This window comes from Peromyscus leucopus, chromosome 2, assembly GCF_004664715.2.
Source record: "Peromyscus leucopus breed LL Stock chromosome 2, UCI_PerLeu_2.1, whole genome shotgun sequence".
Classification (NCBI taxonomy): Eukaryota; Metazoa; Chordata; class Mammalia; order Rodentia; family Cricetidae; genus Peromyscus; species Peromyscus leucopus.
This window is the reverse complement of record NC_051064.1, coordinates 144,768,636-144,840,724: the sequence shown is the minus strand read 5'-3', so window position 1 is coordinate 144,840,724 and position 72,089 is coordinate 144,768,636. Positions and strand designations below refer to the sequence as shown.

The 72,089-nt window shown below is 41.7% G+C and overlaps 1 protein-coding gene across 1 annotated transcript; it reads left to right on the top strand.

Annotated features, from left to right (window-relative positions):
* Positions 1 to 34,619: 34,619 nt before the first annotated feature.
* Positions 34,620 to 46,692, top strand: LOC114686385 (arylacetamide deacetylase-like 4). Its single transcript, XM_028861064.2, has 4 exons — positions 34,620 to 34,822; positions 39,700 to 39,916; positions 41,904 to 41,967; positions 45,904 to 46,692. Exons 1-4 carry the CDS (start codon positions 34,658 to 34,660, stop codon positions 46,676 to 46,678), a joined length of 1,221 nt encoding a protein of 406 aa, XP_028716897.1. The 5' UTR covers positions 34,620 to 34,657; the 3' UTR covers positions 46,679 to 46,692.
* The last annotated feature ends 25,397 nt before the right edge of the window (positions 46,693 to 72,089 follow it).

Sequence of the window (72,089 nt, the reverse complement as noted above, 5' to 3'; positions counted from 1 at the left end):
AGACCAGGCTGAAGTCCATCAGCATGGGTGACAAAAACGGAAACCCTAGAACTCACTGCATGACCTGTAGGCAGCTGAATAGGTTTGAGCAGTTTTTCCAAGCAGATCAATTGGTCTGAGCCTCTTTTGTTAGCTCAGCTTGTCTCTACTAATTTCAGACAGTTCCGCTAGTTTGAGAGTATCTCTCAGCAGCAGGGAGGGGCCTAGTGTATCTGGTCAGTTTTAAGGACTTTCCTGAGCATTTGAAACCTATCAAATGTCTATGCCACCCTGACCACCTGCTGTGTGGGTGAGGAAAAGTCCTGTGGTCCTGGGCTGATGATGTTCACATTCATGACTCAGCTACAACTTGGTTCAATTCCACCGCCATGCTCTGCACAGAGCCCTGCTGGTCATATTGTGCAATTGGTATAGGGAGTAGGGAGGGGGAAAGGACCCACTGAAACTGATTACCTGACTTTAGAAGACATGAAAAAGACCATTATGAAACTCACTAACCATAAGTTACAAGAAATAACAGAGGAAGCTTCCAAAATCCCTGCTCGCTTTCAGTCTAGGCCAGCTTAAACAATGCACAAGCACACTAACATGGATCCAGAGAATCTGGAAGACTAAGCCATCCCAAGTGAATATTTTGTAAGCCAGATATTAGATGAAACCTTGGACCAGAGAATCCTTACTATTTTATTAGACATAACTTTTATGTCTTCAAAAAGGAGACCCCATGAAGCATGGGTGCCAAACTGGAGGAAGAAGGAGACAAGAGACAAGCCTAATTAATAATCCTCTAGCCACCACTTCTTCCTTGTCCATCTCAGGACATCTTAGATCTCAATGTAGTGGCCACTCAATTCAGCCTAAGAGGACAAACTCAGACTCTGGTCAAAGGCCTCTTTTCTGCTCTCTTGTACCGAGAACATTTCAGCTGGAAGTGTCCAAAGCTATTGGGCTGTCAGCCTACCCCGGGGCTATGTACAAACTGCAAAGTGAGGGGTCACAGTAAATGAGAATATCTCTCTCACATCTGTGAGAGAAAGGCAGCCTCCATGCAAGGGCCTCAGACTCAAGTCAAACCTGGAAAAGAACCAATTTTCCTGTTGTTGTTCTTGGACTATGAAGAGTCAAACACTGAAAGGGTCTACACCACTTTTTGGACTGAAGCTGTACGTGCTCCCATGTTCTCCATCTCAAGGATGAGCCTCGGCTAACTGTAGATATATATTCCTTTTGGGTCTGGGAGTGATCACCTCCTTTGGTTAGATTTTCCATTCTCCATCCCTTTTCACAAATATTGAGCACAAACCCCAACCAGTCAGTTCTACCCCCTTTAAGTTCTATGATAGACGAATATCTTCATTCCTTTTTGGTCCTAACTAGTTGTTTAATTCTCTTCCTTTGTAGAAACATCACATCTAAACCTAAGACTCACTTGAGATTCTTCAAGAGTTTAGAGGCTCTGTGACATCCCTAATACCTAGTCCTTTGCCCTATAATGGCTCAGAGATGTCTGAAACTCATGGGCTTGCCCCACAGTCTCTATTATAGACCCTTGCATCACTCAAGCAGTTCCTTTAGAAGTCTGGTATACATGCAGTCTTGAGCATTCATTCCAATCTTTCCTGTCACAATTGCTCTTAAATATCCAACAATTTTCCACGAAATATCAATATCCTTTAAAGCAGGGTTCTTTTTTTAAAAAAAAAAAAAAACTTTTGACAACTTTTATTTAGGTCACAGTGAAAGTGTACTTTCCCCTTTTAATCAGAAAAAAAAAATGGCTCTATAAACAAAGCCTCAAATTTTACAGAACCTTGAAACTATGGGATAATAAACCTAATGCACCAACGATCAGTTATCAAATGTGTGTTATCCTGTGGTGTTTTCAGTCAATCCTACCGTTCTAGTTTCTGCTCTATTGCTGTTGCATTCCTTTTTTTTTAATTAAGAGATTTTCTATTCATTTACATACCAACCACAGATTCCCCTCTCCTCCCTCCTCCTGTCCTCAAGCCTTCCTCCCCAACATAGCCCCCATTCCCACCTCCTCCAAGGCAAGGTCTCCCATAGAGAGTCAGCAGAGCCTGGTACATTCAGTTGGGGCAGGTCCAAGCCCATCCTCCCTGCACCAAGACTGTACCAAGTGTCCCACCATAGGAACTAGGCTCCAAAAAGCCTGCTTATGCACTAGGGATGGGTCCTGATCCCACTGCCTGGGGGCCTCCTAAACAGTTCAAGCTAAACAACTGTCTCTTCTATCCAGAGGGCCTAGTTCAGTACCATGGGGGGTCCTCAGCTATTGGTCACAGTTCATGTGTTTCCACTAGGTTGGCTGGCAGTCTCTTTACATTTTCCCATCATGATCTTGATGTCCCTTGCTCATAAAATCCCTCCTCTCTCTCATTGATTGGACTCCTGGAGTTTGGCCTGGCACCCGACTATGGATCTGTGCATCTGCTTCCATTAGTCACTGGATGAGGGCTCTATGATGACAGTTAGGATGTTCAGCCATCTGATCACCAGAGTAGGCCAGTTCAGGCACCCTCTCTACTATTGCCAGTAGTCTAAGGTGGGGTCATCCTTTCTTAACCTGTGGGTCATAACCCCTTTGGGGTTGCAAATCAGATGTCCTGCATATCAGATATTAACATTACAATTCACTATGGTAACAAAACTACAGTTATGAAGTAGCAACTAAATAATTTTGTGATGAGGGGGTCACCACAACATGAGGAACGATATTAAAGGGTTACAGCATTAGGAAGGTTGAGAACCACTGCTGTAAAGCCTGAGGCATAAAAGGCTCTATAGATTCTGGTTGATAAGTGACTGACTCCTCTATGGAACCCTCTATGCAATATCACTGTTGTAGCAGTAACATGTCAGATGGATCCTATGGGACGATACAGCACCTGTGAGTCATGTGACGCTGTGGTCCCTAACCATCCCATAAATTCTAATCCTTAAATCTTCTTAGAATAGATCCTCTCCAACACTTCTTGGTTTACGATGTTGGATTTCAAAGGTGCTTTCTTTTATATTTTCATATATCCAGACTCTCAGTTCCTAGTCACCTTTAAGAGATGAACTCCTTCACCTAGGTTACCCAGAAGCTAATTGATTGTCTTACATCAGGGCTTTCTGGATGGTCCCCATTCTGAAACCTACCTGTTGCAGGAATCTTAAAAGTTCTTATTAATAAAATCAAACCCGAGGCCAGTTATTGGGGTGAATACTGGAAGGTCAGAGAGACAGAACAAGCCACAGCTATCTCACCTCGCAGGATCCTCAGCTGGTCTTGTTTCCCCCGACTGGAGGCTTCTGTGTCCTCATCCCAATGGCTCTCAGCTGAACTGCTGCTAGAAGCCTAAATGCTTAATCAGCCAAATACTTAACCAGCCAAATGCTTAACCAGGCCAAAATGCTTCTAGCCAAATGCCTCTAGTTTCTCGTCCTCACGCCTTATATATCCTTCTACTTTCTACCACCACTCCCTGGGATTAAAGGCTGGCTTTCTGGGATTAAAGGCGTGTCACCATGCTTGGCTATTTCAATGTGCTTGAACTCACAGAGATCAGAGGATTTCTATCTCTGGATGCTAGGATTAAAGGTGTGAGTGCACCATTTTCTAGCCTTTGTATCTAGTGGCTGTCTGTTCTCTGACCCCAGATATTTTTATTAGAGTACATAATATTTTGGTGAACACAATACCACCACACCTACCCTCCCTTCAGTTTTACTCTTGGAGAAGTATCCTTCAATACATAAATGATGTATTAGTTTACAGCCTAAACAAACTCACTTTGGAGTGAAATACTACTTTAACTTTTCAAAATCTAGCTTCATATATCCCTCAAATACTCAAAACTCCCCGCAAAAGATCTAGTTCCTGGGATTTATATTACCCCAAGGTTCAAGGAGTCTTTCCAGTGACTGCAAGGGTGCCATTTTAACTGTGGTGCCCCACATCTCGAAACAATGATGGTCCTTCCTGAGCATGGAAAAGTTATGCAGAATTTAGACCACCCTTTATTGGTGGATCTCTCTATGAGGCCTTAAGAGGACCAGAGAAAGCTCTTAGACTGGATCCATGAGACAGAATGGTCTCTAAAGCAGACACTGATCTTGCTAGACCCTTCTCTCTATGTACATGGGCAAAAGAAGCAGCCCTGGTAGTTACAACCAGACTTTGGGGGTCCTTCCAGCACCCAATTGCTTATGTTTCCAACTCATTAGACCTGGTGTCACAAGGCTGCCCTGCTTCCATCTGGGTGCTGGCAGCTGTGACTGTCTTGATTGAGGAGGCATCTAAATGAACCCTGAGATAGATCCCTACCTTAAAACTCTCCACTCAAGAGCCTTTGGACCAGTCTCAACAGGGATCAGATGCTTCTCTTACAAATTCAGAGCACCCCGTAAAACCCTGTCACGCTTTACATGCTGCTGCCTTACTGAAGATCCTAACCCCAAGGCCTCTCTATGGCTTTACCTGCAGTGCTAGACCAGACCTACAGGATGCCCTACTTTCCCAACCCATTTCACAGATGGAAGTATGGACATGGTGGTAGGACACAGCATTTCTGAGTATGCAGCAGTGAGCCTCACAGAGTTATTAGGATCTGGTCCCCTCCTCAATAATTCCTCAGCAGCAGCCCTCAAAGTAGAACTGTTCACCCTCTCTAGGAGTGAGTCTTAACCTTCACACAAATGTATGCATTCCATGTGACTCACATGCATGAAGCCACCTGGGGAGAGAAGCACCTCCTCACTGCCCATTACCCTGTTTTAAACATGTCCCTGAGCAGAAAGGTTGTATGAGCAGAGGACCAGGATTATTACTGATAGATAACATCTTCTACACATGATAGAGAAGCTGTGTCCACGAAAAACAATATGGTTGTCTAAACAATACCTACGTAATGGCAACACCAATTGGCATGATGATATGGATGTGAAAATTTCAAAGGTCCCACCCCTCGGTGAAGAGAGTTAGGCAATCAATGGCTGTGAGAGAGGGAGAACCAGTTTTGTCTAGGGATGAGCTCTCTGACAGATTATCAAATTCTGAGTGGTCTGCCCCAAACACATGTGCATACCAGTAACACTAAATGGGCTTGGTGGGTTGTATACGTATACACATACATGTATTATGTATATGCATATATGTAATAATAATAATAATCAAAAAATGTCATGAGTTTGACAAGGAGTCAAAGGGATGTGGGAGGAGTTAGAGAAAGGAAAGGAGGAGTGAAGATGATGTAAATACAGTACTCATGTACTTAAAACAAAAATAAAAACAAACAAAATGTTCCCCTGAGATTTTGTACCTATGAGAAACCATCAGGGTTTCAACTCAAGTGGCCATTGTGCATTTCAAGACCCAGCAAAAGGACCACACTGGTAACTCAGGGTAACTTCTGAGAAATCAACAGGTTCAACAGGCAGCTTGGTTTCCACTCTAGGTTGCCTTAATTCTCAACCCCACTCTCTCTTGACCTTAATGTACCCCTCAGGAAACTCAAAAGGTTTTAAGTAAGGGTTTCATAGTTACTTGAAATAGAGGACTTCAGAGTCCAGAAAGTAAGCTGTTACTCTCTGGGTTCTCCCAATAAAAGATTCATAGTAATTTTTCTTACACCACACACATGGGTACCAGAGCCCTCTGAATTCTAACTGAACCTTTTTTTTTAATAGGCACAGAGATCATCTCTCAAAATGTATAGGTAATTTCCAAAATTTATCTTACTTTTTCTCAGACGTCCTCTCTTTCTACAGCCTGTTCAGTATAGGGATCTATGCTGTGGAATTATTGCCAAATAGATTTCACTACCGTGTTCCCATGGAAAGACTTCAATATCTACTAATTCTAGTTAATCTCTGGATTTGTTAGGGTTTCTATTGTTGTGATTAAACACCATGACCAACCTGAGAAAGAAAGGGTTTATTTCAGCTTACTGTTCCACATCACAGTCAATTATTGAGGGAAGTCAGAGAAGAAACTCAAACGGAGCCAGAACCTGAAGCCAGAAGCTGATGCTGAGGAGTGCTGCTTACTGGCTTGCTCTCCCATGACCTGCTCATCCTGCCTTCTTATAGCACCCAGGACCCCAGAGGTGTCACTGCCCACGGTAAGCTGTGCCCTACCACATCAATCATCAATTAAGAAAATTCACCACAAACCTTTTTTCCACAGGCCAGTCTGGAGGGGGGCATTTTTCTCAATTGAGGTTCCCTTTACCCAAATGACTCTGGCTTGTTGACACACGCTAAAGATCTCTAGCATAACACCTTCACTGTGTGAATAGAGGCACTCTCTGTCAAAATAGAAAGGGTCTCAGAGGTAACCATTATCCTCACAGAGCCCGCACAGGGCTCCCTAGGTCCCTACAATCCAATGATGGTCCTCCTTTCATTACTAGTGGAGTGAAGTTCTTACAACGAGGCACCATCCCCAGCCACATTGGCTCCCTCGAACTCCTAGGAAGCTTGAAAGGGATAATCTATGGCTTGGAGAAATGGCTTAGTGGTTAAGAATGCTGGCTACTCTGGCAGAAAACCTAGGTTCTGTCCCCAGGACCCATGTGGAAGTTCACAACCATCTATAACTCCAGTTCCAGGGGATTCAAAGTAGAATTTTTGTAACTACATTATTTACTGGCTCCTTTTCATTTAAATACTACCAAAGTTTAAACTACTCAGTAATAGGAAAGGTCACTGGCATTCTGAGAAATATAACTAGCTGGAGTTCTGTGTGAAACCGGGTGAGACTTTTCCCCTTCAACTTTGATCTTTCAAAATCTGACATGTCCACATTTCTCACAACTGTGTGACTATTGACCAACCTCTGTGTATAGAAGACTACTTCTCTGGTCCTAGAACAAAAGGATAATAGAGACTCTGGGGTCCCTCTATTCTAGTCAAGTACATCAATATATTGGCAGACTCCCAATGTAGGAGTCATAGTCCAAACACTGAAGTAAGCCTTAAGGGGACAAGTTATTGTCTTCTATATGAGACCAACATGTATCTAGTGCTCCTGACTAAGTGACAGGCTAATATATGATGGTGGCTTCTCTCCCTAGTTCTTAGGCTGTCAGTGTGTCAGATTTCCTATCTTGTGATGATCTTTCCTTTCTAGGCTTTTTTTCTTTAAGAATAAATGCCTGGGCTGGGGATGTAGCTGATTTAGCAGAGTATTTACCTGGCATGCATAAGGCCCTGGGTTTGATACCTAGCACTGCATGAATGATTGAGAACAGAAGTAATTATAAATAAACATTCAAATACAAAAAAAAATGAAAATAAACTGCTATCCACTTAATAGAGTAAATGCCTGGCTTCAAACTCTTGCTTCAAATGTAACAAAAACAAAATCCTAGGGATGTCAGGCATTTCCGGTTTTGGAATTGTCCACAAATAATATGTTCTCAGAATGGGCAGCTTTAGACTGGTCCATTCTTTGAGATATCATTTGGGTAGCATGAATCTCAGCTATAGAAATGAGTGTCAGAAATATCTCTCTAAACCTACAATTCACCTGGAAGGAGATGCTAGAGAAGCCTGACCAAGTCTCAGCTTCCTAATAGAAACCCTGGGTAACTGGAGGGTACTGGATGTTGCTCTATAGACCTGGAGGCCAATGTATCTTCCTTAGTGCGACCTGTTGTTTCTGGGTCAATACTTCAGAAGATGTAGAGAAAAATCACTCAAAAGTCAAAGAAAATACTAGATTATTCTTGGGTCTGAATACGAATTTGTGATAGACCTCTTGGCTGGGACAGGCCCCAGGTAGCTTTCTGAATGGGTTTAGACTCTATTATTTCTTATAGACCTATTCTTGTTTTTAATTCTGCTCTGTGTCTTTAGTTCATGCTTGCTTAAGCTTCTGGAATGATTGGCATCTTCTAGAATAAAGACCATTGAACTCCAGGTGGTAGTGTATCAGGAATGTCAATCATTGCTATCAACATCAATAACTATCTTCCAACACTGAGGTCCTCTTGACCTCTGCACAATGCCAGTCTGTCCTTTAGCCCATTACAACACCACTTCCTGACCTCTCCAAATGCAGCTTAAGCCTTTTGTTTCATATGACCCTGGAACTCATGACATGTCAGCATCATCAATCAGAGCTACCCAGCTTCTCTTCTCACCTCTGGCAGAAAAAGAACATCATTCCTTGTCAATGAGCTGACCTTTCTGATCTGTAGAGACCAAAAGGCCAGCATAAAGAAAGAAAGCAAAAATTATCTTCTGTTTAACAGTCAAACCTGACTGCCTGGAACCTGACCCAATGATCTGTGATGCCTTGTGCAAAAATCAGAGCCCAACTTTTATTTACCCCCAGTGTCTTACCTTAAAGGGCTTTTCTTTGTCACCTGCTTTTATGGATGTCCCTAGGAGGTCCTGGGCATTAATTGAAAAGAGTAGTTGAGGAAGTAAGGATTTCCATTATAGAAATCCTGGCTGCCTATTTTAGCAACTCAACAAATGCTCTGTGGACCTGCCTTTTCTGGACCAGGATCTTCTTTGCCTACAGATATATTTATGTTATGTTTTGAATCTGAACTGCCCCTCCCCTCCATGCTCATGATTTGAACGCCTGTTTCCCAGCCAGTGGTACCATTTTGGAAGGCTGGGGCAACTGTAGGAAGTCAGCTCTGTTTCAATAGTAGGGCACAGGTTCGTGGGCTTGTATTATTTCTAAAAGCTGTCTCACTCCTTCTGTTTTCTGGCCTGCCATGATATAAATAGCCTCTAACATACACTCCTGCTCCTCAGCCATGATACTCAGCCAAAATAAACCTTGCCTCTTTTGTGTTGTTTCCATCAGATATTTGGTCACAGCAATGAGGTAACTAACAGGAAATTGACACCAAAAGCAGTGACTAGATCTCACCACATGCTTCTGAGTTCATTGGAACTGTCTTTGGAAAAAAAAATTGCAAGATTTTGGAGTTGTGTGCTAGAGAAGCACTAGAAGGCTGCAAGCATAGCTTAGTGGTCATTGTGTTGGAGTTCAGAAGACCAGAATACAGACTAAAAACACAGACAGACAGTAAACTGTTTTCACGAGGTTTCAGTTGGGAACAAGTATGACTATAAGACTGGAACTTGTGCCCTCACCACAAATGTCAATGAGCAGAGACAAGGATTTAACCTTTAAATCCAATCAGAAAGCGGTTGACTACTCCCATGACATTCATGCTGCTACTGTACAAGTAGGCATGTTTTGCCAGGTCAGTCATGACTGTAGCTTGCATGGGTCACAATTGGGGAAGATTGATGACTATTTTCTCCTCTGGTAGTAAGATAGCACCTTCCAGCACTATGAAAGATAGCCAGTAAGGATGAACTTTCAAGGCCAGTACCAGCTTCATCTCCATATTCTGTAGCTCAAATATGCAGTGTCTTTGATAATAGGATCTTATAATCAAGTTCTGGAAGGTAATCAAGAGTGTTCGCACTATTCTGTAATATTTGATCTATGAGGCCTCCCTGGCCAACAATCCCAAAAGAGGTAATGGTAACCTACTCCTGGCACTGGGCTCTTTATTGGCTAGTCTGTGATGTGTAGTAAGGATGGGCATTATTATCCTGTTATAGTATAACTACATTTAAATTATTTTATGTGTGTGTATATCTATTTTAGGAAGTTTGTACAGTATTTGGTTTCCTTATAACTTTTTGGAAAGGTCTTTAATGTTAAGTTGTGCTCTACAAGATGAAACTCATATCTGTCACTATTATTAGTACCAACAACCTGTGGCTATAGAGGTCATAGGCCAAAAGGGAGAACCCTACCATTATTATTCTGTTAAATTAACATAGTATTTAACAGACTTCTAATGGATTATCATTGTACTCATAGATTAGTACATCCCTCAACTTTCATCAGAGAAACTTCTTCTTCTGGGGGATGCTGATTACCATAGAAACCCACAACTAGTCAAGAAGCAGAGAATGAGGGACTATAGAGTACTCAGTTCTAAATGGGAAATCTGTATCACGTTCCTTTTTTCCAAAGCTTAGGAATTGTCATAAGGAAACAAGAGGTGGTGAATGCCAGTAAGAAAACAATGTTTTCCAGATGCAACACAGTAGATGCACATATAAACTCACAGTGGTTGTGACAGCATGTACAAATCTTGTATAAGCTCAAGCCAGAAAAAAATTGCAGCATGGAGATGGGAGGTGAGCATGAAGTCCTGCCCTAGCTGAAGAGTTACTAGTAATTAACAGCTGTGGGGAAAGGGAGAGTCAGTTTTCTTTATGAGTAGAGGTCCTGTATGTTACTTGTATGTGTCTTTTCAAGACTGGCCATTTGGTGAGACCTCTTGAAACTGAGAAGCTTTTGTAGGGCAAAGGACATGTTCAATAAGACGAAACAACAGCCTACAGAATGGGAAAAGATCTTCACCAACCCTACATCTGACAGAGGGCTGATCTCCAGAATATATAAAGAACTCAAGAGATTAGACATCAAAATACCTAACAATCCAATAAAAAAAATGGGCTACAGAGCTAAACAGAGAATTCTCAACAGAAGAATCTCAAATGGCCAAAAGACATTTAAGGAATTGCTCAACATTCTTAGTCATCATGGAAATGCAAATCAAAATGACTCTGAAATACCATCTTACACCTGCCAGAATGCTAAGATCAAAAACACTGAAGACAGTTTATGTTGGAGAGGATGTGGAGCAAGGGAAACAACCATACACTGTTGGTGGGAATACAAACTTGTATAGCCACTTTAGAAATAAGTATGGCGGTTTCTCAGAAAATTGGGAATCAGTCTTCCTAAAGACCCAGCTATACTACTCTTGGGCATATACCGAAGGAATGCTCAATCATACCTCAAGGACACATGCTCAACTATGTTCATAGTAGCATTATTGGTAGTAGCCAGAACCTTGAAACAACCTAGATGCCCCTCAACTGAAGAATGGATAAAGAAAATGTGGTATATAGACACAATGTAGTACTACTCAGCAGAGAGAAACAATGACATCATGAAATTTTCAGGCAAATGAATGGAACTAGAAAATATCCTGAGTGAGGTAACCCAGACTCAGAGGTAATCCAGGACAAACATAGTACATACTCACTCTTAAGTGGATAATAGATGTAAAGCATAGGATAACCAGACTGCAACCCACAGCTCTAGGGAGGCTAGTTAGTAAGGAGGACCCTAGGCAGGACTCACAGATTGCCCAGTGAAGAAGAAATAGATGAGAACTACATGAGCAAACTGGGGGTGAGAGGGGGTAATGGAGTGCAAAGAATGGGGGATGAGACCATAGGAGAACTGGAAGTTTGAGCTGGAACAGGGACAGAGTGGGAGAGCAAGGAAAGACATACCATGATAAATGAAGACATCATGGGAATAGGGAGAAACAGAGTGCTAGGGAAGTTCCCAGGAATCCACAAGGATGACCCCACCAGATTACTGACAATGGTCGAGAGGGTGCCTGAACTGGCCTACTCTGGTGATCAGATGGCTGGATACCCTAACTGTCATCATAGAGCCCTCACCCAGTGACTGATGGAAGCAGATGCAGAGATCCACGACTGGGGGCCAGGTCGAGTTCCAGAAGTCCAATTGATAAGAGAGAGGAGGGATTCTATGAGGAAGAAACATCAAGATCATGATAGGAAAATGTACAGAGACTGCCAGGCAAACTAGTGGAAACGCATGTACTGTGGACCAATAGCTGAGGATCCCCATGGTAGTGGACTAGGCCCTCTGGATAAGCTAGACAGGCTGTGGGATCGGGACCTGTCCCTAATGCGTGAGATGGCTTTTTGGAGCCTAGTGCCTATGTTGAGACACTTTGCTCAGCCTTGGTTCAGGAAGGAGGGGCTTGGACCTGCCTCAACTGAATGTACCAGGCTCTGCTAACTCCCCACGGAGACCTTGCCTTGGAGGAGGTGGGAATAGGAAGTGAGTTGGGGGGAAGACTGGGGGGCAGGAGGAGGGAGGAGAGGGGAATCTGTGGTTGGTATGTAGAATGAATAGAAAATTTCTTAACAATAATAATAATAAAGAAAAATAAAGTAAAACAAGAAAGTGCTTAAAAAAAAAGATTGGCCCTTTGGTGTTGGATAATCAATTGTTGTGCTCTTCTCTGAGAAAGACTATTTCTCCTGCTCTCAGCATTCCTTAGTTACCCAATACAGACAAGTAACATTATTCAGAGAATGTTAGATTTATATATATATATTTATATCATATATTAGATATAATATATTTGTATACATTATATGCATATAATGAAATGAAATTATATACAATGAAAAAAGAGAATGTGACCATGAAAGAGAGCAAAGAGGGGTATATGGAAAGGTTTGGAGGAAATAAAGGGAAAGGGGAAGTTAGATGATTATATTATAATCTCAAAAACTAAAAGAATTTTTAAAAAGTGTAGGACCTGGTAAGCTGACTGTATTTCAGCAGAAGGCCATACAACCAGGAGAGTATGGATAAAACAAGTTGAAGTTGATGGGTTAGAAGGAAAAAGAGAACACAGAGATGGGTGAGTGGGGAAGGGGAGGTGGAACTCAGGGAGGACCTGGGGGATAGGGGTCAACATGATCAAAATATATTGTGTAAAATTTTCAAAGAAACAATAAAAAATTAAAAAGATAAAAGCTTAAAAATAATTTAAGTGCCCTCCCCCCTTTTGCAGGGCATGTTTGTTTCTATTCTAGGCTTCTGGGCCACTGGGCCTCTGGTTTCTGGTCCTCCGGGTAGTGTCAGGGGTGGAATCTCTCTGTGGCACAGGACTCAAGCTGAACCAATCACTGGTTGGCCACTCCCACAATTTCTGTGCTGCCATTATCCCAGAACATCTTGCTGGCAGGACAGTTTGTGGGTCAAAGGTTATGTGGCTTGGTTGGTGTCTCAGTCCCTCCCCCGGAAGTCTTGCCTGGTTACAAGAGATGGTCAGTTCAGCCTCCGTAGCCCCCATTACTAGGAGTCTTAGCTACAGTCACCCTAATAGATTCCAGGGAGTTTCCACTGTACTAGGTTCCTACTTGGCCTCCGAATTGCTCCCACCCTGGTTCCAGTCATTTTTCCCAGTACTCTTTCTCCTATCCTCCCCCTACCTGATCCCTCTTATCTCCATCCCCACCCACCCTGGTCTACCCACAATATCTATTCTGCTTCTCCTTCCCAGGAAAATGTATGCTTCCCCCTCCCCTTAAGCCCTCCTTGTTACTTAGCCTCTCTGGGTCTGTGGATGGTAGCATGATTATCCTTTACTTTACAGTTAATATCCACTTATAATTGAGTACATACCATGTTTGTCTTTCTGGGTCTGGGTTACCTCACTCAAGATTTTTTTTTTTCTATTTCCATTTATTTGCCTGCAAATTTCATGATGTTATATAATTTCTAATGATATTCTGCTATATTCATAGGTAGGAGCTTGGCATAAACACCATCAGGGAGGCTCTGTCCAGCAACTGATAAATGCAGAGACCCACAACTAGACATTAAATGGAACTCAATGAATCCTGCAGAAGAAGGGGAGGAAGGACTATAGGAGACAGAAGAGTCAAGGACACCACAAGAACACCCACAGAATCAACAAACTTGGACTCATGGGGCTTACGGAGACTGAACTGACAATCAGGGAGCCTACGTGGGTCTAACCTAGACCCTATGCATATATGTTGTAGCTGTGTAACTTGGTGTTTTCGTGGAGCTCCTAACAGATGAAACAGGGCCTGTTTATGATGCTTTTGCCTGCTTTGGGGACCATTTTTCTCCTACTGGGTTGCTTTGTCTGGCCTGGCCTTAATATGAAGAGAAGTGCCTAGTCTTATTGCAACTTGATATGCCATGTTTGGTTGATATCCCTGGGAGGCTCGCCCTCTTCTGAAGGGAAATGGAGAAGGAGTGGATAGAAAGCGGGAGGGAGGGAGAGACTGGGAGGAGAGGGAAGAGGGGAAACTGTGATCAGGATGTAATATATGAGAGAATAAATTAATAAAAAAAAATGTAAGCCATGTGTGTGAGCACAAGTGTGTGTTCACGTGTGTGAGCTAGTGCAGTGCACAAGTGCCCTGATGTGCCTGTGGAGGTCAGAGACAGTTTCAGATGTTCGTCCTCACTGACCATCTTGTTTGTTGCATATGCCAATCTAGCTGGCTCCTGGGCTTCCAGGGAGTCTCATGTCTCCACTCCCATCTCCCCATAGGGTGCTGGAATTTTCGGTGCATGTGCTGCAATCTCTCTCTTGTTTTTGTCCAGCCTTCCCATGTTATTATTCTGTTTGTCCCTTTTGCAATAGGAATATTCATTCTCAGACATTGTATACTGAAAGTATGAAAGTTAATTTTCAATTTTAGAGGAGCTTACAGCGAAGAGCTTGCCACAAGTCTTTGTAGATACTCTGGACTTGGCTTTTGAAGAATGTTGGCACTCTGATGATGTTGAAGACTTAAGGTTGGATTAGATGCATTTCACATTAAGAGATAGTCATGTACATGCCTTTGGGCAAAAGGGATGGCATTTTACTGCTTGAATCTGCAATGGTCCCGTAGCCTCAAATTGTGAATACTTGTTTTCCAGCCAAAAGTGCTATTTTGGAAAGCTGATGAACCTTTGGAGCTAAGATCTAACTAGAAGATGCACATTTTTTTTTTTTTTGGTTTTGTTATTACCAGTGCCTACTGTCTTACTCTCTCTGCTTCCTGGTTCACCATGATGTCAACAGTCTCTATCACACATCTGCCACAAACTGAGCCCCTCTGTTTTACATTCCCTATTTTAATGAACCAAAATCCTTTAAAACTCAGAGGCAACATCACCCTTAGGCTGTTTTACCAGGCATTTGGACACAGTGATGTAAAAGTAACTGATACATTACTGTATGTGCCCAATTGTCAAGCCAGGTAGGCCAGGCAGGTCAAGTGACAGTTTATCCAGAGAGCTCAGCCTCTGATACACTCTGGGTGTGTCCCCAGAATGTGGAAGCAAATTCATCTCCCATTTCCCAGTGTCACCATATTGGGAAATGAACCAAAATGAGAAGTAGTCAGGTCTTGAGAACACCACCTTTATGAATGGGTTGGTTCAATGATGAGAGCACTTGAAGCTGTTAATTGTATTTTACCCTTTCATGTTCTCTTGCCTTTCCCCTTTTCCCCATGGATAATGAATCATTATGGTCCTCACTAGATGTCTGAGCCTTGATGCTGGATTTCTCAGCCACCAAAATGATGGGCAATAAATTTATTTGTATATAGAACTCTGTGTGTTGCATTTTGTGACAGCAGTACATCTCCTAAGACCAGATACATGGCCATCTAGTCATCCCTTGACCAGGCATTTGTCCTCTACCATGGACCAGCAGCAAACTCAAAACTGTTTCTCAAAAGAAAAATACTTATTTATAAAGAAGGGCTTTATCCATTCTGGAATCCTAGAAGCTGCATCATGATTTTCATATGTATCAGCGGAGCTGCTAGATCACAAATCCAAGTGGGACAGAAGCTCTCATTACAGGGTTGGCTATCCCCAGACTCTTCTCTTGCTTGGTCTGCAAAACTTTTCAATTCAGAGTTTTCTACTTGACTCTACAGGTAGCTTCATGATTGCTGAAATTAGCATTTGAGAATTCCTTACCTCCTAAAGCAATCTCAAAATTAGTGCTCATAGGATTTTCACAGCTGAGTCCAGACATGAAGAGCTGAGCAGACAAATCTTGGAGTCACTGAACATACATGTTCCCAGCTGAGGGTGAATGATATGTTGCTCCATTGCCTTCTCCCTTCAGCTCTTGTGTTGTGAAGGGCTGTCTTTCTGTGATCTATTTAGTGCCTCGGCTTTAGAGTTTTTAATGGGTATTTTTTGTTCACTAATTTTGTGTTTAGAATGACCCCTTCAGTGTAGCACTGAATTGTTATCTGCTGTTACTAAGTGAAAGAAGTTTATAATTTACTTTCCAGTGAAAAATCTCTATTTTGGGTGAGTTTCCTGCAGGCACGTGTTAGAATGCTGTGAGTTATTATTCAAAATTATTGTTGTAGATTAGATAAGGGCTCTTTAAATAGAAGCATGCATAGCTTAATGTTTAATTGGTAATTTGATAGACACATTGTGGCAAAGCTTTGTTTACCTGATAAGTCATGGTTCAGTATTTGATAATTCAGTGTCACAGAGATTTTATGTAAGAGAACTACCTCAAACACCACAAGTCAATACATGTGTTAAATTAGAACTATGAACCAAAAGAAAGTATAAAGAGGCCTATCAAATATTATGCTCAGTGGTATAAGGTCCAGAAACTTCTTTTCTAGCTTAAAAAGCATGATACTGGAAACTTCCATAGACTGCTGAGTCCCTGAACATCACCACAGAGATTATCTTGAATGTTCTGTGAAATTTATCTCCTACTTCTTATTATGTCTATATCTACTGAGTTATCTTCATCACTTATATATGTATTGACTCCCACTGCAAATCTTTATTGCACAGTCCATGAAATAGACATGGGCCTTTGAATTACTAACTGAGAATACTAGAGAGACACTAGAGGATAAAGGTCTCTCTTCCTGGTACCATTTCTTCTGGTCAGCTCCTGGAAGTCATGGCTTCTGCTGTGTCTTGTTTCTGAATATAATGATTTCCTCCAGGCTTGTCTTGCCAGTGTCCTTTTGAACAGTTCCTATCCCTGCCATCCACTTCTCTATCTCTCCATGTGTACCCTGGCAGCTAATTTTTGTGGAGGACTCACTTGCACTCCAGAGCATTGTACCAATACAGCACCTCCTTGCTTCTGAAATACAGTGAGCCACAGAAGCATGTCCTTCACTGAAGCCCAGACCACAGACCTGGGAATGACAGCCATTCCTTACATCTTTCCTTCCTGTGTTCCCTGGTATGCTCATTCCTTCTCAGTCAAGGAGCTGCTGCTTTTGTCCTTTGAATTAGTTTAAAAGTTCTTTTTTGTTAAGCTGTGCCTGCTCACATTGCAATGTGATTTATTCCTCCTGTTTGAACATAACCGATACTGTATTAATATCAGCAATAGTGTGATAGGCTCCCAGACCTTAGCACAACTGATGCCATATTAGAGGCACCATTCTGACCTAAGAACCCAGCTCAGAGACCCCCAACACCTGTCAAAATGAGAGTGAAGACCTAATCTATCATAGTCCATTGTTCTAGGAAAGTCCCCGAATGGACCAACCTTGCTTTCTTGGCTTTTGTAGCGCCACTTACTGCTAACAGTTCTTGATAATTGAAGTGTGTCAAAACACAAATTGATGTGTTTTTGTGCATAAAAATCCAAGAATGGCAAAGGTTTGGGCTACATGATTTGGGTGAGATCCTCATCAGCTGCCGGTCAGTGAGAGTAAAGACTTTCTATTTGGCTTTAAGCATATCCATGGGTTCTTTGGAGGAGTTACCCTAGACAATGGTACCTAGGGGATAGACTATATAACTTGGTTTGGAGGATATGGCTGAGCATGTCTTCACAAAAGAAACAATAATCACTCTGGTTGAGTTTCAAAATCTTGAGAGGCCAAATGGCTGTGGTTGGTATTAGGACTCTGGCAGTCCCAAGCATGGCAAACACAGGCCCTAGCATAGTAAACTGGTGCTGACAGCTTTTGCCTTTTCCCTTTCTTCCCCTTGCTAAACTTTTAAATTACATTCTTAAAGCTAGCCACCAAGGCCTATTCCCTTATTTAGTCACTGACTAATGCCTGAGACTGATCACCAAGGTCCAACTATCAAAACATCAAGGTTCAGCAGTCAAAATCCATTATTTTGACTAACCTAATTAGAATACTCCATATCAGAACTTACCAACACATCCTAAGACAGCCCTCTTTATTTTCCCTCTTTTTTTTTAACTTAGAAATGTCAGTTTTATTTCATGAGGTTGTTCAGCATAGGAGATGCAGGCTGCCCCTTATATTTGTAGCCCAGAGGTATGCCTGGGTCATGGATCTAGGCATGCTCACAGATACTGTCTGGGGTGGGGGTGGGGAGGTGAAAAGCTATCTACATGGTCTTTTCTGTCGTAGGGTATGAAGAAGCCCAGACTTTTCAGTTACTTCCAAACTGTGTTGGCTCCTTTGCTCTAAAGAGTCAGGCATGCTGACTTCTGCTAATGGCCTCCACAGCTCTCACTGGCTTCTAACTGCTCCATGCCTGGGTACTGTCCCCTCACTCAGGGGGTGGATATCCTAGACAACATTCTAGTCACAGCATTCCAAGGAATGATTGCAAATATGTTCAAACAACTTGTGGAGGACACAAATATTTTCCAAGAGAGCACAAACAGTTGACTACATAAGGGAGTCAGTTCACGATATGGAAGTAGAAAGTAACGAGATACTGAAGAAAACTCCACTGAAATGAAGATGGACATGAGAAACACAGTAGATGAACTGAAAAGTTGAGTGTAAAGCCTCACCAACAGAATCAATCATGACAGAATAGCCCGATGTGAAGACGAAGCAGAGCAAGTGGGGCAGTCCATCAGGGTCAAGGATGGATTTAAAAAACGGATGGATGGAACATGCAAGAACTTGGGGACACACCACAAAATGGTAAATATTTTCCCTCTTTAAATTAACACTTGCAATGCTATTGCTGCTGTTTCTGCCCAATTCAGATTCAGCCACCTTGTCTCTTTGCCTTGTTTAGTAAAGGATCTCTTTACATTTGGTTTGTGCTTGGAAACTGGTGTTTGGGTGTGGTCTGTGCCTAATCTGGGGTCCAAAGTGGAGCACTCCACAGTACGTAGATCCTTTCAGGTATGAAGATACTAAGATATATATGCTGTGGGCCTGATTTCTAGGTTTACTCAAACACTTGAGAAAAATAAATATGTAGGTATTTGCCTCTCTGCTCAAGTGACAACTGGAAACTTGAAAGTCCTATAACAGTCCTAAAAGAATTCTTCAATTCTTGCAGCCATAAGAAGGACATTGGAAGAACTTAAATGCAGAAGTTAATGATGCATCTTGGTGCAATTATGACAGTAGGACTTAACTATATTTATGTTGATCTTCTGAATTCAACAAGGTTGATGAAGCCCCAGAGTAGCAGATCTAAAAGTGCATGTTTAACCATAAACAGGAGGACTATTCTCTCAATGAGAATATTTCAGCACCCAGAAGGCTGGTCATTACTTATCTACCATTGTGTTATAGGAATAAAATGGATGAGTGGCTTACTATAGAATTGTTTCATCCATATGACAAGGAAAGCATCTTAGCCAGATACTTAATTTGAGTTACTGAGGTCAAAAGCCGTGTTTTCTCAACCAATTCCAAAGCCCAATTTTGTTCACAACTCTGGAGCCTCTAGATTAAAGTAGAAGCTGTATCCACTGGAGGAAGGGCCTTGCATTTTGCTTTAAGTATATAATTATAATATAATATATTATATATGCAACTCTTATTACTTTTTTATTTAATGGGGCATGTGGCTGTCAGAGGACAATCTACAGGAGTTGGTTCTCCCCTACTATATAGGTCCTAGAGATGGAACTCAGGTAATCTGACTTGATAGCAAGAGCCTTTACCCATCAAGCAGTCTTTCCAGACCTCCTTAAAACGGTTGAGAGAAGGGATTGGCAGTCATTTTCCAGATCAGGTATGCCTAGAAGAAAAGGAAATATTCGCACACACCCAAAGTTGTTAGAAGCATATTCTGAATTAACAGTAGCCTCTTGAACTTACAGTTTCACCCACAGTTGATGTCTTTCCTCAAATGGCCCCACTGGAACACAAATAACTGATTCTTCCATCTCTGTGCCAGAATGATATACAGCACAGGTATATTGGAGAACAGGTAGAAACCACCCACTTGCTCTCTGATCACAGAGTGGGGGTCATTGCTGTAGTAGGGGCCATGGGGGAAGTCCTTATACCTTTCTTCCTGTCAACACAGTAAAGAAGAGTGAGTACTGTATCCCACAGGCTGCAAGGAGACATGAGCCTCTGTATAAGACTCAAAAAAGAATTTCACACCTCGCTTTCATTCCCCCATCTAGAATATTCAGAAGTCAGGTGGATCTCAGGAAATGACTGTCAATGATGCTGAAATTACTCATTCAATAACTGCAGCTGCTCTCCAGCTGTGGTGGGTGTCTTTAATGGAACAGGTAAACACAGCCTTAGGCCACTGGCAAGCAGACACTCACCTGTCTTTTTGTCCATCTCAATTAGTAAGGACAGGAACATCTGCCTCTATGTGGGAGGGTCAGTGGCACACTTTTGTGGTATTATCTCAGGACTATGTCTGTTCTTTGTACTCTACAATAGAAGGCTGACACTGTGATCACAACAGTCATCTGAACCTTGCAGTGGTCCTCTCTATTGATGATATTGGGCTGATTGGATCATATGACCAGAAGGCTGTAGATACTATTTCAGGTGCTGCAGTAATCAGGGACCAAAAAGAAGACAGTGAGCAAATAGCATTCATGGATATGAGAAACATCCACACTATTTCTTCATTCAAACTTTATGTCGGTGTGGATGACCAAAGCTAACTTGAAAGCATGCCATTGAACGCTAGATGTACCTTGGGAAATACCTTGTTGCTTGGCTGCAAACCTGGCTGAGTTATACCAAGAGAAGCAATGACACCTGAGAATGATGTCTCTTGGGTACTTTGGAAGCCAAACACTAAAGAAACCATTGATAATGGGACCTTTGTGTGTCCCCTGACCCCAGCTGGCCATTGTGCACCAATGCTTCCTAGATGCAGAGGAGCTGGGGAGTAGGGTCTCAGGCGGCAGTGAGTACGGCAGTGGGTGTGAATGACAAGGGAGACTGTTTTGGAGGACAGCCTGTTTATTGAAATGGAGGGGTTAGCTTCTATAGCTTGAGGGGAGGAAAGAGGTCAAGGGAGAAAGTGCTGCAGCAGGAGCAGGGGCCCTCCAAACATGCCAGTCAGATGATTTCTGAGAAGCTAGTTAGGGGGTGGGCAGAAGCTTGACTGACTTTGTCATGATGTGGCCTTTGTCTCTATGGAGTTGAGTAGGCCCAAGCCTGATTTGGGTAAGGTCTGGCCCCATTCCTGCCATGCTATCTGTGAGATGTTCAGTTTATGGGCAATGCTCTACCATCCCTCATCTGGCTTGAGAACCCACACCTTTGAGTTACAGAAACTGCATGCTGTGAAGCCAGTGCTAGAGAATTATCAACTTAAGGTGTCTGGCAGGAGGAAACCATCAGTCAGGAAGAGAACCCCATCCCCAATATTCTCCTTGTCCCCTCCATCAAGAAACTTTGTGTTCCAGGTGACACAGGAGAACCATGTCAAGGGCTTGTCAATCACCCTGAAATGGTTGAAATTTTTAATCTACTTGCAAGCTAATGAGTTAGACAATCCCGTATTCATAACTACCCTTGGAGTAGAGGTGCCATGAAGGTTGTTTCAAGGATTTTTTTATATAACTCAATAGGCAGAATGAACTTTAGACTGGTACCAGTCTCCTTGACTTTCAGGTCCCAGTGGGAGGACATAGAGATACTAAAGAGGATGAAGCTTGCCGAATGTTTGCATCACAGCTGAGAAAACCAGACCTCAGGGAACTGCAATCATTTGCAAGCAAACACACCTGCATAACCTTTCCCCCTGTTGCGTGTCATACTGGGCAGTAACTATACTCTAAGAAGTACTCCCTGTAGCTCCCGATGGTGTTTACCATCCTTGCAAAGAGCCCTGCTGAAAAGCCATCAGTGCTTCTGTTCCCAAGAAGACACAAACAGGAGAGACCTGGGGAGAGAGTCTCTCTGCATGGTCCACCATCTGGCTGCACCATCTTGGCTTCTGGCAAACTGTCACATGAGTGTGCTTTTCTTCAGCCACTGTGATTTAACTCATGCCAGAGGTGGGGGAAATCTCCAGTTGATCATCTTTAGCATTTACTTACCAATTCTGTCTACAAAGCTGCAAGTGTCCACGTTGAGGTAGCCCATGGCAGACCTGACCAGTTGCCAAATTATGGTAAAATAGACAGGTTTAGAATAAGAATCCAGGCAGATATTTTTCTTTTTATCACCTCTAATTAACATGTATCTTAATTTTACAGTCTGATAGATTTACTATGACACTTTGATATACCCGTATATTGTGCTGTGATGGCATTTACTTTCCCCACTACCCCCTCCCACCATGTTGTCTTTTTCCCCACCCCTTATATTCCTCTTCTCTTCCCCTTATAGTCCCAGCACTCTGGGTTATCTTTTCTTGAGAGAAAATAGTCAATGACTTGTCTTTGTCTAGCTTTTTTAATATGCATGATGATATCATTTTCCATCCAGTTTCCTTTATAGGTGTGTAAGTATCCAGTGTGTACAAACACATCACATTTTCTCTATCTAGTCATCTGTTGACAGGCTTCTAGGCTGATTCCATAGTTTAGCTGCTCTGAACACTGCCTCAATTGACATGAGTATTCAGATATTTCTTGTTATATGCTGAATTATTTTCCCTTGAGTATATGCCTAGGATTGATACAAATGGGTCACAGCAGTTTTGATGGGTTTTTTTGTTTTTGTTTTTGTTTTTGAGGAATCACCATACTGTTTTCCTTAGTGGTTGTACTAACTTACTGTGCCATTTGGTCTCAATGATCTACTTGGCTTAACTGAGAGATGCTGAGGACTAGTGGAAAATGTTTGGCATATTTGTGGAGGCTTTCCCATAGAGGAGCCTCCCTGACCCTGATTTTCCAGCTGTTTAAACATGCATGACCCACAGCTTCTTCAAAGCCCCTACAAATAAGTAGGTATCTTGACGGCAGGGAGGGGGAAACACATAAAATCTAAAATTGAATAGGTATCTGGACAAGGCTTTCTAGATTAAACAAAATGAGAGGTCAGTAACTGGTGGTCTGAGTTTTTGGTTTATGTTCTAAAGGGTCCAGAGTCACTTTACAAGCCTTAAAGATTCACTCATAATTTGGGGGAATAGAAATTCTGAACAGTCCAAATAATGATGTTTCTTAAGCTTCACAAATAGAGGATGTGGTTGTTATCTTTGATAGGCTTGGTCAAGATATTGTGGGAGACAAGAGTCTTGCAAATTACCCTTCCTTTATACAGAACCCAGTTGAAATGTTGCATGTGGGAAGTGGTAGTTCAAATGGTCTATCAACTGTAGCAACATTGAGAGGGTCTGTGCAGGCACCTTCAAACATTAATGAATCTATTAAAACACATGCTCTCCCATGGAGGAGTCAAAAGAAAACAATAGGCAGGAAATACGAAGTTCTTGGTGACTGTCTACCTACCTCAGAGGCTTCTTATCATCTCTGATAGTAAAGTTAGGAACCACCACAAAATCAAATGATCAGTGTGGTCATGGATTCAAATGGCATATTCAGTAGTCTAAGGTTCTCTGCTTCAGCCAGGGTTTAAGAAATTCTGACTATGCCGTCTCTCGACCATTGCCAGCAGTCTTTTGTGGGGGTATCTTTGTGGATCTCCGTGGGCATCCCTAGCTCTCTGCTTCCTCCCCTTCTCATGTGGTCTTCATTTACCATGGTCTCCTATTCCTTGTTCTCCCTCTCTTTTCTTGATCCAGCTAGGATCTCTCGCTCTCTTTCCCTCAACCATCGCCCCTCATTGCTCCCACTCATGACCAGGCTGTTCATGTAGATATTATCCATTTCTCCGTGTCTTTCTTGGGGTCCTGTTTTCCAGGTAGCCTCACTGGTGATGTGAGTAGCAGTCCAGTCATCCTTGTTCCACATCTAGCATCTTCCTATGAGTCAGTACATACCATATTTGTACAAGCTTGCATTCCCACCAGCAGTGGAGGAGAGTTCCCCTAGTTCCACATCCTCTCCAGCATAAAGAGTCTTCAGTGTTTTTGATCTTAGCCATTCTGACAGGCATAAGGTGGTATCTCAGAGTTGTTTTGATTTGCATTTCCCTGATGATTAGGGATGTTGAGCAATTCCTTAAATATCTTTCAGCCATTTGAGTTTCTTCTGTTGAGAATTCTCTGTTTAGTTCTATGGCCCATTTCTTAAATGGACTGTTGGTCATTTTGATGTCTAATTTCTTGAGTTCCTTATATATTCTGGATATCAGTCCTCTGTCAGATGTGGGGTTGGTGAAGATCTTTTTCTCATTCTGTAGTCTGTCTCTTGCCTTGTTGACCATATAAAGAGAAATCCCAAAATAAAAAAAAAAATTAAAAAGGGGGGACTGGAGAGATGGCTCAGTGGTTAAGAGCAGTAGCTGCTCTTCCAGAGGACCCAGGTTCAATTCCCAGCCCCCATGTGACAGCTGTCTGTAATCCAATTCAAAGTGATTAGACACACTTATACAGACATAAATGCAGGCAAACCACCAATGCACAAAATTAAAAGAGAGAAAGAGAGAGATTCTATCACAGCCTGGGAGACTAGTTCCCAGGCTGCAGCAGGGCTCAAACAGAAAGCCACAGCTTAGTGAACCTTAGGACTTTTTATCTGAGGGCTTTTTTATGAATGGAATGAACTCACACACACTCTGATGGTTTCTCTCTTTATTTTCTCATGTTGGTTCCTCCTCCTGCTGTTTTCTCTTGCTGCTATGAATCCTTTTGTTCACAACTATGTATACACAACAGACTCTTTCATAGTGAATATAGGAGTTACATATGAAGGTCATATTCCATTTCTTAAGTAAATTATATGAAGCAGAGTCATCCAGACAACACACATGTAATAAATCTCAGCTCTCCAATTGGTGTGGCTGTAATGTGAAACTGCAGCTGCAAAGAAAGAACCAGTCATTTTGTATTTACCTAAAGAGATGATAATCTTATAAAGGATTTTAAAGGAGTTAGAAAACTAAACTACTGAGGAGTAGAAAAAATAAGGAAATTGTGTATTACATCATGTATTTCTAAGAGTAATAAACATTTTAAACATTTCATGATTAACAATCATAAAAATGTTGGGCTCACTCAGACTAGGATTGTTTACAGAGAGAGCTGTTGTAAAAGGTTTTGTTAGAACTCAGGTTTACCTTAAGTCTCTTAATATGAGCTCACCTTGCCACTCTCAAGGCATAGCGGCACTAAGAGTGCTTTAAATCTTAAAATATATTTTTCTGTCCTGCATGTTACTTTAGCCAAACCTAGCAAGAGAAACTGGCATAGCAATTAGGTTGCTTTGTACCATTAACCTTGGTTCAACAAATAAGACAGCTGACTGGCTACATGTCCTTGTGAACTGGACTACTTTTCCTAGGAACAGTTTATCTTAAAACCCATTGGCTAGGCACCTGGTCTAATCTAAAGTTACTTTGAAGCTTTAAATCAGCCAATGGTATACTGTGGTCTTGATACCTGGGGAGATTCAACTATTTTCCTATGTCAGCCTGAGCTATGATATAAAACAGGCCCTAAGTGTCTCACAATCCTTGTGGAACAACAGGCCTCATTATGAAAAATACCCTAGTATTATTTCTATTCATCAAAATTACACAGCTTAGGGAGAAATCATCTTCCTGACAGTCCACAGATATAATGCCCAGTAGATGGAATGTGTTTATGAGATAAACACACTACAATATAGGCAGTAGGGGATTTCCCACACCAAATACATTATATCAGATACCAAAGGCACAGCAGGAGCAAAAGATATTTTGGAGTCTGTAGTCTTGTGGCCTTGCCTAAAATGAGTTTGATTTATCATAGATTTTCCTCTTGGTGGACTGACACCCGAACTTCAATTGCCAACTGCTGTACTTCTAATATGGCCACTAGCAAAATCATACCAATAAACTTTAAGGAGAATGAAGGAATTGCCTATTATCTTGGAAGATGATCTCCTACCATACAGGTTAAGCAAACAGGCCAGTCAAAACAATAAGACAAAAATCAAACCTTCTTATTGTTTTCTTCTCCTCATGGTAAGTATGGAAGTCCTCTGAATTATGTTACAACTGTACAAGATATGGTTCCCTGATTCTAGTAAGACACAGAGGAACATTGGATAGAAGATTAAATTACAAAAATAAGTACACAGAGAAGAAAAGTGGGACAAAATAACTATTCAATTTTTGCTCCTTTCTTTTCTTTTCTTCTTTCTTTCTTTTTTGGACACAGAGTCTCTCTAGGTAGTCCTGACAGTCCTGGAACTTGCTATGTAGATCAGGCTGTCAAACTTACAGAGATCCACCTGACACTACCTACCTCATGAGTGCTGGGGTTAAAGATGTACACTACCAAAAAAAAAAAGATGTACACTATCATGTCCAGTTCCACCTTTATAATTTGACTTTCCTTACATAACATCCTGTATAGATTGAATGGACTGAGCTGGTCCCAAAGAGATTCAAACTTACAGACTTTTACATATATACAACTCCCTGATCCCAAGGGTGATACCTCATCCCTATGGGAGAAGGAAGCCTTAAACTTGCATACTTGCTGAGACCTAGAATTACCTCCCCCAGAGTGATGGTGTGTTTGATTGTTTAATATCCATGGAAGGATGTAGGTTGTAACTAGTCTCCTCTATAAAGGGCTGAAGTTGAGACTGTCTTTGAGGACAGGGAGTTCTGATAAGCACTAGAGGAAAGTATGAATCAATTTTCAGGAGATACTTAATTTTATCTCATTCCTTTCCTTTCTTTCTGTCTGTTTTTCTTTTCTTTCTTCCTTACTTTTTTTTCTTTTTTGGCATGTAGTCTCTCTAAGTAGCCTTGGCTGTCCTGGAGCTCACTATGTAGACCAAGCTGTCTTAAAATTCACAGAGATCCACCTGATTCTACCTACCTCATGAGTGCTGGAATTAAATGTGTGCACTACCATGTCCAGTTCCACCTTTCTAATTAGTTTGGTATTGCTTTACCCTCTGAATAAATATGGAAGTTTCTCTCTTGACCTCTGCTGAATTCTGCCAAGTTTTCTCCCATTAAATTGTGTGTTTATTCATTTCCTGCATCTCCTAGAGTATATCCCCTACAGAGTTCAAAATTAAATCATCCCTACTTGTGTTAGGCTCTCAGTTAGGAAGGACCCCTCATACTAATCCTTCCTACCACACATCAAAGTGGAGGAGGAGGAGGAGAGAGAGAGGAAGTTGTACAAATCTTCAGATAATTAGAAATTTTGAGTTAGTATTTTAGAACATTGAAGTAATGGAATTATGCACCTAGGTTTTATGAAATATGTATTAATATGAAATATATCCATAAACAGAACAAACACACAAATACAGAGTAAATACACACTACACACAGAGAAAGACACATACACAGACACATAGACAAACACATACATACATGGGCAATTCTCTTTGTGACTTCTTTACCTAAATATAGTTTTGCAGTATGGTTTCATCTTTTATACCCTGGTCTTAACTTGTTATCAGATAGGACAGAACATTCTACTCTAACTGCTCTTTCTCTGACTTACTTTGAAGCTTTTATATTGAAGTATCTCTAATTAACCTTCAACTGTGACCAAGATTCTCTCAATCTCACAGACCTTGGTTGTGAGCCTGCACAAGGGCAACATTGTAATATCCCTGTTTCAGGACCAAGTTGCAATCTTGTGTGTGTCTGACCCTTCTAAGGCTTCCCCAGTCCATCCATTCCTATTGCCACCTGTTAACAAACTGCACTAGCCAACTCGAAGGTCCAGCACCACTCATAGATCTGAGGAAAATTTAAATAACAGATTTGGAGTGAACACCAGATTTACCCAGAACACATAGCAGTTGCTTGAGAACAGTAATTTAGAGCCCTGGGATAGTGTCCCACTACTGGCTTGGAGCTCCTCTCCAGCCATGTAGAAAGGATTACCAGGGACAGGCCCCTTTTGCTCATTGCCTCTTGTTGGAAGTTGGGAATAAACAAAAGTCCATGGATCTTCAAGGAGAAATCTCCACCCATAGAATGGCAATTTATAACCAAATTAATGCATTTGCATTTTAGATTTTTGCTAAATTCAGTAAGAAAGAGAAGTTTTGGTGAACGAATGGAGCTACAGCCTTGGCAGTCTTAGGTCTGGTTCCTGCATGCAACCACATGGGACATGTTTTTCTTCTTATAACAGAGGGCAAGCACACTGATCACTGTGCCTTCCACAGCCCATGATTTCCATGGCTAAACTCCTTAGCAGGTTCCTAACAGACCTCCCTACTTGACAGATGCTTCTCTAGGTTGTCTCTATATAGTGACTGTGTCAAAGTGTCCCAAGGGACCCTTTAATGTTCTTTGAGATCAAGAATAGTTTAGTCATTAATATGCTGTAGAATAATATTTTTGTACACTGTGAATATTTGTCCTTGCTAAGGCACCTTCTGAATGGTTTAATAAAGAGCTGAATGGCTAATAGCTAGGGTAGAAGAGGCTAGGTAGGACTTCCAGGCAGAGAGAGAGAGAGAGAGAGAGAGAGAGAGAGAGAGAGAGAGAGAGAGAAGAGAAGAGAAGAGAAGAGAAGAGAAGAGAAGAGAAGATGAATCTAGGTGTAAGAGAGATGCCAGAGGACACAGAGAGGAAATAGGAGGCACAAGATGGAAGAGAGGTAAAAAGCCATGAGGCAAAATGTAGATTAATATAAAATGGGTTAACTTAAGTTATAAGAGCTAGTGGGACAAGCCTAAGCTATAGGCTGAGCTTTCATAATTAATAATGTCTCTGTGTCATTTTTTTTGTGAGCTGGTGGCCCACAGAAAAGTCCACCTACAAATGATGTCCAACATGGGGACTCTGATATACAAACATAGGACCTGAGAAAGCTAAGAAAAGTTCTGGACAAGGAGCCAGATGTAGCTTCCTAGTCCTGCAGTCTCTCAGGCAGGTTGGTTCTTGGAGTCAAACAGAGGTGCTGCTACCAGTTGTTGCCTGTGGACTGGAGCCAGCTGCCAGTGCCACGTCCTAACACCATGCTCTAAACTAAGCCATGCCATGGCTAACATGGCAGTTTAAGATTTGTCTCACATGATCAGAAAACACTGCAGATGCTTACTTAGTAAGGCCAGGTCCAGACACAAAAAATCCCTAAAAACTATGATATGTTAAAAAATGTACTTAGATGCTGAAGAAAAAAAAAAGAAAATGGGTATAGACAGTCATAGAAGAAAATAGTTTAAAAGTAATAAAGTCTTTAAAGAGAGTAAAGTAACATAAAAAATAAGCCACATAAGGATGGAAATATTATAGCACAAGTGGTTTGGACCTTATGTGGTGCTTTGTTAATTTTGAATTTTTTGAATGCTAGTGAACAGAGAACGACAGTGGCTGAGAGACACTGGATTGTGGAAGGGACTGATGAATTAAACCAGTCTAGGCACTTCAGGGATGCCTTAACTTTAAAATGGAAGTAAAAAAAAAATATTGCTTTGGAGAAGAGCTTATGTTTTTGTTTCCACAGAAAATGAAAGGCTGAAGATCAGGTTTGATTGGGGGAATTCAAGGATCTCTTTCTAAAGGGAAAAAGGGAGGATATAATACAGAAATTATGGTATAAAAGAGTGGATTGCTGAGTCTACTTTTGAGCAACCACTAATCTCAAATATTTTACATTGGTATGGAATTTTGTTTATTGATACAAATTTAAGGTTATTTTTGTTATACTATATATATGTTTCTGTTGTTTAAGGTACTGTACCTATACAGCTCATTTTAAAATGTAGTATAAAGACAGTCCTTAAAAACTATTTAAGATAATAAAGAAATGTGGGTTAGTAGTTAGTCATCTATATAACTACCATTGAATATAACTTAAGTCTGTTGATCACGTATTTAGGTTTCTATTATGGTGGTCTCCAGCTTTGAGCATCTTGTAGATTCTATATCACATGAACCTGGACACAGATGGTGTGGGATGTCTTTCTGCATGCTGTGGGTATGTGCGGCTCCCATTGGATAACAAATAAAGCTGCTTTGGCATGGCAGGGCAGGATGGAGCCAGGCAGGAAAATCCAAAGGAGATAGTGAGAGAGGAAGGGCAGAGTTGAGGAAATGCCAGCCCACCACCAAAGCAGCAACAACATGCCAGCAGACCGGTAATGCTATGGCCACGTGACAACATATAGCTTAATAGGAATGGGTTAATTTAAGATGAAAGAGCTAGTAGCTAGAAAGAATCTGAAGCCATAGGCCATACAGTTTGTAATTAATATAAGCCTCTGAGTGATTATTTTATAAGTGGATGTGGGACCACAGGGCCAAGTGGGACCAAGAAACTTCCAGCTGTACAGAGGCTAGCCAGATACCTCTGGCTCAGGGTCTCACACAGTGATATCAATATGTCAGTTGGGGAAACTGTTTACTCAAGGCTCTACTCAGGGAGGATCAGCTTTCCAGGCCACTCACGTAGCTGTTGGCAGCACCAGGGCTTCTCTATCTGTTTAAAAAAATCAGTGCTGCCAGGTGGTGGTGGTGCATGCTTTTAATCACAGCACTCAGGAGGCAGAGCCAGGCGGATCTCTGTGAGTTTGAGGCCAGCCTGGTCTACAGAGCAAGATCCAGGACATGCACCAAAACTACATGGAGAAACCCTGTCTCCAAAAACCAAAAAAAAAAAAATCAGTACTTATCAGAATGCAATGAAGTGATATATACAAAAGGACCCCAACACTTACAAGCCAACTTACTAGAGAGACATGACAAACCATTATAAACTGGATGGCTGGAGTGACTTTCTTTCACTGGTCTAGGCTAGAAACCTGAAATGAAGATACCCATGAGACTAGGCTGTTTCTGAAGGCTCCAGAGTAGAATTATGTTCTTGTCCTCATCTGGGTTCCCATAGCATGTGGCTGATTTGTCTTGTAGTGATGCTATCTCTCCAACTTGTGCATTGGTTGGTTTTTGTCAACTTGATACAAACTGGAGTCACCGGAAAGGGAGCCCCATTTGAGGAGTTACCCCAATTAAACTAGCCTATGTATGTATGTCTGTGGAGCATTTATTGATTGACAGTTAATGTGGGAGGACTCAGCCTGTTATGGAGGGTGTTATCCCTGGGCTGGTGGTCCTAGGTTGTGTAATAAAGACAGCAAATAGTATTCCCCCATGGTCTCTGCTTCAGTTCCTGCCTCCAGGCTTTAATTAAGTGTGGGGGGCAGGGTAAGCCCAGTAAACCTTTTCCTCCTTGTATTTATATGGTCAGTGTTTTATCATGGCAATAGAAAGCAAACTAAAACAACTCCATCTTCACAGTCTTTCTTCCCTGTGTCTCTATATGTGCTTTTCCTCCTTGGCCTGTGATAATAGCAAACCACATTATTCGACTTTTCCAGGGGAAAATGATCAAACATCTATTCACTCCAGAGAGGCACAATGATAGGTCAAAGAAGCAATTTCACCTACATTTAGTTTAATGGGCCATTTTATTGGGTTCACTAACAGGACCATTGTGGTGGTATTATGTTCCCCAAAATATTGTGTACTCTAATAAATTTATCTGGGGTCAGAGAACAGACAGCCACTAAATACAAAGGCTAGAAAATGGTGGCACTCACACCTTTAATCCTAGCATTCCAGAGATAGAAATCCCTCTGGATCTCTGTGAGTTCAAGGCCACATTGGAAATAGCCAAGCATGGTGACACACACCTTTAATCCCAGAAAGCCAGCCTTTAATCCCAGGGAGTGGTGATAGAAAGCAGAAAGATATATAAGGCGTGAGGACCAGAAACTAGAAGCTTTTGGCTGGTTAAGCATGTGGCTGGTTAAGCTTCAGGCTTTCGAGCAGCATAGTTCAGCTGAGATTCATTCTGGATGAGGACACAGAAGTTTCCAGTCTGAGGAAACAAGACCAGCTGAGGATCTGGCCAGAACTTTGAAGATTCCTGCTACAGACCATGGGTGACTCAAAGGCATCACTGGGAATCTCACCCCTACATGAGTGATGACTCATAAAAGTGATATCCCAAGCAGCTTAGTAGGCTGTGGCATCTGCTCCTCTACCCATTGCTACTGCTAATATGGCCTTGGAGAAGAACCTTGTGAATGTGCTAACTTTCTGAGCCCAGAGTGTTGTATGAGTTCTATCCTTTCTTCTTGAGGGAATGTTTCAATTCAGAGGAAATGACCACACAACACTCCACCCCTTTCTCTGTCTCTTCTTTCTATGATGTTGCTTAAGCCTTGGAGGGAATAAAATGAATATATGATTACATCTTTCAATGTATGGGTGAGCATTGGTCCACATTTCCACAACAATAGTTAAATATTCTCAGGAACCATTTTTAAGTCTCCATAGTAACAAACACTTACTATAAAACAAACAAATAAATAAATGAAGTTTCCCTTCATGACCAAAGCTGACAGCAGTAATATCCTTTTATGAACATGAGCATAAGTTTTTAGGAAGCAATTTAAGAACTACATCACACCCATTTAATAAAACAATAGTTATTACTTCCCCACAGGGGTTTATGACCTCCATAGATGTGTGTGTGTGTGTGTGTGTGTGTGTGTGTGTGTGTGTGTGTGTGTATGATAGAGTACCAATTTCTGTGAAGCAAATCTTATCATAAATCAGTTGGTTGTTCCCATAACTGTTGTGCTACTGTTGTACCAGCAGCCACATCTTGCCTGGGACACTGGTAGCATAGCATGCAATATCTATATTAGAATAGGAATTGGCAATCCATCCTCAGTTCTCTGAACATTGTCTTCTGCTAGTACAAAAGGCAGCCCACAGGTAGAGAATATCTGGATTAGTACCAGCCTGCTGTCTCCGTGGCCTGTAACCAAAGAACAGTGTCTAGCAATAGAGTCTTACTATCTAGGTCTGCTGTGCAAATAGCAGCTCTGGCAACAGTCCTTGTTTGGTGTGTGTGTGTGTGTGTGTGTGTGTGTGTGTGTGTGTGTGTATTTAGTGGTCTACCTGTTAAAAAAATTTTAGGGAGATAACTCATTCCCAGCACTAAAATTTTCACCTGCCAGCCTTATGGGAATGATTTTTCCTAATCATGTACATTAACAATCTTCAACTATCTTCCTATGATGTGTTGATCAGAGAGACCACTAAATTTACACACATGCACACACATACAATTTACTATGTGTGTGTGTTATGTGTATTAGTGCAAGCATGTACATGCTATACAGCACATGTATGTAGACCAGAGGACAACTTTTAGAAGTTGGTTCTGTCCTTCCACTACACGTGTTTCAGGAATCTGAAAAAAATCAAATTCAGATTGTCAGGATTACCCATTGAGCCATCTTGCTAGCCACTCCAGCCACTTTTTAAAAATGGAGGGTAGGCAGTGCTAACCCCAGGATATCTGTCTAACCAACCTCTCTCTTGCTCTCTCCTGAATACTATCCCATCTCATCTGGGAATTGGGTGTGAAACACCACCTCTCTTACACCCAGTTTCTTCAGTAACACCTGTCCTTCCTCTGTTGTCCTCCAGCCCTTGACTCATGCAGGACCCAGCCAGCAATAGCCAAGTGTCTCCAATGGCTCCCATGGGGCCATCTATTAGAGACTCCCTTCATATTGTCTCAGATCATGCAGTCCTTGTCTCAAGAAGGATCGAGTAGTTATGTTATCTAGTGTTTCTGCCTCCATGGCACAGAGACTGATCCCACCAGCTCCCCTTCCACAAGGCAGCCTGTGAAGGGTTCTTCCATTCCATATCTGACTCTTCTCAATTCAATCAGTGTAGATGCAGACTGTTCCCAATTACAGCACTCTCCTGTACTTAGCTCTTATAAAGTCCCTGTCTTCATACCAAATCATTGGTTTTTCCAATAGTGAACTGCAGAGAATGTCCACAAGTCTTTTTCCTGTTGCAATTCTTCCCTTACACAGGCAAATTCTTTCTGGTAGACGGCCCAGTTTCAGTTGCATGTCTTACTGCTCACAGCAAAGGCCAGACAACAGTTACCACATCCTGCTTTTGATTCTGTCTCATACATGCTACTTTTAGAGATTTCAGTACACTCTCCAGTCCCTTAGCTCTTTTGGAGAATCACCATACTTTCTTGACATTGAGAATCCAATAAAGAAGGTGGTGTTTATCTTACATGTCTTGGCTTATGTAGGTAAGTGTGCTCAAGGTGAGGTTTTTTTTTTTCTTGGTCTCTAAATTAGCTAATCCTCAGTGACATCAGCTATACCATAGATGTCAGTTTATGAAACATAAAAACATAAGATGGGGCTAAGATAAGGAGTAATTGTGAAGCTAATTTCTGAGACCAAGCACATCAGGCTATCAAGAAGAGAGAATGGCATATGGGTAACTTTCCATAAACTCCTCTGTTTTTCTCACCAAATGTCATGAGATCATCTCTCAAATCCCTCTTGAAGGAAGACCCACAGGGCACTTGACATGAGGTCTGCAAGTTACCCAAATCTCCCACAGATCTAGCCATGCTGTGACATCATACTCCAGTGATTCCTTCCTCACAGGTGTCACTCCTCTAATCAACTGGTGACTCTCCAGGCTGCCCTGGGACAAGGTGCCAGGGCTCTGCTTCTGCTGGGCAGGAACTTCTTCAGGTGAGGATCTGATGTAATCCCTTGAGCATCACAGAAGGATGTTCCCAGAGTGCCATAGCTGCCTGTAGTGGGAGGGGGCAGGCCCTGGAGACACCCTGTGTTATAAGGCACCTGAATCTGTGGAGGAGAGAGTTCCACAAGCTCTTTCCAGGTGACAAGTCTTCCTCAGCTTGTTCTGAAGGGACAAGACCACCATGATCTTGGGGATAATCCTCTTCACTGCTGCATGCCTCCTGGTCCTGGGGATCAGTGTATGGGTTCTCTTAGAGGAGATATTTATTGTCCATGTTCCTCCTGCCATCACCCACCGAGTGAGATTTCACATTCTACACTACTTCTTTCAGCTGGTAATAACTTTGGTAAGTTTTGTTTTCATTGACCTTGTCCTGCCCGGGTAGACAAAATCCCAGCCTTGGGAAAGAATTTAGCAAAGATCCATATAATTTAAGAGCACCTGATAATATATACTGGTCAGTGGTAATGACAGACATTGTGATAAGGACTTCTTAAATACTGCGGCTCCCTGTACAGTGTCCATTAAATGAGCTCTGAGTGTACTCTCAGTTCATAAACCAGCAAGGGGACAGTTAGCAGGGAGGAAATTCATGGAGAAGATTTTTGGTGAGGATCTGGAGTCTGTGTAATAAAAACTGGGGAAGGAATTGTGTGTGGTGATTTTACCTTGGTAGGGTAACATAAAACTATCAATCCATAACCAGTTGGGAAAAAATACAGCCTATTGTTCTTTTGGTAGAAATATAGAACCTTCGGTTAGGTGTAGAAAGGTCTGACATGCTGTGATGTCCAGGTCTCCATGATTCTTGATGACATATTTTGAGTGTTTGGAACCAGCAGTCTCAAACCATAGCACAAGATTTTAGTACCTTCTTGGTTAGGGTTTCTCTCATTCAATTTTTAAAATATTTTCATTTCTTTGATAATTTCATACCATGTACTTAGATCATATTCACCCTTCTTCCCACTCTTGCTATTTCCACCCTCTTCATTCTTACCTCCCTACCCACCCAGCTTTGATTTTTTTTGTCTTTCTTTCTTTTTTTCTTTAAATCAAGTTAAGTTTCTGTATTCTTTGGAGTTGGGCCTGTCCTGGAGTGTTGCCCAGCCACCAGGGGCCACATCGTTTAAGAAACTGACTTTTTCTCACACAGATCATATCAATAGCCCCTCAGCTAATACTGGGGTTTTATGCCCACCTTCCTCCCCTCCATGCTGAAATTTTGGTCTGGCTTGTGCTTGAGGAGGTCTCGCACATGCTGTCACATCGCCTTGAGTTTGTACATGCTACTGTCTTGGTACGTCCAGAGACACTGTTTCCTTGAAGTTTTCTCCTTCCTCCAGCTTCTATAATCTTTCTGTAGTCTCTTCTGTGAAGACCTCTGAGCCATAGGAGAGGAATGTGGTAGAGATGTCCCATTTAGGACTGAGCACTCTGTAGTGTCTCTTAATTCTCTGCATGTTGACCGGTTGAGGGTCTTTGTGTTGATTGTCATCTACTTCAAGGGGAAGCTTCCTTGATGAGAGCTGAGAGATGCACTTACCTGTGAGTATAGCAACAGGCAGCTAGCAATTAGGAGTCATTTTAACACTGTGTCCATATAGCAAAATAACAGTCTTAGGATCTCTTCTGGGACCTGTGACTTATCTAATCACCAGCTCTTGGCTCCATTAACAGTGCCATGTGTGGGTTCATCTCACGGAGTAGGTTTTAGATTCAATCAGAAAGTGGTTGATTACTACCATAAAATTCATGTCACTATTTCAAAGTTTTGGGAAGGGCAAAGAGTATTGTATTTCCCTTCCTAGGATCTGTTCTGGGACTTTTGAAATTAAGAGAGATTAACTGGAGGTAGGTGGTACATGATATTAGTCACTTTTAATATCTAATGTACACAAACTGAAAAGTGGTTAGACCTGAGGGCTTATTTTCTGTTTTGACAAAGAATCATAAGATCATAGAGAAATGAGAAAGTAAATGTGTTCAAACTTTTACAGACCATACACTGTAAGAAAGTAACTTTGTGGGGGAAAATTATGAACAATGAGAGTTGGGGTTTTTTTTTAATCAGTTTTGGGAATTTAGATTTATTTTCTTTGTCCTTCTTGGTTTGAGACACATTTCTCAAAGGAGATTTACTTTTTTGCTTCATGGCAAATAACAGGAAGGCAAAAGGCCTTTTAATTTGATGGGTTTTGTTTATTGTCAACTCAAAGTATTCCTTATTCCAAAGAGGCATATTTGGGGTGGGGTATGATCCATTCTGCTAAGACATTAGATTTTTACAGGTGACATCTTTTCCTCTACTCAATCTGAAGGAACAAGAGCATCACAGATCTCTCAGTAGAGAGTTTTGCATGTTTTATCCCCTTGAGTTTCCCCAAATCTGATACAATCGAATTGTCCACTACTGGCCAGTTTATTGACTTCTCTGGAGTCACTTGTATGGTAGAAACAGGCAGCCTGATCACAGAACATAAACTGTGTTCTTTAGGCTGAACTGTTCTTTTGTGTCAAATTAGAAGCAAGAATGTATCTATGTTCTTAGGGTGATTCCACAAGTGAATTGCCATTGGGTCACAAATTATGTATGAGAGTCAGAGGTCTCTGCACCAAGGTGCAGACCAATGATTACCAACAAAAGTTGTTTATGCCCCAGAGGATGTTTTGGTAATGTCTGAAGAGACACTGTGGTTGCCCCTACTGGGGAAAATTCTAGGAGGTTACAGATATCCACCACCATATTCTCCCTCTTTGAGGTTTTTGATTCTATGGCAATGGTAAGAGCCAGCTGATTGCTCTCAGCAGGAACAGGTTGTTTATAGTTGATTTTCTTAGCTGTTTGAAGATCCTCTTTGGGTTCCTGGCTGTTTCATTTTGGAAGCCCAGGTTGACCACCTCAGTGTTTAGTCACCCTATTGGTCTTTTGTTCAGTAAGCATGGATTGGGCATCTGTGCAGTACCAAGCTTGGTGAAAAGTATAAGTTGGTGAAGGCCCTGGAGATGACTGTCTGGAGATAGACTCAGTCCTTGTCAACCCACTCTGGGAAAATGTTTCTCAGTACATTTCAGAAAAGAAGAAGGAGAACGTGAGACTCATGCATGGAGCCAGTTCTGTGCTGTGTTTAACCCCTCGTGACACTCTCAGTCTGCATGTGTGTGCCCAATGGAACTATGCACCCTGGCACACTAGGCTTTGAATACACCCTCTGGGCAGGTGCCAATCAAGATTTCTAGAACAGAGGGGAATGTAGAAGACAAACATCACTCATAGCTTCTCTTCTAGTAGCAAATGATGCACATTCATGAACATACCCAACATGCTCTCAAAACAGTGCCCTGAATGGTAACTGACTATGGGGAAGAAAAGGCAGGAGGAGACCATAAATTCTGCTAGGGAAAGGAAAGGGAGACCTGCCTTGCTGAGAGGTGATACCTGAGTTAGCAGCTAAAAGGGGGATGAGGGAAGAGCCACATGGATACCTTGTTGGATGAGACATCCAGGGGCCTGGACTTTAGAGGGTCAGCATGGAGTTCAGTGTAGTGGAACAGGAGAGGAGGGGAAGGGAGGAGGATATTATTAGGGGGTATGGTTGTAGACTGTAAACTGCTAAAGATGTTCTGAGGTCATTGGTGTTTTTCCCAATGAGATGAAAGGCCACATGGCATGTAAGCCCACAAATAGCTCATCTTCCAGGTGGAGCCCACCATTAGGACATGTCTCGATGTCCATCAGTCTGCTAAGGAGTAAAATGTTGATCTCACTAATCCAGTCCCTATGTCAGCTGGTACAGAAGTTACAGTCCAAGGCTGACCTGTTGTGAGACATTTGTGGCTAACAGGTTATAGTCCCATCTTTTGCCTTCTCAAAAATCTAAAGTGCCTGTGGTGGTGTGGAAGAAAATGATTCCCAAAGTGAGTGACACTATTAGGAGGTGAGGTCTTGTTGGAGGAAGTATGTCACTGATGGGACCGGCTTTGAGGTCTCCTATGCTCAAGACACTGCCTAGTGTCTGAGTCTACTTCCTGTTGCCTATACAGCAAGATGTAGCAGCTCTTTCTCCAGTACCATGTCTACCTATACACTGCCATGAGCCCCATCATGCTGATAATGGACTAAACCTCTAAAACTGTAAACTGCCACCTCAATTAAACGTTTTCCTTGATAAGGGTTGCCGTGGTCATGGTGTCTCTTCACAGCAATAGAAAGTCTAACTAAGACAGTGGCCTTGACTTTCAGCCTTACCAGTGGATTTTATCCCTGTCATTCACACTTAAAGAACACCACAGAGTTTCTGACAAGTACATCATTGATGCACAGACTATCATGGAAAAGATAATCACCACTGGCAAACTTCACTGTTTGGTAATTTTCATAACCCACCCACTTCATTCCACCCAGAAAGCCCTGGAGTACATGGAAATTAATCCTGCTTTGTGAATTAGGGATTTATAAGAGAAGTTATCACTGAGTCACCTAGTTTGGAGCACATAGTTTGGAGCAGAAATTGAACTAAGCATGGCCCTCATAACTGCAAAGGCTGTATTGAGAAACTCTGAGTCTGTGGTAGGCTTTGGGACAGCACTTTACTGTATACTGTGTGTGACAGAGGGCATCATGTGAGTCTTAAATGACTGTGGGACTAGAAATAGTCATTTCCCTCATATTTTTTGTTTGTGTCTTATGTTTGTTTTTGTTTTTGTTTACTCATGAAAGGGTCTCACTATGTAGCTATGGCTATCCTGGAATTCACTATGTAGACCAGGCTGGCTTCAAACTCACAGAGATCTGCCTGCCTCAGCCTCTCAAGTGCTGGAATTAAAGGCATGTACACTCAATCTCATGATGTATTTTTAAGGATTAGGTAAAGCAATGTGAAGAGGCATCTGTATAACTAGAAAATGAGGTACCAGATGAGTGAAATAAGCTGAGAGCTAGCATAGAACTCAAACTGTGGGACCACTGGTGCTTGTTGCAAAGGCTACTGGGAAATCCTCACGGTAAGCAGGAATAGCCTTTTTCTCCTAGTTCATGTCCCTTGTTTCCTAGAGCTTCACAACTAGGCACTGGCTTGCTTACAGGAAACAATCCCATCCAATTAGGAGCCTTGGCAAAGTCTTGAGTTGAGCCATATAGTACATTAGGCAATAACAGTATAGTGGAAATAATGGACAACTGTGGAAGGCAGCCAACTGGTTTTTCCTTCTATCTTTCTACAGGGGAATTTACTGGAGAAGATGAAAATTTGCTCCATGCCCCGCTTTTTCCGATTTTTACAAGACCTAGTGGTGTCAAAGAATAACTCTGGTGTGTTGGTAAAGAACCTGCACTTTGGAACAATCCCTGTGAGGCTGTTCCAACCCAAGGCAGCCTCTTCTGGCCCCCGGCGAGGCATCATCTTCTACCATGGAGGAGGTTGTGTGTTTGGCAGCCTGGGTAAGAAATGTCTCTGAGGTGCAGGAAAGGGGGGTGTCTCATGACTGACATAACTACATCTACATTCCATTGGAATTCTTGGGAGGGAGACAGAGAAAGTAACAGTCAGAAATCCTTCTGAAGAGGCCACATAGAGGCTGAGGGTTATGTCAGTCAATAAGGTTGCAGTTTCCATGGAAATATTGTCTATAATAAGTCTTAGTCCAGGAGGGGACACTGCCACAAGCAGCCAAGTACTTGGTGTGGTCCCTCCTCTCCATTCCTTCTCAAAGCCACCGGCTCATCTGAGATCCCCAAATCACACATGTCCCTCAGCTCTGTTGGATCACTTCAGTGCAACAAGTTTGTACCATCCTACCCCAGCAGTTAGGCATCCTGATGTCATCCCTCTTCTTCATTTCTTAACTTGTAGGTTGTTCCTCATTATGAACCATGAGGGGGGGGAGGTCTTAAAACACACCTCATAGAGCATTTCTGCAGTCTAGCCTCTTCTTTTCCCCTGTGATACCCTCTCCCATGCAGACACTTTTTGTTCCCTCCTGCTCTTGCTGTGCTGCGGCACAGAGTCTGTTATGTGCAGCAGACATGCTGAGCTCATCACTCTTGGTGTTCTGTGCATTGTGTTTTGTTCTCAAAACATGTCCCCCATGACTGGCTTGGAATGGGTGAATACCCCTTTGATCTTGGATATTTCCACAAATGGCCTTTCTAGAGTGGACTCCGCCAACATCTATCTACAGAATTTTTCTGCCATTGTGAGACTGAACACCCACCCTCCAGTTCCACCCATGACCATCTTCCTTGTTGAATGTCTTTATGGCATTTGTCACCACCGGAGCTTGCTTTGGTTCCCCAACCCCCGTGTTCCTTTTTTTCTTGCTGTCTTTCTACCCCTAGTAAGAATGGAAATGCTAAGTGGGAAAGAGACCTGTATTGTCTGCGTTGTTGGATCCCCATTGCTTGACCTTATTGTTCGTATTTTTTAACTGACTTATAAACACGTGGATATAATTATCTATTGATAGTTGAGGGAAAAGATAAATTTGCAAAGGAACAAATGGTTGAATGAGCAAGATGCACAGATGTAGACAAAGACAGATGGATGTCCCTCTCCATTGGTAGAACAGGATGAGATGGGGGTAACTTGCTGCCACCTTGTGGTAGAAATATCCTTGGCTATTCTATACCTGAAGGTGTTGAAAATGATGCTCACAAATTAACTATGATTAGAACCCAGGTATGGGTCCCACCCCTGTCCAGGAGCATTTTTCAGTCTCAGAAACCCTTGGAAGCCTCCCCCTAGATTGTCAAGCTCTTCAGTGGTGAAAACACCCATAGAAATGCTACTTATATGAGTTGCTGAAGTCCTGGTGTTCCTTTGGTTCAGTGTCCATAGAGATGTGTCACCAACTCAACCCTGTCCTGTTCACTCCAAGCAGAGAGAGTGACAGGTACAAAACTCTGTCTGCCAGCAGCCATGGCTGGACAAGGCTGAGTTTAAGATACTTTTCTCAGGTTCTGTGCCTGGCATTGGACCTGGATGTGCAACCCAGTAATCTTAGAGGCTTCATCTTCTGGAACTTCAGATGTACTACCCTCCTAACTGAAATGTTCTATCCAGCCTTTAGGTATTTCCTATTCAATATGAAATATATAAAATTATTAATACTCCCAGTCTATCATTCTAAACTCCACAATCTTGGCTTTGTCCATTTCAGATTCCCCAGGCCTTACAGTCCTCAGTTTCCTCACTATAAAGTTCAATGATACAGAAGATGAGCCACAAAGTCCCCTTGAGCCCTGACATTGAGAGTGATGACTGGCTTTCCCTGGCAGATCTGGCCAGAGTCACTTCAGATATGTCAAGAATCAGAACACAAGGAGGATGTTACCTCCTTACTCATGGCAGAAACTTCTGTCTTAGAGCTGTGGTAGAAAGTTCTAGATCCTCCTCATTGGATGCGTTGGACCTGTTCTTGTCTTACAGATTGTTTCCACAACATATGCAGCTACCTGGCCCGGGAGACAGATTCAGTACTGCTGTCAGTGGGGTGAGTAGCTTACAATAGACATTGGCTTCATCAGGTACCTGGATAATCCCTGATAGAGTGAACACAAGATTAGATGGCCCTGCTTTGCTCTGGACCCATGTATAGCCATTCAGTAAATGAAACAGAAAGGAACATCATGATGTGAAGGAATCTAGGTAGTGAAAAATTAAATAAAACTTTTCAACAACCTACATCAAACTCAATACTTTATCATAGTTTAAAATAACTAAAATCAATGGGATATGTTTTATGGATACCTAGAAACACAATAAATTGATGTTAAAAGAAAATGAGTGATAGAATCAGGAACCAGAGTGTCTTAGTTACTTTTCTGTTGCTGTGATAAAACACCACAATTGAGGCTGGGGAGATGACTCAGGGGTGAAGAGTGTGTCCTGCTTTTGCAGAGGGCCTGAGTTCGGTTCCCAGTACCCACATCAATAGATCAATGACCATTGGTAGCTCAAGTTCCAGGGCATCCAGTGCCCTCTTCTGGTTCCTGTGGGCATTGCACCATGTGCACAAACCCACAGACTCATACATATACACATAATTACAAATTAAAATTAAAATACTAAAAAATATTCACCACAACCCAAGCAACTTAAGGAACAGAAACTTTATTTCAGTTTATGATTCTAGGAAGATAATAGTCCATCATGGCTAGGAGGCATGGAAGTATGCAGCAGCCAGGGCAGTAGGAGTAACAAGCTAAGAGCTCACATCCTCAACCACAAACACAAAGCAGAGAATGAACAGGAGGTAGGACAAGGCTATAAACACCCAAAGCCCACTAGCTGTGACATACTTCCTCTGTCAAGACTCTGCCTCCCAAAGATTCCACAATCTTGCTAAACAGTGCCACCAAATGGAAACCAAGTGTTCAAATATCTGAGCCTATTGGGGACAGTTCTCATTTAAACCACCACACAGAGTAACTTTCCTTCAACAGTCTGGCATTGGCCTGGGGAGGATAATGGAGCAGTAAAAGATGGCTTAGATCAGGGACAAGGTTTTTGTTGGAGTGATGATTCTGAAGGTTCTCTCTCAGTGTGCTGTCAAAATTCCATCTACCCAATGGCAGACACACAGGGACCAAGGTGGAGAGTCTAGTCTCCACCTAGTCAATGGCAGACACCAAGGGACCAACTCTAGTCTTCTGTAAACAAAAGGGGTTTTTGAGTGGATGGAAGGCAGAGGAGGATGCTCTAGTCAAATCTCCCTTGTTAGACTGTTTCTACAGTGGCTCTGTCACACCTTGGCATCCCTCAGGCTGGGTAGACAATGCAGATATTATGACCGGAGAAAGTTAGCAAGTGTATTAGTAAGGGTTCTCTAGAGCAACAGAATGGATAGAATGGATATTTATTAAAAGGGGGTTTATTAGAGTGGCTTACAGGCTATGGTCTAACTGTCTCCCAATGGAAAAACCAAGAATCCAATAATTGTTCTGTCTACAAGACTGGATGTCTCAATTCCAATCTGGTGCTGAGGTCCCAAAGGATTCCTAGAAAGCTGCTGGTCTTTAGTCTATGTTGGGAACTTCAAAGAAGTAGGTTCTAATTCCAGTTAAGAAATGCCTAAGCAAATGGATAAATGAACCTGCCATCAAAACTGAGGGAAAGCAGGCAAAATGCAAAAGTTCCTTCTTCACTATCCTTTTATGTGGGCTGCCACCAGAAGATGTGGCCCAGATTTATGATGCGTCTTCCCAACTCAAACAATCTGATGAAAGAAAGAAAGAAAGAAAGAAAGAAAGAAAGAAAGAAAGAAAGAAGGAAGGAAGGAAGGAAGGAAGGAAGGAAGGAAGGAAGAAAGAAAGAAAGAAAGAAAGAAAGAAAGAAAGAAAGAAAGAAAGAAAGAAAGAAAGAAAGAACAATGCTCAGACGTGATCTTAGATTTTTGTTGGGTCCAGATGTGATCAAACTGATAACCAAGATTATCCATCACATTAAGCGTCTATGATTCTCTCTGATGACAAGATAAGGGTAGCATCCTTAGAGCCTCCGGGGACCTACCTGGCCTTTATGGTAACTGAACTTCAATTATTGGAACCCAACTCTCAGAAGGCCTGTAGGCACTGAAGATCTCTTGTATGCAGAACACAGAAATATAAACACCTTTGCTGGCATCTGCACAACATTGTGCTACATTTCCTCTTTGCTCCTTAGGTGCGTGCAACATGCTTCCCACCTACCTGTAGTGATATTTTGTGGGGAATTGGAAAGTTTGGCCTGTAGGTCTGAGTGTTGGGAGGCAGTGGCTGGAGAGCTGCAGTGAGCAGGGCCTGGGAGGAGATGCCTGAGTGATGCTGGAACACAAGGAGACCATCGCTCTTCTCTCCTCTCTTGTCACCCCCCCCACTCTTCCCACCCTCTCTCCTCTTCCCTGTTATGTCCAGCTGAACCGCTTTCATCTTGACTTTAGCCTTAGCCTCCCCATCTCTTCTGACAGGAAGTAAGACACATCATTGCCTTGTCCCTGTCATTGCTTGTCTTCCCACTTTCCGTGGGAATTAGCTTTCAACTTGCATAATTCTCTGTGGGATTTGTTAATCTCTATGTATTTGAATGGAGAATCCTTGCCACTCTGACTCCAGGCAGGTTCTTCAAAGTCAAATAGAAAAAAAAACAAAAAAACAAAACTGAGGATAGCCCTTCAGCCCAGTTTTCTTCCTGTTGCTATAATAAAACACCCTGACCAAAATCAGGAGAAGAGATGTTCATTTTAGCTTACAATTCTGGGTCATAGGGCATCATTAAGGAATGTCAAGGCAGAAACTTGAAAGCAGGCCTGCGTACTAATCTACAAAGCACTATCTCTGACCAAGGAACTCGCTTCACAGCCAAGTTCAACAGGAACCATGAAGAATGTTTCTGGCTTGCTGGCTTGTAGGCTCATACTTAACAGCCCAGGGTCACCTGCCCAGGAATGGTGCTGCCCATGGTGGTATTGGCCCTCCCAAACCAATTAGCAATCAAGACAATCATCCCATACAGACATGCCATGGGCCAATTTTTGGTTTGCTTGTTTGTTTGGGTTTTGGTTTTTCGAGACAGAGTTTCTCTGTGTAAGGCCCTAGCTGTCCTGGAACTTGCTTTGTAGACCAGGCTGGCCTTGAATTCACAGAGATATGCCTGCTTCTGCCTCCCAAATACTGGGATTAAAGGCACGTGCCACCATGCCTGACTCAGCCTACACACCAATTCGATCTAGGAAATTCCTCAACTGAGGCTCTCTTCTCAGATATTTATAGTGTAGCAGGAATCTTAGAAGGTCTTATTAATAAAATCAAGCCTGAGGCCAGGTATTGGGGTGAAGCTGGAAGATCAGAGAGATAGAACAAGCCACAGCTACCTCACCTCACCAGTTCCTCAGCTGGTCCTGTTTCCTCAGACTGGAAGCCTCTGAGTCCTCATCCAGAATGAATCTCAGTTGAACTGTTGCTAGAAGCCTAAAAGCTTAACCAGCCAAATGCCTCCAGTTTCTGGTCCTCACACCTTATATATCTTTCTGCTTTCTGCCTCACTCCCTGGGATTAAAGGCTCACTTTCTGGGATTAAAGGCATGAGTAACCATGCTTGGCTGTATCCTTGAACATATGGATTTCTGCCTCTGGAATGCTAGGATTAAAGGCATGTGCTACCACTGCCTATCCTCTATGTTTAATATTGTGGCTGTTCTGTCTCTGACCCCAGATAAGTTTATTAGGGTGCACAATATTTTGGGGAACACAATACCACCTCATTATAGACTCTGTTAGATTGACAATTAAAGATAACTAGGACATAATCTTTCTTTTGGGGGGTCATTCTTAAGGTTTAATCATGCTCTGTCTTCTCTGGGCATAGAGATCACTAGTTGATAGCCTCCACTAAACCCTTTATGTGTTAGTGTGCTATGTTTTTTTGTTTTTGAGTTGTTTTTCCTCCTTAGGTACCGCAAGCTTCCTGACCACCATCACCCATCTGCTTTCCGGGATTGCCTGAATGCCACCATCCACTTCTTGAAAGACCTGAAAACCTATGGGGTAGACCCTGCCCGGGTGGTGGTTAGTGGAGAAAGCATTGGAGCTGGGGCTGCAGCTATTATTAGCCAGGTGTTACTGGGCAGACAAGATCTTCCCCAGTTTCGGGCTCAGGTGCTGATTTATCCAGTCACCCAGGCAGTCAATTTTCAGTTACCATCTTACCAGCAAAATCATAACGCCCCATTCCTATCTAGGAAATTTTTGATGACCTGTGTGTGTAAGTATTTGGCCATTGACCTGTCCTGGATGGATTCCATGTTGAAAGGTACTTTTATACCCCCAGACTACTGGAAGAAATATGAGAAATGGGTCAGTTCTGATAATATCCCCCAAAGATTCAAGATCAAAGGCCCACAATCCGAGTTTCCTGGACTTTTTAATGAGACTGCCTATTTGGAAACCAAGAGTATTTTTGATTTAGAAACTTCACCTCTCCTGGCAGATGATAAGACTATTGCCAAGCTTCCTGAAGCATTCCTGGTGAGCTGTGAATATGATGTTCTCCGTGATGACACCTTGCTCTACAAGAAACGCTTGGAGGACCAGGGGGTCCCAGTAACCTGGTGCCATGTGGAAGATGGCTTTCATGGATGCATACTTTTATTTGATAAGAACATTTTCTCTTTTCCCTGTTCACATAAGGTTATGAATTCTACAGTCAGTTATATAAAGGGCATATGAGATCTTCAGGGTGAAGCCAGTGGTTAAATAATTGCTTAGCTTGCACAATAAAAATCTCTAGCACTGCAAACAAACAAACAACCCTAAAGAAATAAGTAAACAAGCAGACTGAAAACAAGCAGAATGAAAAACAAAAACAAAACCCATAAAGGAAAAGAAAGGAAAAACGTACATGATATACACATAAGTAGGATAAGTGAAGGATGGCTTCTGACATCAGCAAAGGACTTTGCTGAATGCCTCAAGTCATGGGGAAGAGACAGAGCTGAGGACCTGTTGCATGCACAAATTCTCACCCTGTCTGTTTTCTTCCTTCAAGGCCAATGTTCAGTGTTGCATCTAGCAGAACTCTACCACTATCCCTTAGAGGATGAATATCATGGGATTTTCTAGAAGCATTATTTTACAGATCTGTGCAGAATAGATACAGCCAACCTGTCACATGGTCACTGATGGATGAATCTGTGTCCATGATGATAAAGCATTGCAGGGGCCATACACCTGATAGATGAAATCAAAGTTACTGCTTACAGTCCAGTTCATATTTTTCTTTTTCTGGCCTGAAAATACTTGCAGAAAAACTCTTTATAGCCCCATCTACCCTTAGGCTGAATTACAGGAAAATTTTGTGGGAAAGAAATTTCATTTGTAGGAAAGAGAGGCACTGAATGAGTAAGAGGAGAGGAATGGAAGGAAAGAGTGAGCTCCAAGGAGTGTTGAGCCTTGTCTGGACTCAAATCTTTAATTGGAATTTCTAGAGCAGACTTTCATCTACCAGGAGACAGGGTCTCAAGTCAAGGTTCTTTTATGAGTATCTGAGACTAGCTGGAACATGGAAGGGACTAAGGTACTGAGCTGCATCTGTTGTTTTTCATTAGAGAAAAGTACCTTACTCTTTTCCAGAAAATACTATTGTTTCAGCTCAGATGGAAAGGGAAAGGATTGCCTTCTGGTGATGGTCCATGGCATAAAGCCTTTGTAGGAATAAGAACTTGCTGATGATTAGTTGCTGTTCAGATCCACTTGAGTTGATTCATCTTATTGTCTCCTCCGATTGGTTTAAAAGTCTTTAGATTAGTAATTCAGAGACAATTAGATCGCAAGGGCTCTGACTTTATTGAGTGGTTTAGTCTCTGATCAATACAAAATTTGAGGGTGGAAAGAGAAGGGTTGCTGAAGAGGAGAAGTAGGCCACTTCTTCAAGGTTATACCTGCCTTTGGCTCTGTCCTTTGACAATGGATATTAGTCACTTTTGTTGCCATGGCCAAATATCTGACAAGAAGCAACTTAAGGAAGGAAAAGTTTACTTTGTTTGTGCCTTTATAGAGGAGCCCACCATGGAAGCCATGGTAACAGGAGCATGAGATGGCTGCTCACATCGCATTAGTGGCTAGAAAGCAGAGAGCAGATAGGAAGGGGCTGGGCAGCAAGACTTCAAGACTCAAATCTAATGACCTACTCCCCCCAGTAAGACTCCACCCTGGGCTGGAGAGATGGCTCAGTGGTTAAGAGCACTGACTGCTCTTCCAGAGGTCCTGAGTTCAATTCCCAGCAACCACATGGTGGCTCACAACCACCAGCAACTAGATCTGGTGCCCTCTTCTGGCCTGCAAGGACACATGCAGGCAGAGCACTGTATACATAATAAATTAAAAAAAAAAAAAAGATTCCAGCCCCTAAAAGTTCCACAACTATCTAAGACAGCACCACCAGCTAGGGACTGAAGATTCAAATGAATTTGGACATTTCGTATTCATGACTTCTGTATGATCTTGGGACACCTTAAAATATAAAAGTCATTGATTTCAACTTTGAAGGTTCCTATTAACCTTTTGTTCAAAAGCCAAAAGTCTCTTGATATCAAGGCAATTACTTAATTTTGAAGCTCTGTAAAGAAAAGGAAAAAGGGAAACAAACAAACAAAACAACCCATGCTTCCACTATCCAATAGAACAAGCATTTCTGTTCTGAAACTATGAACAGGAGAATAGCAAGTAAAGTAAAGACCAAAATTCAACAGTGAAAATGTCAAATCCTATATCTCTATGCCTGGCATTTGGGACTTGTATAGCTTTACCTTCCTATGCTGTTTAGCTTTAATTTTCAAAGTGACACAATCTAGACTCACCCGGGAAGAGTCTCAATGAGTGATTGTCTACATTGGGTTGGACTGTGGCCGTGTCTAGGGAGGGGAATGTCTTACGTTGATGGATGTAGGATGGGACTGTTTGAAGTTCCAGCCTTGGCTTTCCAAGAATGATGAACTGTAACCTGGAGTTGTAAGCTGTCATAAGCCCCTTCTCCCCTCAATTGCTTTTTGTCAGGATATTTATATATAGCATCAGAAAGGAAACTAGGGCAGAAACTAGTACTTCAAAGTGGAGTCATTGCTGTAATAAAACTGACCATGTGGCTTTTAATGTGGAAACGTTTGAGATGTTGCTAGAAATGCCATTGACTAATAAAAGTAGAGCTTAGCCGGGAAGTGGTGGTACACACCTTTAATCCCAGCACTTGGGAAGCAGAGGCAGGTGGATCTCTGTGAATTCGAAGCCAGCCTGGTCTACAGAGTGAGTTCCAGGACAGCCAGAATGGTCACACAGAGAAAGCCTATTTTGAAAAAAAACAAAAAGCAAAATACCAAACAAACAAACAAACAAACAAAAAACAAAACAAAAAAATGAAGTAGAGCTTAATGGGCCTTTCTAGTGGAAGCTTAGAAGAAAACTCCAGGAGTAAGAAAAATAGTAAAGACCCAGAGCATGTTTCCCAGGGGAATGAGGATTTCCTTGGAATGAAGCTATTATTAAGGCATTTTGACCAAGAATATGGGAATCTGGCTTCTTCCTTCTTATGAGAACCTGAGAACCTGCAACAAGCTGAATTTGACAGAAGAAATTTCAGAGCAGGAGAGCATTCAGGGTTGTGCTGAGAAAGCAGCTATCTTTGATACAGAGGTAAGCACCCTTGAAGTACTGCACTGGGACAATAAAAGGACATCCTAAGGTCAAGACCTCAGCCATTGGAGGCACCATCTTGTGGGGATCCTAATTCATTTAAAGGAGGAAAGACTAAACTTAGCAGATTCCCTGTTTTTGAAAGCAAATGCCCAGGAAAATGTTTTCTTGAGGTTCACACACACAAGCTGACGCAGCTGTGAAACAAGGGGACTTGGCTACATCTCAAGCTGCCAAACATGTCATCCCTATACTGGATTTGAAGGCATGAAAGATGAAACACGGGAGGAGTTGTGGAGAGCAGCTCAGGCTTAGTACAGTGTGGCAGGATCAGAGCCCCTGTAAGAAAGGCTCTGAGAGGCCACTGAATGAAGCTGTGAAGATGAAGCCTCAATTGCAACAGAGACCCCATGGTGTTGGAGATGCCAGGACTGTGAGCTGTCCACCAAGCATAGCTGCAGCTGTGGAGTGGAGCTGGACTAAGCCCGAGGGAGAAGCTGTATGTGGTACAGGCAGCAGAGCTGGAGAACTGGAGCTACTGAAGCCCTTAGGAATCAAGACTCCATTATGAGACCCAAATGCTGGACGTTGGAGCTGTGTGATTTGGTATTATTCCTGTTAGAGTTCAGTTTTGCTTCCTGGGTGGCCAGCCTCTAGCAGCTCAGGGTTCAAAGAGAATCCATGGAGTCAGCATACTATGACTTTTTTTAATCTGAGGGAGTAAGGGAAAAGACACTCACACCCTCTCTTGATGTTTTCCCTCTTTATTCTCCTTCTGTATTCTTCTGATTCTTTATTTTTCCTCTAAAGCTTATAAACCCCAACAAAATCTTTCAGACTATATAGAAATTACAATGTAGTTACACCTATTTTTCAAGTGAATGATTATAATGAATACAGAAACATGTTTTTCATCTCCCTTACATGATTAAAAGGAAGTCCCAAGAACCCACATACATTTACATCTAAGTAACTTGTTATAGTTTAACAAAGTATGAGCAAGCAAGATATTCTTCTCAGCTATTTCTTTTACTGGCATGCTGCATATTGTGGTTACAAAGAAAGAATCAATCACTTTATTACCTACCTTGAAAGGTAATCTTAAAGGAATCACAAACCTAAACTTTTATACATGAAAAACATCAGTTAGCTCTACTTTAAATCTTTAGGATGCATACCCACTCATAAATAGTATTTTTTATCAGGATATTGAGGGCAGAAATGGGTACAAGGAATTAATCATCTTCTTTGAACATCAACCAATCCTAGCAAGGAAAGTTAATCAGCTAATAATAATTGTGCTGTTTTGTATTTTTGACCCTAACCTAATTATTGAGAGCCATTGGTAGCAAAAGACCATGGAGTATACAGCAGTGACAACTAGAGTTCAGAAGGTCACCCTATTAGAACTAAGGGTTCTGTTAGAGGAAACCGTCACGCAAGGTGTTATGGAATTACTGCCTTTTGAATGAACTGGATGTCTCTTGTTGTAAACTTCTTGTGCAATAACAGTCATGATTCTCCCCATTTACCATGAGTCTCCATGCTACGTGTACAAGTAATCTCACAATTGCATCTCAATCTTGGGCACAACTTTCCCTATACTTTGGGTAATTGGACAACTGTCCCCAGCTGTGTTTATTTTTTATTAACATATATTTGGCCAGGGCCATTCTCTGGACAAAAGTATTTCAGCAAAGATACCTTTTTCCAAGGACAAATGCAGAGAAATAAACATTAGCTCATCTCACCCACAGTTAGAGAAAAGAACCACTAACAATTAAATCTTCAACCCCTTACCTTCACCCCGGGTTATTTACACAAGACCCTAACTTAAGAGATTTACTGCTCACATTCCTGGGATGATGTTTTAGCCATTTACTGAGTTAAGGCAGTTACTTCCCACTGATTCAAGGAGATTGCCTACAAGGCCAGACAGGCAATAGGTGCCAAACTTCTTTCTCATGCAAATTAAGTTTTTATTCCTCCCCAGCCAGGTGCTATTCCTAGATCTTCTCCTCAGCAATTACTCTGAGTGAAAGTGCTTTCTTTTTTTCTTTTCTTTTTTTTTTTTTTTTTAGTTATTGTCTTTTATTTGCAATCTTGTATGCTAGGATTAACATTAAAAAAAATTTTTTTAATTTTATTTTACAATACTATTCAGTTCTACATAATAGCCACAGATTCCCTTGTTCTCTCCCTTCCTGCCCCTCCCCTTCCCCCAGCCCACCCCCATTCCCACCTCCTCCAGATCAAGGTCTCCCCTGAGGACTGGATCGACCTGATAGACTCAGTCCAGGCAGGTCCAGTCCCCTCCTCCCAGATTGAGCCAAGCGTCCCTGCATAAGTCCCAGGTTTCAAACAGCTAACTCATGCAGTGAGCCCAGGACCTGGTACCACTGCCTAGATGCCTCCCAAACAGATCAAGCCAATCAACTGTCTCACCTATTCAGAAGGCCTGATCCAGTTGGGGCCCCTCAGCCTTTGGTTCATAGTTCATGTGTTTCCATTCGTTTGGTTATTTGTCCCTGTGCTTTATCCAACCTTGGTTTCAACAATTCTCGCTCATATAAACCCTCCTCTTTCTCACTAATTAGATTCCCAGCGCTCCACCCGGGGCCTAGCCGTGGATGTCTGCATCCAGATTTCTCAGTCCTTGGATGGGGTTTCTGGCCCAACTATTAGGGTGTTTGGCCATCCCATCACCAGAGTAGGTCAGTCCCGCTGTCTCTCGACCATTGCCAGCAGTCTTTTGTGGGGGTATCTTTGTGGATTTCTGTGGGCCTCTTTAGCTCTTTGTTTCTTCCTTTTCTCATGAAAGTGCTTTTACTAACCAAATACTACATGCTCTGACAGAGGTTGCTTAGCCACCTAACATATGTCCCCCTCCCTATCAGAAAGCAGCTGCAGCTGGGATGAGTGGGAAAAGCAGCGCCAAAGACAGTTTACTTTTTTTGTGATTTATTGACCTCTAACATTCTACCTAGCCCTTTCTTTTTTTTTGGGGGGGGGGGGTTGAGACAGGGTTTCTCTGTGTAGCTTTGCGCCTTTCCTGGAACTCGCTTTGGAGACCAGGCTGGCCTCGAACTCACAGAGATCTGCCTGCCTCTGCCTCCCAAGTGCTGGGATTAAAGGCATGCGCCACCACCGCCCGGCACCCTTTCTAGATTATAGTTTGAGCACATAAATTTCCTAATTGATCTTAGCCTTTAGTTGACCCTACCAGAGAACTCCCCTTTAGTCCCTTCCCTTTTGGGTTGTAATTGGAAGCTGACAATTAATTGCTTTATGTGTGGGTCCTTATCACCTCTCTCTGCGACCCTGAAAACTTCAAGCCTCACATTGCTTTACCAAAGAATTACTGTATGGGTATATATATACTAGTTCTCTGAGAGCACTGGGAGAATGGATGGAGAAGAACAAAGATGAGAACGGAGATGGAAAGAACTAGGTAGAATGATAAGAGAACAGCAGAAGGGACTGAGAGCAGGAGAGACCGAGAGGAGCTAAGTAAGAGAGCAGAAAAGAAACTGTGCAGATGGAATCACCATAGAAGAATAAAGTGAATGGACTAAAGAACTCACTCTGCTTAGATTCATTGAATATCCCTCAGACTAGAATCCTCAGCTGGTTGGTAGACTCTTCTGCAGACCCTGGGAGCAAACAATATAGGCTGGACCTGTTATTGTTTGTGTTACCGAATGAATCTATAAGTCAGCTATGTGTCTAACCTGAAATTTTTTAAGGCTTTTTTTCAGTTATGATGCACACTGAAACCTGTGAATGCATCCTTTAACATTAAGATTAAAAGAATTCAAGCCAGCCCAGCTCCTGGGGGACTCAATTGTTTTCCTTAATCATTAACCTGAACTGCAATCTGTGCAACTCTTTAGGTGAAACACATAGGCCCTAGATGTGTGACATTTCCTTGTATATATTTTTAATCTTAAAACCCTATTTAAACTAACATTATTATTATCAATTAGATAGTACAGCTTAAGAAGAAATCATCTTCATAATCATCCACAGGCAAAAAACAAAAAACAAAAAAACAAAAAACAAACAAACAAACAAAAAAACCCGCTCAGTGGAACAGGATGTTTCCATGAGATAAAGACACTACATTACAGGCAGTAGGGATCTTCCAACACCCATTTAGACCATGCCATATACTAGAGAAATATGCCAGTGGCAAACATGTAAAGGCAGAGTAGACACAATAGACATTCTGGGGTCTGTAGTCTCGGGGGCCTTGCCTATCTGAGATTCACCCATCAGGGATTCACCTCCTAGTGGGCTGACACCTCAAACTTCAATTGCCACCTGCTGCTCCTCTGACATGGCCACTAGTATCTCCTCCCCTTTTGCTTATTAAATAAAGAGTGTGAATCTCTCTTTGAGCAGAGTGTACTGTGGATCTTAAATATCTGAAGATGATACTTCTGTAGAGGACACTGCTGAACCAAAGCTGTAGCTGAAGCTGACATAGATCTCAAAATTGTAATCAAAGTAATTAATTTTGGCTATAAGAAGGCAGTAGCAACCTGTATCAATGTATACATAGTAAGATCCTCATATCAGATTAACTGGCCAAAGTACTGGGAAGAATTTGTACAATTAATAATAGAACTTTTTTAAGGGTAGTCTGGCCCCTGGGCTGGAGAGTTCAGGGTAGAAGATGGGTTATGTGAAGCCATACCCTGTAGCAGGTAGGGACTGACTGAGGGAAGTTGGGGTAACATAGCAGCCAGGTCCAGCTTTGATGTGATGAATAGGTACCTCAGTCATATGTTTGGGGTATGGAACTTAATATCCCAGACTTTTTGTTGATAATAAATGAATGACAAGGTATGCTGAAATTGTCCATGACTATTTCCTGCTGTCATTAGGGCACTGTTGGGGACCCAAAAGGCTGGAATGTTGACCATGTTTGGGAAGAGCAGGCTGTTTTATTTGTTGTCCAGGCTCTGTAGGACCATCTGGAGCTAGGAACTTGCAGGCAGTAGATGGAACAGTCTGTAACATTTAATTGATTAAAAACCTGCTGGAACAAATGTACATTAATGGGCAGAAAATGAAGTTAAGAAATCTTAGGGTGGAATTTTTTTCTCTTAGGTGTACATTTGAAATTTCCAGGTCCATGGTCCTGGCAGATGGGAGAGGGGTGTCCCAAACCAGGAAAGAAAAATAGAAAGTGGTCTCACCCCCTGAAGAATAGGCAGGTGGGGAAACAGGCTGTTGATTGGTAGTACTTATCTGGAGTCTGTTTGACCTGTGGGGAGGTGATAGATCCAAGTTGATTTTCTGAAGCTTATAAGAACCTTTTTGTTTTTCTTCTTCTTCTTCTTCTTCTTCTTCTTCTTCTTCTTCTTCTTCTTCTTCTTCTTCTTCTTCTTCTTCTTCTTCTTCTTCTTCTTCACACTCTGGACTAGGAAACTAGGTCTATCAGGTTTTTTTTTTTCATTTATCTTTATTAAGAAATTTTCTACTCACTCTACATACCACCCACTGATCCCATCTCCTCCCTTCTCCCACCCCCCAGCCCTCCCTCCCAAGCCACTCCACATCCCCATATCTCCCAAATCAAGGTCTCCCATGGGGAGTCAGCAGAGCCCAGCACACTGAGCATAGGCAGGTCCAAGGCCCTCCCCATTGCACCAAGGCTGCACAAGGCATTACACTACCAGCATTGGGATCACAAAAGCTTGCCCAGGCACCAGGGATGGATCCTGATCCCCTTGTCTGGGTACCCCCAAAACAGTTCAAGCGAAACAACCATCTTCCATATCCAGAGGACCTAGTCCAGTCCCATGGGGGCTCCACAGCCACTAGTCTACAGTTCATGGGCTTCCACCAGTGTGGCCGGTCATCTCTGCACTTCTTCCCATCATGATTTCAACGTCCCCCACCTGCAGAATCCCTCCTCTCTCTCATCAATTGGATTCCCGGAGCTCAGCCTGGCACCTGGCCGTGGATCTCTGCATCTGCCTCCATCAGTCACTGGACAAAGGCTCTATGATGGTGGTTAGGGTATTCACTAGACTGGTCACCAGAGTAGACCAGTCCAGGCACCCTATAAGAATCTTTTTTTAAGAGGCAAAAGTTCCAGATTTGTTAGTATTATTATTATTTATAGTCTGTATTGGAATCCATATTGTAGAAGAGGCAGTGAAACTCATGCCTTTGAGTCACAGTAAAAGTTTGGAAGCCTAAAAATTATTTTAGTTAAAAGCATTACCATTCTTTCCTTTATCTGGAAGATTGGGTGTATATAGATTAGGCAGATGTTTTTAGTACAATAGGAAACATTTTTAATTATGTACTTAGAAAACAACTAAAGGGAATTTAAAATCTTGAGCTTTTTACTATGATAATAGTAGTTGGTGTTTACCAGACTATATTAATATTTTGAAAAAAGAGCCTTGAGAACAGTGAGTAGAAGCTAGAGGTTAAAAGTGTGTTTGTGTGTCAAGTTGTTAAGGAGTGGAGTATGGTAATTAGCTGGAGTTATCAACTTGGCATAATCTAGAATCATCTAGCAAGAAATCTCAGTGAAACTGCTTACATTGGGTTGACCTGTGAGCATGTCTGTGGGAGATTATCCTAATTGATGTGAGAAGACTCAGTCTACTGTGGGCAACATTATTCCCTAGGTAGGGAGTCTTGAAATAGAGCTGAACACAAGTAAACAAGCAAATATGTTTTTATTCATTTCTTTCTGCTCTTGACTGTGGATGTGATGTGGCTGTTTGAAGTTCATGGTTTCCCACAATGATAAACACCAACCTAGAATTCTAGCTGAAATAAATGTAATTTTACCTTAAGGGTTGTTTTTGTTTGTTTGGTTGGTTGGTTTTTGTTGTTGTTGTTGCTGTTGTTGTTTGGTCAGGATATCACATCGAGAAAAATGACAGTAGAACATCTCATCTCTGTTGCCAACAATACAGGTAGCTTCTCTCTTGAGTTGGCATCACTCCACATCTGCAACTTTTTCTGGGCAGATATCTCATGTACTGGCATCACTAACATCCTGAAATTTTCTTCAGTAGATGAACAGTCAATGGAGTATAATTGTCATCACAGTTCACTTCATTTTGAGAAGGTTGCCTAAACTTCAAATTCCATTATTCCTTTTTCCTTTAAGTTTTGAACCATCCAATCAGCCCATTAGAAACTTGACCATAAACCTGTAGAACCTCATTCTGACCATTGTCAGAATGCTATCTATGAAATGGAAAATTCAGTGTCCCACTGAAATTCCGACCATTGACAATTATTCATGGTCAGTTCTGGGTTGTAAGGATCTACCCATGAGGCTGCAGGGATGAACTGGGAGAGGGGTCAATACCCTACACTGTCATCATTCCCTCTTCTTGAACAGCCAGTTCCTGATGGGAAACTCAGGCTCTGCTAAATTCTGGGGTTGATATTAATGTTCAGACTATTAACCATGGAGCCTACACGTGCTCTCATCAGATACTGCTGTCTTGATCTTCAGCTTGCTAGGCTCCAAAACATATAGAAAGATATACATAAATGCACTTTCTTTATAACTTACTATGACTATTTTAGTCTATATGGCAAGACCAAAAAAAAAAAAAAAAGAAAGAAAGAAAAATAAAGAAAAATGAGAAAACCCTCATACATGCTGAGGTGTTCAGTCTCTGCCAAAACCCAGTAGTTACCTCAAAGCTGTTTTTCAAAAGGAGAGTATTTACTCTGTGGAGATAGCCAGGTCACTGACAGTTAAACCCTGGAGGTCTGTACTGTAACTCTTTGTGTGCATCACTGCACCTGCTAGATCATAAGTGGGACAGGAGCTCTCGCTACAGCTCAGGCTACCCTTAGAGCTTTCTCTGCTTGGCTCACACTTTAACATGGTAACTTTCTACATGATCCTATAGATGGGGTTCAAATGCCTTGAGTGTAAGGATTCCTTCTCAAAATCTGTTAGATCCACAACTGTAAATTCTCCTACTCATAAAAGTTTAATTGAAATCTCAAAATTAATAATTGTGAGGCCAGGGAAGTGGCTCAGACACAAGCCTAGTGACCTGAGTTGGATCTGTATAAAAAGCCAGATGTTGCCGGGCAGTGGTGGCGCACACCTTTAATCCCAGCACTCGGGAGGCAGAGTCAGGCGGATCTCTGTGAGTTCAAGGCCAGCCTGGACTACCAAGTGAGTTCCAGGAAAGGCGCAAAGCTACACAGAGAAACTCTGTCTCGAAAAACAAAAAAACAAAACAAACAAACAAAAAAAAGCCAGATGTGGTGCACATCTGTAATCCCTGAACACTTAAAGCAATGCGAGAGGCACAGACAGGAGAACCAGTTGTAGACCTTTGAGTAAGCTAGTCTGGAACATTTAGCACAGTGAGAAAGGTGGCAAGAGAGATCCACTTCTAAAACAATGTGGGAAAAGAAAAGTAAATCCTAAAACTATGTCCTCTTAACCACCTACACACACACACACACACACACACACACACGCACATGCACACACATATGCACATGCATTAATAGTTGTGGTATTTCAGAGATAGGTCCAGATGTGAATACACTAAGCAGAATATATTTGGGTCTCAGAATTCTAATGTCCCAGTTGAGGGTAAATGAAGTCATTGCTGCTTTGCCTTTTTGTATCAGCATCAATGTTGTGAAAGACTGATCTGTGGTCTACTTAATGCAACAGCTGTTTCGTGTGTGTGTGTGTGTGTGTGTGTGTGTGTGTGTGTGTGTTTGCATGTGTGTGCTTGTCTTAGTCAGGATTTTTATTGCTGTGAAGAGACACCATGACCACAGCAATTCTTACAAAGGAAAACATTTGATTGGGGCAGGTTTACAGTTCAGAGGTGTAGTCTATTATCATCATGGCAAGAAACATGGCAGTGTGCAGACAGACAGGGTGCTGGAGAAGAGCTGAGGGTTCTACATTTGGATCAGCAGCCACCAGGAAGAGAACTGGCTTGAGAGCTTCTGAGACCGCAAAGTCTGCCCACACAGTGACACACTTCCTCCAACAAGGCCACACCTCTGAAGAGTGCCACTTTCAATGGGCCAAACATTCAAACACATGAGTCTGTGGGGGCCATTCCTATTCAAAGCACCACAGCGCTTAATAGATAATTTGGCTTTTGAGGATAAGTATTTTTTATTTACTATTTTTGAGATGGGGTCTTGTTATGTTCTCCTAGGAGGCCTAGAATTGACTACATAGATCAAGCACACCTTTAATTCAGTGATCCTCCAGCCTCTGCCTCCTGTGAGCTGGAATTGCTGGCATGCACCACCTTAAGCGAAGTACTGAAGTGTGCTCTGATCTTACTAAGTTTGAGAAGATTGTGATGTGGTTATAGAGCAGTGGTTCCCAACCTTCTTAATGGTGCAAACCTTTAGTAGAGTTTCTCATATTGTGGTGACCCCAAGCCATAAAATTATTTTCATTGTCACTTCATAACTGTAATTTTGCTACTGTTGTGAATCATATTGTAAATATGTTTTCTGATGATCTTAGGCAACCCCTGTGAAAGGGTCGATCAGCCCCAAAGGGGAACTTTATAGGAAAACTTTCACCATAGATGTGTTCCTATAGGAACATTTTGTTTATTCATGCTTTATAGTGCTATATGAGTTAGTATAATAAGCCCACAATATAGAGTCAATTAATAAATAGAAGCTGAAGAAGATGAGACTAATAGACATGCTAATATGGAAGGAAGAAATCTCATGATGCCCCAACCCTGTACAAGGAACTATAGGTGACCAAGGAATGCTGAGAGCAGGAGAAATAAGCTTCCCCAGGAAAGAGTGTTAATGTTCTGATCTGCCCCTTGAAATCCCACCCCTTGGCACTGCCCTGCATCCTGATGTAAAAGCCTCATTCTAAGGAAAAACTCCTCCTCTTTTTCTCTCTCTTTCTCTTCCACTTTCCCCCCCACAAAGTGTACACCCCCCCCCCTCTCCTATCTTTCTCTTCATCTCTCTATTATAATCAAACTCTCCATGAGGATGCAGCATCTGGGTTGTGAATTACCGGCTGTTGCCGCTGCCATGCCCGAATGGTGTGCATCTGCCCAGCCCACCTCTGCATCTGCCCAGCATGTTTCCCCACACTTGCGGGATATCCTCGGAGGTCTCCCCACCCCATGCAATAATTCATAACAAAGAGCACACCAACTGGTTATTCAATGCCAAATGGTCAGTTTTAAAACCATATACATATAGGTAACATTATATGCATTGAGGAGGTTGTATTTATATATTTAGGTTTATATATGTGTGTATAATGTATATATATACATATGTATGTATATATATATTTAAGGAAAAAGAGAACACGAATTTGAATGAGAGAAAAGAGGGAATATATGGGAAGGGTTGGAGGAAGGAAAAGTGAGGGGGAAGTGATGTAATTATATTATAATCTCGGAAAAAATTTAAACTTTGAAACTCAAAAAGAAGTGTCACGGACTGGCCCATTGGGGGTATCATGACCGTAGGGGGACCAGAGCTTGGGTAGTCAGGAAGGCAAGGATTCAGCGAATGACAGACAGACAACACACTCAGAAGTGGTTTGAATCTGCTGCAATTTTACTTCTGCAAATCAGTAGTTTATATACAGAAAAGAAAACTATCAAGTCATACAAGGAGCAACAAGAGCTTGGGAATAATTCAATTACATCATCTTTAAAAAACATCAAGCACACAGTTATTAATTGGCGCTAGACATATCCCTTCACTCACAAGAACTTTATGACCCAAAGAACAGTCTTTGTTTTTTAAACTTAGTACAGTTCCTAGACTTGTGAAGGCTTCTTTGCGGTTGTGGCTGTGTCCTTCATCTTTATCTCAGCCGCTCTCTAGTTTATTATGCACTTCTACTTTTCTGGTTCTCGTGACCCGTTTAGCCAATTTGGATGTTGCAGATCCTCCCTAAGTCTTTCTTCAGTTCTTTTATCACATATCTGTTTTAATATAAAACCTTTTTACCTGTTGGAATATGGACTCTTGCACTTTTTATGCCTGTAAGGGGAAGGGGTTCTGTTGTAGTCCTTAAGTTTTCCATGCTGAACTTCCTCAACAGAGGGGCCCACCATCTGTCTCCTATGAGATAATGTTTTCTGCCATAAATCACTTTAGTTGGGATTCCTAAAGGATTCCTAGTGGGTGAGTGTTCATTCCCTAGAAGTGCCTGAACTATTATACTTTCTATTATCTAGCGACTTGAGGTCTTTAAGGAATAGCTTATTCTGCTATATCTAAATAAGGTTCCATGTCCAGCTTCCCCTTTCCTCCATAGTTTACAACCCAAGCATTCATTAATTTTGGCTGTGTTTTATAGATTAATTAGAACATTATCAGAAAAGCAGTTATACAGAACCCATAGCCCAGAGAGCTCATGATCTGTGAAACACATCTCCTTCAAGAAGGAGGCATAACACGGGCACTCTGCCAGGGACTTCCACGGAGCTTAGTCCCGTGGGACACGTATCTCCCATCTGCTATTATTGACATAATTGTTCATGTCACACGGACGACACTGGAGTTGGTGTGGCAAAGAAGGATAAATAGAAGCATATGCAAAACTAAATTATGGGGCCTATAGAGATGGCTAAGTGGTTAAGAGTACCAGGTGCTCTTATGGAGGACTAGATTTCAGTACCCAGCACCCAGAAGGTATCTTACAACCATTTGTAATTCCACTTCCAAGGGATCTGACATTCTCTGCTGGCCTCCCTGTGAAGGACATTCTGCAGGTGTCAGGCAGGGAAATGAACCATGAAGAAGTGAGATTGAAAACTCAGTTGATTTTGTCAACCTGGATTAAAAAAAAAACTTTTAGAGTCTGATGTCAGGTGATTTATTGCAGGCATATTTAAACGCAATAGAATTTGTAAAAGGGTTTCCAGGTAACAATCATTCCAATTCCAGGAGCTCAATAAGCTTAAGGTATGACTACTTAGAAACTCATTTACAAAGTACATATGACCATGAGGGTGGGTTCTATAGTTAAAAGGCCTACAATCGAATGTGGCCTCTGACTGAGATAGGATAGGGGTCAGCATTTCATGTGACATCTTCCCTAAGGATAGATTTTATCAACTGAGAGCTGAAGATATTGGACTAGAGAGGGAAGAGTCTTGGATAAACATTCCGGGTGAGGTCTGCCTCTATAACAAAAGGTGAGTGAAGTCTGTCTCCATAGACAGCAAAGGTCACCAGGTTATTAACAACATCCACTCCCAGCCTTCTGCGTGGAAAGCAGGTTTTTTTCTTCTTTGAAGAAACACCCCTGTATGATTAACATTCTTGGTTTCCCTAGTTATCTGTGAGCAAAAAGACCTTTGTGCCCCCAACATCCCTGGACTCCAGGTATTCACATAGTGCACAGACATGCATTCAGACAAAACATCCACACACATTAAATTAAATTAAATTAGAATTACATATTGGCTGCTTGATAGACATGAACGGCATAGACTTAAGGGAAGCAGTGGTTTAAGATTCACTACTTCAGGGTTGCAGGGATCTCATGGAACATAAGTACTCTGAGTAATAAGAACAGACTATGTATTATATTGAATATAAAGGAGGGCTAGTGAGATATCTCAGTGGGTAAAGATATTAGCTATCAGGTTCTGTTGACTCCCCATGGGAGACCTTGATTTGGGGGATGTGGGGATGCGAGGTAGCTGGGAAAGAGGGCTGGGGGGTGGGAGGGGGAGGAGGGGGGATCTGTGGGTAGTATGTGGAGTGAGTAGAAAATTTCTTAATAAAGAAAATTGAAAGAAAAAAGAAATAAACGAATCCATGATTAGATATATAAATAAATTATATAAAGATATAAAATGTAAACATTGTACTATGCCAGGCATTGAATACTAACTACCATCCTGAGAACAAGTTGTCATATGCTTGTGGATTCATACAAAAAATGACTTATGGTTTTAATGAGTAAAAATGATTGTAAAAGATAACTCTGTTCTGTCACAGTTTATCAATGATGACTAAAAGATATGCAATGGGAAGTGAAAGAAATGTCCCCAAATAAAAAAATGATATGATCTATGTTTTAGAACAACAACAACAAAAAGATGCTAGCTGTCAAACTCAAGGACCCGAGTTCAATCTCCTAGACCTACATGGTGGAAGGATAAAACTGATTGCCACAAAGTTGTCCTCTGACCTTCACACATATGCAATGGTATGCATACACCCCTCTCTGAAACTAAAAATTAATTAATTAGTTGATAAATAAACAACATAAAGGATGTTCACCAAATTCTGTGTTCAATGATGTGAGGTTCAGCAAATTCTCTTTTACTGGGGCCAGTGAGATGACTCAGAGGGTAAAGGTACTTGCTGCCAAACTGAAGTTCTGAGTTCAATCCCTGAGACCCATATGGTGGAAGGAGAGAACCAACTACCACAAGTTGTCCTCTGACCTCTACATACATGCCATAGCACATACATCCATGCCTCTCTGACTACAGAAAGAAAATGGATGTTTTGTGGGAGCTATCCCCCTATTTCTAGTTTGCATATGTCTTTTGAGGCATACATATTAGTTGTTCACATATAGACTATTCTGCAAATCCACTCTTTGTCATCCACCTTGTATATGGAAAGAGAGTTGGACCTTTTACTTCTCCATAGCAAGGTGTCTTTGTAACAAGGTTTGCCAGTAGGGGTTGCTGGAGAGACACTACAAGTTTAAGGTCTTGCCTTGATTCCATTGTTCTCTGATTAAGATAATAGTGTCTGGTTCCAGTAACTAGTGGTTTCCCTTAGGCTGATCTCAACAATGCCTCCTTTGAACACTTATCTCCCTAGGGAGGACTTCTTTAGCACCCATTGTACAGTTAGCACAGGCTACTGTCCTTGCAATTAGAGTCTGACCCAAACCCAGAACACACAGGAGAGCTCCCAGGAGGATGGTCTCTTGAGGGTGCTCACCCCTCATGGTTTTACATTATTGTCTCCTGGCAAATTTTCTCTTGAGTATGCCTCTCATAGCCAGGGTAGACTGGGGAAAACCTTCAGCTGGTCATCTGTAACATTTACTCAAAGATTCTGTCTACAAAACTGTAAGCAGCAAGTGATGAGCCATGGGTGACCTGATCAAGCATTGTAAACTATCATTAAAAAACATTTAATATTATTATTAATGCATGTTGATTGTACAAATAAAAGGATCTTACTGTTGACAGAGCCATACTTACATGCATTATCCTTAAATCATTTTTACCTTCTCTGCACCTCCCTCACAGTCCCTTCTTATTTCCTGCATAGTTTCTCTGATTTCCCTTTATTTTACATCCACATACAACAGAAAACATGCACCCCTTCTCTGTGTCAGACTTACTTCTTTACTGTGATTCTGTCTATTTTCATTCACTTTTCCCCATCATTGACTAACTTCCCACTGCCTTTGTCTTAATTAGATTTTCTATTGCTGTGACCAAAACATCGTGACCCCCCAAAATATACATGCATATATATGTGTGTGTGTGTGTGTGTGTGTGTGTGTGTGTGTGTGTGTGTGTGTGTCTAGAAGAGGACTTATTTCAGCTTACAACACTCAGGTCATAATCAGTCACTGGCAGGAACTCAAGGTAGGAACATGGAGGCAAGAACTGAACCAGAGGTCATGGAGAAATGCTGTTTACTGGCTTGCTACCCATAGCTTGCTCGGCCTGCTGTCTTTCAGAACCCATGACCACTGACCTAGGGGTGGCATTATCCATAGTAAGATGTGCTCTCCCACATCAATTGTCAATCAAGAGAATGTACCACAGACTTACCCATAGTCCAATCTGATGGAAGAATTTTCTCAGTTGAGAGTCCCTCTTTCTGAATGACTCTAGCTAGTGCCAAGTGACATAGAACTGACCTTTGTTATTTCTTCTGGTATGTTTTGTATTGGTGGCTCTTGATATTTCAATGAATGCTGTAGCTGTCCTCTGTCCCTTGGAACTCCACATGCACTCAGAAAAGCTTTCCTTCTCAGAGAAACTTTATATGTAGCCAAAGAAAAGACAACTTTGAAACTCTTGAAGGTTAGTTAGTATAAGGTTACCCCCTACCCTTGTCATTGGTCTCTGACAAATATCTTGTTTAAAAAAAACTTCTCCCCCTTGAAATATTTTATTCCCCATTCTTGGGGAAATTTGTGGCTATAAATGATTGTTCTAAAACTATTTTAAGGTAGAATAGGGTGGGAGGAGGCTGTTTCTCATTAGAGGAATGAAAATTTTCTCTCCTTGGGTGATGTGGGTTACGTAATCATCGTAGTGTATGGCATCATCTTTGGAGTTCCTTTGGTGATTATTTTGTTGCAAAGCTTTAAGCCATATCTATTATAACTTAAACAATGAATACAATCAGTAAAATTGACATCACTGATTCTAGGAGTCCAGAAAAATGAATATAGATTTAATGTTCTGGGGAAACCAGAACATTCCTTAAAACAAGTCATTTAACCCCAGGGCTAGGGGGAAGTAATTGCTGAGGCCAGGCTGCCTGTCCTTGAGTCTTTTCAAGGTATATTTTTAACTTCATTAAAATGCAAACAGTACAAAAGGAATTTGAAGTAACTCAAATTTCTCCCTTTTCAATCAGAATACAGTCTGTGGCAATTTAGTTATTAAGGGCAATTCAGCAAGAGAGAGATAAAGAGAAAGAATAAAAACTTAGAACCATTTTAGCTAAAGAAGCCATCCCTCTCTTGAGCAGAAGTGGCCCAGGGAGATTCATCAGCTATTTATGACAGCCCATGATCAACAAGTTTCTAGTCATGTGTTTATGAGTTCATGTCGCCTGCCATGGCAGATGTGTCCTGACAGAGGCAGAGTAGCCTCCACCTTCTAGAGACTCTCTTCTCTAACTCTTCAGAATTATTTTAATGAAATGGTCTGTTAGTTTTTAGGAGTCAGTAGATAGAGAAGAATTATAACCAAGTGCTACAAAAGAAAATTTCCTCAATTTGCCAGCTTTCTGGACATGCAAAAAGCCTAGGGTGTCTCTTTCAGAGTTCTTCCCTTAAAAAACAAAGACACCTCCTCAATAGACTACTGGCAATGGTCGAGAGAAAGCCTGAGCTGACCTACTCTGATAATCTGATGGCCAAACACCCTAACTGTCATGATAGAACTCTCATTCAGTGACTGGTGGAAGCAGATGCAGAGATCCACAGCCAAGCCCCAGGTAGAGCTCCAGGAGTCCAATCAGCAAGAAAGAGGAGGAATTATATGAGCAAAAGATATTAAGATGATGACTGGAAAAAGCACAGGGACAAATAGCCAAACTAGTGGAAACACATGAACTATGAACCAATAGCTGAGGAGCCCCTATGGAACTGGACCAGGCCCTCTGGATAAGTGAGACAGTTGCTTAGCTTGAACTATCTAGGAGGCCCCCAGGCAGTGGGACCGGGACCTGTCCTTAGTGCATGAACTGACTTTCTGGAACCTAGGGCTTATGCTGAGACATTTTTCTCAGCCTTGGTGCAGGTAGGAAGGGACTGTACCTGCCTCAACTGAATCTACCAGGCCAAGCTGAATCTCCAGGGTAGACCTTGCCTTGGAGGAAGTAGGAACAGGGTGAGGATTAGGGGGAAAGGCTGGGGGATAGGAGGAGGGAGGACAGGGGAATCCGTGGCTGATATGTAAAATTAAATTAATTATAAAAACAAACAAACAAACACTAAAACATAGAGGTATCCTTGTGGAGTACATAAGACATTCTAAGACCACACCCCCCCACACACCCTAAAATTATGAAGCTCCAAGTCTGAACCTGGGTCAAAGCTTCCTAGATGGATCAAACTAGCACTCAATAACCAGTGGGGTCTGTATTTTTGGTCTGTGTCTGAAGGATCAAGAATTACTTTACAGAGTTTTAGAGATTCACATTGAAGGAGCATGAACCATGAATCCTAAGTATTGAGGTTTTCATAAGCCAAATGCAAATGGAGATTGAAGTTACTCCCCTGACAAACTTGATTCATATATTCCCAGGAGACAGGAATCTTGTAATGTTGCTCAATACAGAACCCAGCTGAACTGTTGCTTGTGGGCAGTGGTGGCCCAAACAGTCTGTCGACTCAAGTAACACCAAGAGGCTCTGGGGATACTATCCATGTATAAAACATCAAATTTGCAGAAAAATGCAAGGACTAAAAATATGCATTAATTATGGTCACACAATCCTATGTTCTTTCTTATATGTGGACTCTAGCTTATCATGTGTGTGTGATATATACACATACATATATGTATATATTCAGACAAATATTCAGACAAATGTACTTGTAAGTACAATATAGTATGTAGAAAGGAGAGCAAGAAAGGGTAAATATTGAGGAAGAACTGAGTGCAGTCCTCAAGGGCACGTGAGTTATAAAAAAAAAAAAGGATATAAAGTTAATTGCTTTTCAAGTTTCAACTCTGTCATGGATTTTTGATTGGGTTTTTTTTTTTTGGTAATAGGTAAATATATAAAACATATTTTATAGTGAAAGTGTGAAGTCCACTGTGAAGTACCACAGCTTCAAAACGGCTGTTCTACAGAAGTTGATTGAGATGTATAGACTTCTGGCCTGGTTAATTTTGCTGTGTGATTTTGCAAGGTCTAGTAGTTTTACTTTTAAAAAAAGAGGCTCTGGACAGTTTGTAACCTTAGAAGACACAGGGATAAAACAAGGGCAAAGGCACAGGATCCCAGGCGATAGCTTATTCGGTAAATTACCCAGAGATAAGAGATAGATAGTCTCTTATCATACCTGATAGTAAAGTTAAGCCATGGGAATGTTAGTCAGTTGCGAAACTAAGAGGTAAGTGGGTCAGGTGTTGAAAGGAACCATTTCTATAATCTGTGATGCTTCCTGCTCCAGCCAGGGTTTGGAAAATTCTGACTGGGAGATTCTCTTTCCATGCCAAACTAAGGGTGGAGGTCTTAGTTACTTTTCTATTGCTGTTATAAGACAGCATGACCAAGGCAACTTAGAGAAAAAGGACTTTATTTGGGACTTGGAGTTTCAGAGCATGAGTCCATGAGCATCATGACAGGGAGCATGGCGGCAGGCAGGCAGGCAGGCATGGTGCCAGAGCAGTATCTGAGAGCTACATCTTGAGATATCATGCACTATTACAGGAATTTGGGGGAGTCCTTTTGTGGTCATCAGATAATACAAGAGAAGTTAGGTTCCCTTCTTGGGGTTCCTAGTCTCATTAATAAAAAATTAAAGCTGGGTATAGGGGGGAAGGCAGAGGCAGGTGGACCTCTGTGCGTTTCAGGTCAGCCTAGTATACATAATGTGTTCCAGAACAGTCAGAGCTACATAGTGAGATCCTACCTTGGAAATAACTAATATAAATTTAATAATGGACCTACACAAAGGCTCAAAGACAATTTTTTTCTTTTTTTCCAGCACAATATTTTTATTGATAATTTGGGAATTTTACATCATGCACCCCATCACACTTCCCAGTCTTTCCAGGTCTGCCCCCACTCTTGAAGTTTCCCTGCCCCCCCCCAAAGAAAAGAAGGAGAAGGAATAAAACCTCACAAGTCCCATTTGTGTTGCCCATACACTCACTAGAGCATGGTCAGACTCCCATTAGACAGCCCCTTAAAGAAAAGTGAGTCCTTCCCCATCCTACCCCCACCAGAAACCCTCCATGTGGAGAGCTACACTTCAACATCCCAAGACAGAGTTTCTGTTGTGTAACCCTAGCTGTCCTGGAACTTGCTTTGTAGACCCTGCTGGCCTCGAACTCTCAGAGTCCACCTGCCTCTACCTCCTGAGTGTGGACTAATGGTGTGTGCCGCCACACTCAGCTACATTTTTCTTTATTGTGCAATGAGATGGTTTAATCTCTTGATCCTCCCACCACCACCACCATTCTTGTTCTTATATTTCTTGGTCTCATCTTCATTTTGCTTCTTCATACTTTTTCCTCTATCCTTGTCCTGTTTCCTCTTTCCTTTCTCCTTTCCTTTGTTTCATTCATTTGTTACTTTTATCACAGTTAATTGTTTTGTCCCACGGTTGACATTATTCATTTGCATTTCTGTAGTCACTGGTGTTATAGGTTGGCTTTAGTCAGTTTTTAAGTCTGTTTCTACATCTAATTTGGTAGTGTTGTGATTACAGTGGGTTCTTTTCTGTACTCTGACTGGTTGATTGGGGACTGAGACTTCAAGAGAATGCTGCTGACCAGATCAAACCAGAAGATGTAGCCACTCCAAGAGGCTGAAAAAAGTTTCAGCAAAGAAAAAACAGGAAAAGTGGCAGCAGTACTCCTGAAATCGTGGCAGCTCTCTAAGGAGCAACTCCACATAAGTGGTTGAAGCGCCAGAGAACCAATCAAAACCCAACTGTAAGAGAGATTAAGGGCAGGGCAGTGGTGGTGCCAGCACTTGGGAGACAGAGGCAGTCGCATCCCTGTGAGTTCGAGAACAGCGTGGTCTACCGAGGGAGTTCCAGGACAGCCAGGGTTACACAGAGAAACCCTGTCTCAAAAGAGAAGGAAAGAAAGAAAGAAAAAAAAAAAAAAAAAAAAAAAAAAAAAAAAAAAAAAAAAAAAAAAAAGAAAGAAAGAAAAGAAAGAAAGAAAGAAAGAAAGAAAGAAAGAAAGAAAGAAAGAAAGAAAGAAAGAAAGAAAGAAAGAAAGAAAGAAAGAAAGAGAAAGACAGAAAGAAAGAAGAAAGAGAAGGAAGGAAGGAAGGAAGGAAGGAAGGAAGGAAGGAAGGAAAGATTAGTGACATTAATGATAACATAAACAAGCAGATAGAATGAGGAAGTGAATTCAAGGTCTAGATGAGGAAGTCACCAATATCTCTGAGTTTCAGCCCTATATCTGAGAACTTCAGCAAGGAAGTTGAGATTTGGGGGGGAAATGTATATTGAGAATGAAAAACTCAGTAAATCCACCTACAGTGCTGAGCATTCTTAAGAAACCAGATCCAACAGAGGGAAGAGTAGCAAGCATGGGAGGAAAGGCCAAGAAAACAGGACCTCTGTCTAGAAATTAAAAAACAAACATCCACAAACGTCAAGAACCCTGGCACATGATCAAGAGATCAAACCTAGCGATTTATGAGTAGAAGGAGCTGAGATCAAAATTAAAGTCATGTGGGAGGTGGTGGCACATAGCAGGGCAGTGGTGGTGCACCCCTTTAAATCCCGCACTTGGGAGGCAGAGGCAGGCGGATCTCTAAGTTCCAGGCCAGCCTGGTCTACAGAAGGCGTTCCAGGACAGCTAGGACTACCCAGGGCTACACACACCCTGTCTCAGATAAAAATAAAAAACACAAAGTAACAACAAAAAAAAATTAAAGGCATAAAAATCTATCTAATGAAAATATAACAGAAACACTCCAAATCTAGGAAAAGTAGTAGTTATCCCAATACAGGAGGCATTTAAAATCCCAAGGAGACATAATCAGAAGAGAACTTCTCTAGACTTAAAATAGTCACTGCAGAAACAGTATTGAAGCTGAGAGAAAAACTGCTAAAGGAAAACCATCAGAACAATAGAAGGCTTCTCAACAGAAGCCCTAAAAGCCAGCAAATCCTGGCATGATGCATTTCAAGCTCTAATGAAAAAAAAAAAATCAACTGTCAACCACAAGCACTGTCTCCAGAAAGGTTCCATTAGTACCAGCTGGAACAGTAAGGAAGATAAACACAAGTCCAGGACACATCATTACTAAGCCAGTATTATAAAACAACAACAACAACAACAAAAAAAAAAACCACCTAAAGGAATATCACACACACAGGAAGGAAAGGGGCGGCTTCCATCACAAGAGCACAAGAGAAAACACAGTTCATAAAAGAAAGAAAGGTTCTTAGAAAAGTAAGAATGAGCCAAACCCCAAAACAACTAAATGGAAAGAAAGAATAAAAATAATAATAAAATCCTGGTAGATGATAATGAAGTGGAGATAAAGAACAAGTCAGAGAATGAACAAAAGAAACAGCTAGATTTGTTTTTCAAAATAAGATCAACAAAAACCTAGTCAAACTAATAAAAAAAAACACAATAATTCAATAAAACCAGAAATGGAAAAAGAGGCGTTAAATGGATGACAATGAAATCCAGAGGATTATTAGAAAGATCTTTGAAATCCTGGAAAATCTAGAAGCAATGGGCAAATTGCTAAGACACATATAAACTAGCAAAATTAAATCAAGATGATATGAACAATTTATACTGATGTATAAATGAACAATTCAACCGAAGTGTCATATAGCGAACAACTGATGTGGTGATCTCCCAGTTAATAGAAGAGGTGCATTAGAGAAGACCTAAGACCAATGCTCCTCAAACTGCACCATAAAACAGAAAAGGAAGGAACCATGTCAAACTATGTCAAATTATTATCCTCATGTCCAAACCAGATAAAGATGCAACAAAAACAGAATATTATAGAAAAATTTCCCCAGTAAACATGTTTGTGAAACTTCTTGAAATATTTGCAGACTGAGTTAACAAATCAAAAAGGTCCTATGATGATCAAGTTGGTTTCAACCCAGGAGTGCAAAGGTGGTTAAACATACGCCAATCAATAAAAGCAACACAGCACATAAATAGACTCAGAGATCCCAGCACATTAAGAATAAATATTTCAGAAATACATTAAAAAATAGAGTAAGCCCTTGTCTGAACAAACCAAGTAAAAAACAAACAAAAACCACAAACCCCAAATCAACTCACCTGATTTTCCACTAAGGTGCAAAGGCACATAGCCACTTCATGAAAGTGGGGGATTGGACAGTCACATGTATGAGAAGGAAATTGGATCCCCATGACTCCTAAACCATTATCACTTCAGTACGGGTCAAAGACTTTGAGATCTCCAGCATCAAAACTGCTTGAGCAAACAGAGATAACACAAGATACAGGCACAGCCAAGGCATTTGAGAAGGACTCCAGTACCCTAAGAGGAACAACAGCAGCTGTCAAATGGGATTGCACAATGCTGAAAAGCTCCACACAGCACAAGAAGAAATCAACAGCGTCATTAGGCAGTGTACATAATTAGAGGCAATCTTTGTCTACTATATATTCAACAGGGGATTAAAATAAATACCTAAGAAACTCAAAACATAAATGGCCAAAATCCAAATCATCAAATTAATAAAGGGGAAGATGAATTAAACAATCTTTTTTTTCAAAGAGCATAAGTGTCCAATAAGTATTTGAAAACAAATCAACATTTTGGTCATCAGCAAAGCATGAATAAAAATTACACGAGACTGTATCCCACCCTAGTCAGAACCATTAGGAAATAAATGATATCCTGGGCATCATGGTGCACACCTGAAGGCAGAGATAGGCAAAACTCTGTAAGTTTGAGGTCAGCCTGGTCTACACAGAAAATTCCAGGTCAGTTGATGCTACATAGTGAGAAACACACACACACACACACACAGAGAGAGAGA

Coding starts and splice junctions, on each gene's coding strand:
- LOC114686385 (XM_028861064.2), top strand. CDS start 34,658: ATGATCTTGGGGATAATCCTCTTCACTGCTGCATGCCTCCTGGTCCTG. Junction 34,823..39,699: donor TTCAGCTGGTAATAACTTTG/GTAAGTTTTGTT, acceptor ATCTTTCTACAG/GGGAATTTACTGGAGAAGAT. Junction 39,917..41,903: donor TTGTGTGTTTGGCAGCCTGG/GTAAGAAATGTC, acceptor CTTGTCTTACAG/ATTGTTTCCACAACATATGC.